The sequence below is a fragment of the Bufo bufo genome, chromosome 2, assembly GCF_905171765.1.
Source record: "Bufo bufo chromosome 2, aBufBuf1.1, whole genome shotgun sequence".
NCBI classification, from domain to species: Eukaryota; Metazoa; Chordata; class Amphibia; order Anura; family Bufonidae; genus Bufo; species Bufo bufo.
The window spans coordinates 415,979,849-416,051,937 of record NC_053390.1 but is presented as its reverse complement, the minus strand read 5'-3'; the positions used below and the strand labels follow the sequence as shown (position 1 = coordinate 416,051,937).

Genomic DNA, 72,089 nt, shown 5'->3' with positions numbered 1-72,089 from the left:
TGATAGATACACATTACACATAGATATATACACCTATGGTACATACACACGTAAATACAGTCATGAGAAAAACAAAGTACACCATCTTTGAATTTTACTTGTTCTATATATCAAGACACAATAAATAAATAAAAGAATAAATAGTGCTATAAAAATAGGTATGTACCCCAAAATGATGGCAATAAATACGACAAGTCAAAAATTCAGCCCTCATACAGTTCCGTAGAAAAAAAAAAGTTATGGGTTTTTGGATCTGGTGATGCAAAAACATTTTCTTCTTTTTTTTTAAAGCAAGAGTTTTTATTGTGCAAAAGTAGTCTAAAGTCAAAAAAATTATATTTTTATATGTATTTGGTATCGCTGTAGTCATACTGACCCAGAGGGCAAAGTTATCATGTCACATATGCTGCAAAGTGAATGTCGCAAATTTTGCAATGTAATAATTTACATTGTATGCTGTTTTTCTGATAAGGCTACTTTCACACTGCCGTTTCTGGGTCCGCCTGTGAGATCCGTTTCAGGGCTCTCACAAGCGGCCCCAAACGGATCAGTTTAGCCCCAATGCATTCTGAATAGATAAGGATCCGTTCAGAATGCATCAGTTTGGCTCCATTCCGCCTCCATTCCGCTCTGGAGGCGGACACCAAAACGCTGCTTGCAGCGTTTTGATTTCCGCCTGCCGATGCGGAGCCAAACGGATCCGCCCTGACTTCCAATGTAAGTCAATGAGAACGGATCCGTTTACATTGACACAATATGGTGCAATTGTAAACGGATCCGTCCGATATTGACTTTCAATGTAAAGTCAGGAGTCCCTATTATACCATCGGATCGGAGTTTTCTCCAATCCGATGGTATAGTTTAACTTGAAACGTCCCCATCACCATGGGAACGCCTCTATGTTAAAATATACCATCGGATTTGAGTTATATCGTGAAAACTCATATCCGACAGTATATTCTAACACAGAGGCGTTCCCATAGTGATGGGGACGCTTCAAGTTAGAATATACTAAGAACTTTGTACATGACTGCCCCCTGCTGCCTGGCAGCACCCGATCTCTTACAGGGGGCTGTGATCCGCATTATACTTACCTGCGCTGTCTGTGGCCGGCCGGGCGCTCCTCCTACTGGTAAGTGAAAGGTCTGTGCGGCGCATTGCTTATAGCACAGACCTTTCACTTACCAGTAGGAGGAGCGCCCGGCCGGTCACAGACATCGCAGGTAAGTATAATGCTTCTAAAATTGCTAAGTAACCATGGCAGCCAGGACTGCAGTAGCGTCCTGGTTGCCATGGTTACCGATCGGAGTCCCAGCGATTAAACTGGGACTCCGATCGGAACTCTCCGCTGCCACCAATGATGGGCATCTACACCTGGTGCCGGCCCAGACTTAAAGGCCATACAGAAGTCAGCGCATGCTTGCTGAGATATATGTACATATACAATGAGAAATAGCAACAGCATAAGCTTATAAAAAGGTAAAATATACATATATTTTTTTTAGTGAAGATTTTAAATGTCCAGGTCAGACGTGCGCAGTGTGTAGATAGTGAGACACGGAGATATTTAAGAAGATATGATGTTGAGTCAATATTTGTTTTTGACTGTATTTTGTCTAAGGGAACAGCTTTTGCTCATGTTAGGTTTTTTCGTGTTATATTGCAAATGGAGGTATCAAACAATATATATACATTAAGGCTGGGTTCAGACCTGAGCGTTTTTGACGCGCGTTTTTATGCGCGTTTTTTGCAATAGTAAACGCGCGTTTGACGCGTGTTTGTGTGATTGACTGCAGTGTCCTATGGCCACAAACGCGCGTCAAAACGCCCCAAAGAAGCTCAAGAACTTGTTTGAGCGTAGGGCGTTTTTCAGCGCATTCAAACGCGCTGTAAAACGCTCAAGTGAGAACCAGGGCCATAGGGAAGCATTGGTTTTCATGTGTTGAGCGTTTTACAGCGCGTTTGAACGCGCTGTAAAACGCTCAAGTGTGAACCCATCCTTATATGCAGGATAAATGCAGACATTTATCCTGCGCTGGTTGCAGACCGCTATTAAACTAACCAAGGGAGGGGGGGGGATTTTAATTAGGAGGGGGGGGAGAGGGGAGGCCGCACTGGCCACCAATGAATGTAATACAGGGGAGGGAGGGGTGTGTGCCCCCTCCTGCCTGGCAGCACCTGATCTCTTAAAGGGGGCTATGATACGCACAATTAACCCCTCAGGTGCGAAGAACCGTTGTCCGTCAAAAAAATAGGACAGGTATTTTTTTGACGGACAGGAAACACGGATCACGGCCGCGGATGAACAACGGTGCATTTTCCGAGTTTTCAACGGACCCATTGAAAGTCAATGGGTCCGCAGAAAATCATGGAAAACGAAACAACGGCCACGGATGCACACAACGGTCGTGTGCATGAGGCCTTACACTTAGATTTAGACTTTTTTTTAATATAGTAATGCAGACGGATCCGTTCTGAACGGATACCAGCGTTTTCATTATAGGTGCGGATCCGTCTGTGCAGATACCAGACGGATCCGCACCTAAACGCAGGTGTGAAAAGTAGCCTAAATTGCCCATATAACTGATGAGTGTGCTCCACCCACTTGTGTGCTGACCTACTGATGTGCTTTGGTCCTGTTTACCAGTGCGATGCCTTGCTTACTTGAACAGTACACAAGCCTAGTGAAAAGGCTCATGGTTTGCATTGGCCCCACTAGTCAGCATTGGTTTGCTGATCCTCCCTACCTGTTTTGGACACGCTTTTTTTTACAAGTTTGGCCCCGTCTACAACAGGGGCCACTTCAAATTTTTTTCCAGGTTCACTTTAAGTTCCCAATCTGCCCCTGGTCCCGATATAGTTGACAGCTGACCCACAGGGGTCAGAGACACTGATGTGAAGAGGTCAGGCAATATTTGCAGTCAGGTGACAGACTGAGGTCAGGGCAGGCAGTATACAAACATATTCGAAAAACAAGTCGGAGGTCAGGGCAGGCGGCAATGGAGCAACACGAGAAACAGGCTAGTGTCAGGGCAGGTGGCCTGGAATCAGAGTTGGATGTCAAACAAAAGTTTGGTACACGGGTAGTCAGAATATTGCACCTTCACAAGTTAACTAGAGACTAGGAACCACTAGGTACCACTAGGGAAGGTACCTTACTGTATATACCCAGGGACAGCCATTCATAGGCTGGGGAAGAATTTGGATGTACGTTTAAAAATGAACAAAACAAATCTTTATTATAGTTCGTTTAAAAGGGGGCAAAAAGCCTATATGTCACAGTCTGTGACCATCAGGCACCAGTGTCAAAATGCACAGAGGACGGGCATAAATAAATCCTATGTGCAGTTAAGAGACTGGACTAAAAAACTGGCTTGCTAACTAGTAGTATGCAAGTCCAAATTTGGAACATGGACTCAGTGTAAAAGGACGCTGGTGTGCTACTAGCCGGTGATTGTTTTAGGTGTATATATATACAGGTGCGGTTGTGCCACCTTGATCATGGGTCGCGTATGAAACACAGTAAGTCGCACTGTCTCTACATAGATAAAGTCTCAGAGGACTGTACCATCATGTAGTGCAGTGGTCAGACCAATATCTGTGTATAACTGCGGCCAGTGTATACGTAACAGCCCTGCACCTGAGGCCAGTATGTTAGGGCTATACACAATCACTCATAGCCAGTATATTTTGGCTCAAATCACACACCTCAAGCCAGTATATTTTGGCTCCATTCATGCATATCATACACGCTCTATAACTTCAGGGTAAGTATTGCATCAAGTGCACCCTGCCTAGAGAGCCGTGCTCCAATAGATAGCAGCAGCTCTACGCGTTTCCTCGCGACATATGAGTGTCACGTATCTTCAGGAGCTAGTATGCCTATGTCAGGACAGAATTGCCACACTGTAGCGTGTTATGGCTCCGCCGACATCATATGGCCGAAGCCCCGCCTATCGGGAGGGGTGTGCCGGTTCCATAGCGAATCAGACCTGGGGGCGGACTGAATAGTTCCGTCCTCTGACCGGAGGAAGCCGTACTGATACCTAGCCCTCTCGGCAAGTATAGCGCACTAGCGCAATTAGTGAGGGGAAACAAAATCGCGGCCCATGTACTGTCATATGATGCAGAGACCTATCCAGTATTGAGACCCATAATTTATGGTGGTACGCCGAAATCGCAAATACCGATCCCCGTCTGAGCTGTATACCACCAGCAGGGAGGGGCGACCCCACTCAATACAGGCTATAGCTCTGTTACTTCAAACCTCAGCTAGGCAAATCCATGAATAACCGCACAGTGTACATTATGGTATATAAATATGTACACACATAAATGCACAGGAGACTGGACAAGTGATAAATAGATAAATAATGCCATGGAGCAGTACAGCAATACCAAACATGCAACTCAGAAATAGGATACAGTACATCCTCCTAGTTGTAGTGTGGCTAATACATCAGATAAAGCTGGCATATGATATGGCTTCATTAAGCCCTTGTGGCTGGACTGTCTGCAACTTATAGGTCCACATTGCTTCTTTACGTAAGAGGGGTATGTCAATATCGCCTCCACGGACAGATATTTTCACCTGATCAATCCCCTGTATTTTCAACACATCAGGGTTACCGTCATGCATCTCACATACATGACGTGCCACTGATGTGTCGCGCTTATTCCGGATATCAGACATATGTTCACCAAATCTGCGTCTCAGTTCACGTTTTGTTTTACCAACGTATTGTGACCCACAACGGCAGCTAATTAAATACACAATACCTATGGACGTGCATCTGATAAATGAACGTATCTTGTATCTTTTTCCCGTTGTGTTGCTGTTAAAAAATCCACCTTTCAGAATGTACTTGCAGATTATGCATGAACCACACGGGAAATTGCCTTTTAAGGTATTTTTCAACCAAGTATCAGACTGAGGTTGTGTATATAGGCTGTGTACCAAGCGGTCACGCAGATTCGAACTACGTCTGTACGTGATTGAAGGATAATCCGGAATAAGCTCCCCAATATCTGGGTCTGATTGTAAAATGGACCAATGGTTCTGTAAAATGTCACGGACATTTTTGTGGGCTTTATCGAAAGTTGCGACAATTCTAGGTGTGGGGTCATCACAATTTCTTGGTTTTGGAACCAAGAGCCGTGTACAATCTGTACTCATAGAGTGATGGAACGCGTTCTTTAGAGTATATTGTGGGTACCCCCGATTCATGAATCGGACTCTTAAGTCAGAGGCAGCGGCTCTAAAATCACCCAGCTCTGAACAGTTCCTCCTGGCCCTCAGGTACTGCCCTTTCGGGATACCTCTTTTGAGGGCCAGTGGGTGACCACTTTCCCAATGCAGGAGATTATTGGTCTACTTTTTTTTCCTGAATAGGTTCGTAGTGATCTTCCTGTCGGTACCAATGGTGATCATTAGGTCCAAAAACGCAATCTGTTGTTCTTGTACCTCAGACGTAAAAAACAACCCCATCTGGTTCACATTAAGTGCTGCCACAAATGCCAAAAAATGCTCTTGTGTCCCTTTCCACAGTATCAGCACAACCCTCTGCAAACCAAATAAAGTACAAAGGTATTTTGTACAAAATTATTTGAGCCCGTCTGCCGCACGCCAAGGCGATCTCTATAAGACGGGTCCTAACACTAAACTCACCTGTTATGTGCCATGACAGCGACCATGAAATTCAGGAAGTGTAGGTCCCACATGCTTGCTGGGCTCCTTTTGGTTTATATCTCTATGGTGTCAAAATGGCCTCCATTGAATCCAGGGACTACAAATACCAACATGCATGCTGAGCAAACTATTAATCATGGCAATTAAAATCAGCCTGTGAGGCAAAACAGGCCACAGGAGTGAACAACCAAAATAGGAGTCAGCCACTACTCCCATATAAACTACAAAGCAAAAAGGGGGTCAGCACATCTCAATGCGTAGGTGCATGTCGCTATGGCTGAAAATACATATAGAACAACACATCGTGCAAAAGCACTCTACAAACCTTTTCACAGTTTTATTTTTAGAGTGTTCCCTATGTGGGATAACTGACCTATGCCCTTCATTCTCTGGGTCAGTACAATTACAACGATACTACATTTGCATAGTTTTTCATGTGTTTTGATACTTAAAAAAAAAAACTTTGGAACAAATTCATTTATTTTCTTTTCATTGCCATATTCTGACCCCCATAAATTTATTATTTTCTACGTAGTTGTAACAAAAAATTGTGAATTAGCCATTTTGTGTTTTTTATGAGTTAAGCTGTTTTCCATATGGGATAAATATTTTTATAGTACAGGTGTTTTGGGACATGGCAATGCCTAGGATTAGAGATGAATTAAGTTTTCAAAAATTCGATTCAGTCGCTTTGCCGAATTTTTCCAAATTTTCTTCAATCAAAATTAATTTGTCACAAAGCATACAGCATCAATCACCTACCATGGAGGTGACGTGATGACATGGAGGTGACGTGATGACGTAGACACGTACGTCGCGCTCTCCACCGCTCCCCAGGGCTCGGCTACTTCGCTATCCTGATCCTCCTGGCGTCTCTGCGGTGATTCCTGCCCCTATGCTCCTTATGGTCGCGGGGAATGTGCTCCTGTTCTAACCATTGACTCCTAACCTCCTGCCTTCTCCTGGTCCTCCTGTTCTCCTCCCCTGTGTTGCCGGGACTAGTTCTAGTTCTCCTGTGCTCGCTCGGGCTGACGGGCGGCTGGACGGGCTGTCGGATTATATTGGCGAGCTTATACTTGCGAGCCCTGCCTGACCTGATTCGCCTGCTCACCGCTCTTATCTGCCGCGTGGGTGGCGAGCGCCTGATTCTCAGCTCACCTGGGAGCCTGGTCCTACCTCTTCCACATACATCACCCCCTCCCCATGTCTCCAGTTCTTGTCGTTCTTCCTTCCCTCTCTCTGTGTGCCGAAGTGACTAACCTTGCCGTGATTGTGAGTGCTGCCTGACCCCCCTCCGCATGTGCGACCTTCTCCTCGTGTCTCCAGCCTTTCCGGACCTCCTCCTCTCCTCCCCTGTGCCGCGGTGGCCAACTGTGCTGTGACCGCTTCGACTGACAGCTGCTGGACGGGCTGTTGGATTCCATCGGGGGACTCTGCTTCCCTTCTGCTTTGTGGATCGGCGGCTTCGCTGTCGTCCTGGTCGGCGACACTGCTCTTCAGGTGGACGGACGTATACTAAAGCTGGTGAGATTGTTCCTTTTTTTTTTCCTCTGGCTTATTGTGTCTCCATATGCCCTCTACCTTCAATACTAACTACTGATTAAAACTGCTTCAGCATTTTACGACATTTTCAATCTATATGCTGTAAAGCCTACTGTTAGTACCCTCACTGTTGAAAGAGAAAAGTGAGGTGGCCAAAGAGCAAAAGAGGGGGAGGGGGAAAGAGAAAAAAAAAGAAAAAGTGAATTATAAATACAAATATAAAAGGAATAAGCTATAAAAGCTATAAAAGCACAAAGCGAAAGAAAGGAAGGAAGAGGAAAAACAAAGGAAAAGAGGAGGTAGGGGGAAGAAAGGAAGAAAGGAAAGAGGGGGAGGAATATAAAGTGAGGGGAGAAAAAAAAATAAAAATAAAGAAAAAAAAAAAGAAAAGAAAAGAAGGGGGAGAGAGAAGAAAAAAAAAAGAGAAGGAAAATAAACAAAGGGGGGAGAGAGGGGAAAGAGAAGAGAGAAGAAAAAAAGAGAGAGAAAGAAAAAAAAAGAAGGAAAGAAGAAGGGAAAAAAAAAAGAAAAAAAAGAGGGAAAGGAGAAAAGATAAAGAAGAAAAAAAAAGAAAAAAAAAACCAAAAACAAAACATGAGGCATGGCTCCAAAAGCCAATAGGCGCTCGGCCGACCTCTCTAGTCAGAAACAGGGCACCAAAACCTTTGAAACAACAAAAATAGATCAGTTCCTGAGGTCTCCAAGGGTTAACACGAGGGGCGGACAAAAGGACCTTGCCTCTAGAAAAAATGGTGACCCGGAGGTGACCGAGATAAAATTACAAAAAGCCTCTAGACAACCTGAAGAAGAAGAGGGTATAATGGGAGAAGTTATGCCCAATGACAATTCCTCCCCGCTAGAAGAAATACTCCTAGCAGTTAAACAAAACGGGGACTTAATACAGGCTGTTACAACCCAACTTGGATTTATCCAGGTTGATGTGGGTCTGATAAGAGATGATTTGTCGAAAATCCGAGACAGAGTTAATAATCTTGAGAGCTCTACGGCCTTGATACAGAATGAATCCCAAAAAACAAACTCTGAAGTCTCCACATTGAAACTAGAGTGTAATCTTCTGAAGAAAAAGGTGGCGGACCTTGAGGATAGGTCGCGAAGATACAACGTGAGAATAATAGGGATCCCAGAGGGTGCTGAAGAGAAGAATCCTACTCAATTTATACAGAAGTAAATTTTTGAGAATTTCGGAAAAGACTCCTTCTCCCCACTGTTTATGATAGAAAGAGCCCATCGGGTCCCAGGGGGTAAACCGATCCCAGGGAGACAAAAATTATTGCTTTTTTTTTTTTCCTATCTAACCTCTTTTGATAATGACGACTAGAATCCTTGCCTGGAATATACGCGGATTGGGGGATAGAGGAAAAAGACAAGCAATCTTTGACTTGACACAGGTCCACCTACCAGCAATAATATGTTTGTTAGAAACTCATCTCACTGAAGAAACCTCTAGGGTGGTCGACAGGGGATGGGCCGCGCACACGTATCATTCTACCTTTTCCAGCCACTCTAGAGGTGTTACTGTCCTGATACATAGACAGATTGACTTCGTCTGTGAGGCATTCTCTGTCGACCATCAGGGGAGATTTATTTTTTTATATTGTAGATTAAGGGGGAAGACATGTATTTTGGCTTTTGTCTATATTCCACCGCCATTTTCCTTTTTGGTTCTTAATTCTTTGTTATTATTTATGGATAAATGGCCAGAGTGTCCAACAATGATTATTGGCGATTTCAATTGCGTCATTGATCCTCTGCGTGATAGGGTCTCTACGAGTGTCAGGAGAGATAGCCCGATTCAGGGGTCTCCCCTGGCACGGTTTTGTTCTGAGGCGGGTTTTGAAGATGTGTGGGGACATCTAGAACAGGGGAAAAGGGCCTTTTCATGCTTTAGTAAAGCAGGTAAATCTTTGTCTAGAATAGATCTTGCATTGATTAGTAGTAAATACGTGAAACTCGTAAAACGAATGAAATATGAAACAAGGTCAATTTCGGACCATTCACCGTTAGTCCTCGAACTCTGTTTAACCCAGGAAAGACACATACAAAAACCCCCTTTTAGATTAAACCCTTACTGGTTAACAGTAATAAAGACACATGAAACAATTCAGAATGAAATTGGTCGATTTTGGGATAACAACTATGGCTCAGCAAAAATCCAAGTGGTATGGGATACCTTTAAGGCATATATGAGGGGAATGTTGGTCAGTAATATTGCGAACCTTAGAAAGGAGTACGGGAAAAAACAGAAAAATCTGGAAGAACTTGCATCAATGGCGACACAATCCTTTTATATGAATAAGACAGAGGAGAATAGAGAAAGTATGCAAATGGCCACACAAGTATACTCTAACTTTTTATTGGACAAGGCCCAACAGGGCCTCTTCTTCAAAGGGCAAAAATATTTTACGGAGTCAGGGCGACCTGGTAAACTTTTGGCCAGAGTGATCTCAAGTCAACAATCCAAAAAATATATAGATAATGTTAGACTGATTAATGGTAAGATGGTTAGCGGGCAGGGTCCTGTAGAGAAGGCCTTTGTGGACTATTTTTTGGATTTGTATAAAGCTGATTTGAAGATCACAGATGATAAGATGGATGCTTATCTCGATGACATTTCTTTTCCAACTATTACTGAGGCGCAAAAGAAAGCACTGGAATTGGATGTCTCAATACAGGAACTTGAGGGAGCGATTAAATTATGTTCGGCCAATTCCACCCCTGGCTCAGATGGACTCCCATATGAATTAACAGTAAATATGGGGACTTTATTTTCCCCAGACTGCTGGAGGTCCTTTCTGAATCAGTGGAGGACGGGAAGTTACCAGATTTAATGTTGGAAGCCGTAATAACATTAATTCCAAAAAAAGGCAAAGATCCCGTAGATCTAGAATCATATAGACCAATCTCACTGCTCAATGCAGATGTAAAGCTCTTTGCGAGGATTTTTGCCACAAGGCTTTCTGGGGTTATCTCCGCCATTGTCCATCCGGATCAGAATGGCTTTATTCAAAACAAGGGCACACACCACAATCTTCATCGGCTCTTTGCTAATATTCAGGCCCCTGGGGGGACCGCTCGCTCCATCCTGTCACTAGATGCCTCTAAGGCCTTTGACAGGGTGGAGTGGTGCTTCCTCTGGAAGGTTCTGGCAAGGATGGGCTTTGGGGAAAGATTCATAGGCATTCTTAAGTTACTGTACAGATTCCCCAAGGCAAAATTGAGTCTCAATGGGATCCTGACAACTAGCTTTGATTTAAATAGAGGGACCCGTCAGGGCTGCCCATTATCCCCATTGTTATTTGACATTTATATTGAACCTCTTGCGCTGGCCATTAGGCAGGATGATCAAGTTAAGGGATTTGGTACGCTAGGGGTGCAGGACCGTATTTCCTTATACGCGGATGATGTTCTTTTTTTTTATAGACCATACGGAAACAACTCTCCCCAGAATTATTCAAATGGTTAAGTCATTTGGTGAGGTGTCCGGTTTTCTTATAAACTGGTCTAAGACCAGTTTGATGCCAATAGACCCCCTGCCACAGAAAGAGGTTCTTGTGACGCAGTTGGATATCGTTGATTCTTTTCAGTATTTGGGTTTGATTATTTCACCCAGGGTTCAAAATTTTTTACAACTTAATCTGATCCCCATGGTGACAAGGATTAGAGCCAAAATAGGGATCTGGTTGAGACTTCCCCTGTCTAGAGCTGACCGAGTTTCATTGGTCAAAATGGTGATTCTACCACAACTTCTTTATGTGCTTAGGAATACACCTATTTGGATACAAGACAAATACTTTAAACTTATGGAAAGAATAATTAATGATTTAATATGGGGAAGAAAACGAGTGCGAATAAAGTTAGAACATTTGTATAAATCACTGGAGTGCGGGGGTTTAAATCTCCCTTACTTTAAAGGTTATTTTATTGCTACTCAGTTATTGATGTGCTATGAATCAGAAAATAGTGCACTTCTAGGGAAAATAGTGGGTAGCCACGCTCATAGTAATATATTCACTCTTCTGGAATCTGGGCTATTGAGGAGCTATGAGCAGGGCTATAGAGAGACTATAAAACTACTCCTGAAAGTGTGGGCTACTACTAGGACATGGTTGAAGGTAAAGGGCTCACTTACATTCACGCCTCTTTGGCATAATCTGCACCTACAAAGGTTAGATGATATTGCAGCTGACACATTCTGGCAAAAAAATAAAATCTTGTATATTTCACAGGTAGTAAAGGATAGAGAGATTAAGTCATTTATAGAGATATCACATAATATAGAAAATGTTTCATGGTTTAGATATTTTCAACTGCGTTCAGCATTATCCAGTTTGGACGATAAATCGGTGTTGGATATAGATAGTTCATCTTTTTTGAACGATTGGGTAGGGGGGACACTGCCTAGATTGAAGATTTCAAATATATATAAGTTATTACTTAAGGCACGATTTAGTGATACACAATCACCAGGACAAAGAGCGTGGGAGATGGATTGTCCGAACATACAAGTAGAAGGGTGGGAGAATATTTTTGGGAATTTAGGGTCACTATCCCAGAACTTTAACCATGTTCTAGTACATTTTAATATTTGTCATAGATTATGACGGAAAATGAAAAAAACTCTTTTGTACTGTAATTAGTTTTTATATCTCAAGTAATAAAGATAATTAATTCAAAAAAACAAAGCATACAGCATCCTTCAGTAAAGCCCAAAAGAATAAATAAATAAACGTTGCACACCCCTACGGGTGTCCTAATAACTCTTTAGTGGTACAAAATAAAGACAGGGAGGCATCGCCAATAAAGTAGTGGAAAAAAAAGGTTCTTTTAATCCATGTTAATGCAGTGCAAACACATGCGTTTAAATCCCTTCTGGTAAATGTAGAATGACTGTGAGTCACTATTAGGCCTCATGCACACGACCGTTGTGTGCATCCGTGTCCGTTGTTCCGTTTTCCGTGATTTTCTGCGGACCCATTGACTTTCAATGGGTCCGTTGAAAACTCGGAAAATGCACCATTGTTCATCCGCGTCCGTGATCCGTGTTTCCTGTCAGTCAAAAAAATATGACCTGTCCTATTTTTTTGACGGACAATGGTTCGCGGACCCATTCAAGTCAATGGGTCCGTGAAAAAACACGGATGCACACAAGATAGTCATCCGCGTCTGTGATCCGTGTCCGTAGGCTACTTTCACACAGACGGATCGCAGATCCGTCTGCATAAAAGCTTTTTCAGAGCTGAGTTTTCACTTCGTGAAAACTCAGATCCGACAGTATAACACAGAGGCGTTCCCATAGTGATGGGGACGCTTCAAGTTAGAATATACTAAGAACTGTGTACATGACTGCCCCCTGCTGCCTGGCAGCACCCGATCTCTTACAGGGGGCTGTGATCTGCACAATTAACCCCTCAGGTGCTGCACCTGAGGGGTTAATTGTGCGTATCATAGCCCCCTGTAAGAGATCAGGTGCTGCCAGGCAGGAGGGGGCAGACCCCCCTCCCTCCGCTGTATTACATTCATTGGTGGCCAGTGCGGCCTCCCCTCTCTCCTCTCCTAATTAAAATCCCCCCCATATACTATGGCCCCAGTTGTGCCCCCATCTTTATATTATGGCCTCAGTTGTGCCCTCATACATATACTATGACACCAGATGTGTCCCTATACATATATTATGGCCCCAGTTGTGCCCCCATACATATATTATGGTCCCAGTTGTGCCCCCATACATATAGGATGGCCCCAGTTGTGCCCCCATAGATATATTATGGCCCCAGTTGGTGGCAGCGGAGAGTTCCGATCGGAGTCCCAGTTTAATCGCTTTTTTTTGTGTGATTTTGTTGTCAGCACATTCAACTATGTAAAGAACAAAGTATTTCAGAAGAATATTTAGATCTATTAGGGTGAACAGGATTTTACACTGTTCCTGTTGCCCTGTGCTTTGTGCACACAGCAGCAGGGAGCTTACCAGGGCAGACATGGATGGCTTCAGTAGCATTCATGCCGCCATGGTAACCGATTGGAGCCCCACAATTTCACTGCTGGGGCTCCGATTGGAAGCTGCCACTGCCATCAATGCAAATATTGAGGAGGAAGGGCGGGCCCTGTGGCCACTAATGAATATAACAATGAGGGTGGGTGGGGGTGGCTGAATATAACCGCGTCAATTAACCCCTCATGTGCCACACCTGAGGGGTTAATTGACAGGGTTTGTGGGATCGCTGTGCCCCGTCAATGAGGTCCGGTGCCGGCTGTGTGATATGGCCGGCACCCGCTGCCTACATTTGTATTAAGGAGTTAATTATATTCATTTGTGGCGCGGTGTCCACAGGCCCTGCCCCCTTCCTCAGTGCTATTGTCATTGGTGACAGCAGCAGCTTCACAGCCCCCTCTCTTTTCATTAGGCAGTGGTGGCCGAGTCACAATAGAGAGTGAGAGACTCTCTCCTTCTCCACTGTACCGGCTCAGGAGAACATGGTGCGCACCGCTATGTTCTCAAAAAGATACTAGAGCAGCCTAGTATCAGAGAATAGCAAATCCTGGTATCGCATCAATCCGGGTGCAAAAGTATCGATTGGGGATCGAAAGTTCGATATCCGGTGCAACCCTACTTCACAGTATTTACCAAGAGGTGTAGTGAGCATTTTGACCCAACGGGTGTTTTGCAAAAGTTAATTTATAGCAGATGATGCAAAGTGAAAATTGCAAGTTTTACACAGATATGGCATTTCAATGCCCAATATGTGGTACCCATTATATGCCAGTAATTTTATTTATTTTTTTGGGCTAGGTTGCTCTCAGGTTTTGTGGGGTGAGGGATATTTTTTCCATTCTTGAGTTTTTACAACAAACATGAAATATCTTATAATGATTCTAGTCTGTTTGTAGTGGTCACAAGGAAAAGTAGGATTTTTGTCTTACCTGTAAAATCCTTTAATTGGGGGACACAGAAGACCATGGGTACAGCTGTTGCCACTAGGAGGCGACACTAAGCAAAAAAGTGTTAGCTCTTCCTCTCAGCTATACCTCTCCTTCACACACTGAGCAAATTAGTTTGTACGAAAGCAGTAGGAGCAGCCAGGGGAAGCCAACAGAAAACAATGAAAGGCAAAGATGGGTCAGAATCAAGAACCAGAGGAACCCATCAAGGAGAGCAAGCAATGTACTTACGGGGTGGGAGCTGTTTCCCCCAATGAACTCAGAGAGAAAAAGATTTTACATGTAAGACAAAAATTCTACTTTCTCGCTCGTATCATTGGGGGACACAGAAGACCATGGGACGTTAAAGAGCAGTACCATAGGGAGGGAACAAGACCAGAACGAATCCAAGGCTTGTCATAAGGCCCCGCACAGAATTGCGGGGGAGGACATACCCGGACCCCTGAAAAAGGACAGGAAGAGCCATTCCCAGGAAGGCCAGCCAGAAAGCGTGAATACCCAGCCGCCCTGTCTGGGCAGAAGAAGAAAAGACCAGGAGACATAAGTCACGGCTTAGGAGACTTCCGAAGTAGTGGAGAGCACACCGAATATCCACAAGATGGACAACAATAAAAACAAGTCAGGCGCCAGAGAAAACGGAGCGACTACAGAATATACCGGTGAGAAAAGAAAAGACCTCTAAAGAAGGTGATACCCAAGGACCAGCACTCCAGGAAAAGACCCCTCTAGAGTGATCAACAGTCACGACATGGCATGAGAAGAAAACAAACTGAAAATGGTGTCTCGATACCAAGGGCCAGAGAACTGCGGACGTGACAAACCCTGCCCTCCCCCATGGGGGAAGAAGTAGAGGTGTCAGAAGGCGACAACCCCCAACTCCATACCAGGCTGTCAAAGGAGAAGAGCACTCCAGCAGAACCCCTAACAAATCGGGGCTAGAGAACCTGGATGTCAGGCATGACCATGGCCCATAAGAAAAGAATATCAAGGGAGAGAAGAGACAAAATGGGAACAAAGGAGTGGAACCAACCCCAAAAAAATGCAAAAAAATTGGGGAGTAACCTGGTAGGAAAAGAGTGTCCTCTGGGATAAAAAAAAACAAAAACGTCCCCTTTAGACCAACCGCCAAGAGGTTTGTCTCATAAGAATGTTCCCCAAGGAGAATGACAATGTGGTAAGCAGAGACATAGAGAGGAGGACCTTAAGCAAAATAAAAAGTACAGAGGCCAAGGGAACAGGTAGAAGCAACGTACATGTCTGAAAACAAAAGTTGCGCAAGCCTATCAGACATCATTGATCTCCACTGCGGACCAACTCCACCTAAAGAAGAAGAGAAGGTGGCTATGAGAGCAATGTACAGTCGTGGCCAAAAGTTTTGAGAATTACATAAATATTGTAAATTGGAAAAGTTGCTGCTTAAGTTTTTATAATAGCAATTTGCATATACTCCAGAATGTTATGAAGAGTGATCAGATGAATTCCATAGTCCTTCTCTGCCATGAAAATTTACTTAATCCCAAAAAAAACTTTCCACTGCATTTCATTGCTGTCATTAAAGGACCTGCTGAGATCATTTCAGTAATCGTCTTGTTAACTCAGGTGAGAATGTTGACGAGCACAAGGCTGGAGATCATTATGTCAGGCTGATTGGGTTAAAATGGCAGACTTGACATGTTAAATGAAGGGTGATGCTTGAAATCATTGTTCTTCCATTGTTAACCATGGAGACCTGCAAAGAAACGCGTGCAGCCATCATTGCGTTGCATAAAAATGGCTCCACGGGCAAGGATATTGTGGCTACTAAGATTGCACCTCAATCAACAATTTATAGGATCATCAAGAACTTCAAGGAAAGAGGTTCAATTCTTGTTAAGAAGGCTTCAGGGCGTCCAAAAAAGTCCAGCAAGCGCCAGGATCGTCTCCTAAAGAGGATTCAGCTGCGGGATCGGTGTGCCACCAGTGCAGAGCGCATCTGCATGCACAGTGAGGCGAAGACTTTTGGAAGATGGCCTGGTGTCAAGAAAGGCAGCAAAGAAGCCACTTCTATCCAAAAAAAAACATCAGGGTCAGATTGATCTTCTGCAGAAAGTATGGTGAATGGACTGCTGAGAACTGGTGCAAAGTCATATTCTCCGATGAAGCCTTTTTCCGATTGTTTGGGGCATCTGGAAAAAGGCTTGTCCGGAGAAGAAAAGGTGAGCGCTACCATCAGTCCTGTGTCATGCCAACAGTAAAGCATCCTGAGACCATTCATGTGTGGGGTTGCTTCTCATCCAAGGGAGTGGGCTCACTCACAATTTTGCCCAAAAACACAGCCATGAATAAAGAATGGTACCAAAACACCCTCCAACAGCAACTTCTTCCAACAATCCAACAACAGTTTGGTGAAGAACAATGCATTTTCCAGCACGATGGAGCACCGTGCCATAAGGCAAAAGTGATAACTAAGTGGCTCGGGGGACCAAAACGTTGACATTTTGGGTCCATGGCCTGGAAACTCCCCAGATCTTAATCCCAATGAGAACTTGTGGTCAATCCTTAAGAGGCGGGTGGACAAACAAAAACCCACTAATTCTGACAAACTCCAAGAAGTGATTATGAAAGAATGGGTTGCTATCAGTCAGGAATTGGCCCAGAAATTGATTGAGAGCATGCCCAGTCGAATTGCAGAGGTCCTGAAAAAAAAAGGGCCAGCACTGCAAATACTGACTCTTTGCATAAATGTCATGTAATTGTCGATAAAAGCCTTTGACACGTATGAAGTGAGTGTAATTATATTTCACTACATCACAGAAACAACTAAAAACAATGATCTAAAAGCAGTTTAGCAGCAAACTTTGTGAAAACTAATATTTGTGTCATTCTCAAAACTTTTGGCCACGACTGTACAAAACGGCCAGACTGGAACCAGATATGGGATAAATACTGCACCAGGAAGGGAGTCCGGACGTCTAACGCCACAAAGTCCCAGAAAAAACCGGTAACGGAACCATACTACCCGCGCAGATACTCCACAGCAGAAAGGGGGCCTACAAGAGCTTAACGGCTATGGAAACTGGCCAAGCAAACAAAAACAGTACCTGGGGAAGTGCAACCAGGGCCGGCCTTTGGGGTGTGCGGGCTGTGCGGCCGCACAGGGCGCCATAGTAACAGGGGCGCTGGGCGGCCGACAGCTCGCAATGTAATCTGCGGCAGACGAGGCTGTACTTGTGTTCTCCCTCGGGGCGCCCCCTCCATCTCCCCCTCCCCTGTCTGACCTGCCTGCTGTCCCCGCCGCTGCCAATAAGAAGAGAGACAGGAGGAGGAGGGGAGGGGCTGTGGCCACTGCGCCACCAATGAAGAAAACTGACCTGAATACAAATACAGGAGGCGGGTGCTGGAATCAAATAGCTGGCACCCGACCTTTGTGACAGGGGGCTGCGATCAGCTGCAGTTGAGTTAACCCTTCAGGTGCGGTACCTGAGGGGTTAACTGCCGCTGATCGCAGCTCCCTGTCACAGAGGTCGGGTGCCGGCTATTTGATTCCGGCACCCGCCTCCTGTATTTGTATAAGAAACGTTGGTGGCACAGTGCGCCCCCCCCCCCCACCACCCCAGTATAAGAAACATAATTGGTGGCTCAGTGCGCCCCCCCCTAGTATAAGAAACGTTGGTGGCACAGTGCGCCCCCCCCCCCAAACACCCCAGTATAAGAAACAAACATAATTGGTGGCTCAGTGCGCCCCCCCCTAGTATAAGAAACGTTGGTGGCACAGTGCGCCCCCCCCAGTATAAGAAACATTGGTGGCTCAGTGGGAAGTGCCAATGAGGGTTAAAAAATAATTTTAAAAAATTAACTCACCTCCTCCAGTTGATCGCGTAGCTGCTTGTCTTTCTTCAGGACCTGTGGTGACGTCACTGAGCTCATCACATGACCCATTACCATGGTGATGGATCATGTGATGTATCATGTGATGAGCACAGTGATGTCACCACAGGTCCTTTGACAGGTCATGAAGAAAGAACAGAAGACGATCAATTGGAGGAGGTGAGTTAATTATTTTTTTATTTTTTAACCCTCATTGGCACTGCCCACTGCGCCACCAATGTTTATTATATTGAGGGGGGGCGCACTGCGCCACCAATGTTTATTATATTGAGGGGGGGGCGCACTGCGCCACCAATGTTTATTATATTGAGGGGGGGCGCACTGCGCCACCAATGTTTATTATATTGAGGGGGGGCGCACTGCGCCACCAATGTTTATTATATTGAGGGGGGGCGCACTGCGCCACCAATGTTTATTATATTGAGGGGGGGTGCACTGCGCCACCAATGTTTATTATATTGAGGGGGGGCGCACTGCGCCAATGTTTATTATACTGGGGTGTTGGGGGGGGCGCACTGCGCCACCAATGTTTATTATACTGGGGTGTTGGGGGGGCGCACTGCGCCACCAATGTTTATTATACTGGGGTGTTGGGGGGGGCGCACTGCGCCACCAATGTTTATTATACTGGGGTGTTGGGGGGGCGCACTGCGCCACCAATGTTTATCATACTGGGGTGTTGGGGGGGCGCACTGCGCCACCAATGTTTATTATACTGGGGTGTTGGGGGGGCGCACTGTGCCACCAATGTTTATTATATTGGGGGGGCGCACTGCGCACAACGATGGGTTAGGGAAATTTCACAGCAGAGTGCGCATGCGCTGGGAGCCTCGCCGGCGGTTAGGGTAGGGAAAAATTATGGGCCAGTGCACAGGTGCGGTGATCGGATGGATGTTCTCAGCAGGACACCGGCCGACACTGCGCATGCGCTGGGAGCCTCACCAGCGGTTAGGGTAGGGAAAAAGCACTGGCCCGTACGTAATTTTTCCCTTCCCTAACCGCTGGTGAGGCTCCCGGTGCATGCGCAGTGTCGGCCGGTGTTCAGCTGAGAACATCCATCCGATCACTGCGCCTGCGCACTGGCCCATAGTTTTTCCCTACCCTAACTGCCGGCGAGACTCCTGGCGCATGCGCACTCTGCTGTGAAACTTCCCTAACCTGACGTTGTGCGCCTGCACGGCGCTGCACACCTCCTCACGTCATGTCCGGTGCGACCGGAAGTGACGAGGGTAGGGAAATCTCACGAAGTAGGGAAGTATAACATTACACGGGCCTTTGGGGTGTGTGGGCTGGTAACTACTTGGTTGGATAGTCAGCCAGCCTATGCCATGATGCCAGCAACAAGCAGTGTTTTTTTTTTTTTTTTTGGGGGGGGGGGGGGGCCACAAGGTTAGCTCGCACAGGGCGCCTGGACACCTAAGGCCGGCCCTGAGTGCAACTACTCGCCTTGCGGAAAGGGAGAAGTAGAAGAGGCTTATATGGTTCAGTAGAGAACTAGTGTAAGTGGTGACAACAAGGACAGTACGACCGCTGTACTCGGTGAGGGAAACAGTGCAGACAACTCACAGAGACAAACTGGATAAGTGCATACCCAAATTTCCACAAGGAGGGAACGCTGATGCTGTCACAGTAGCAGATAGTAGAGGCAATGCACGGCATGTGAAGGGAACAAGGTGCTAAACCAGCGCCACAGAAATCAGTAGGTTATATCAGGTACAGAAAACCACACTAGTGGCTACTAGAAGTGAGCAAACCCATCACCTGTATCATGGCTTGGTATGGGCATTTGACCAGCGCCATAAGGAATAAGTGAACCTATCAGCCACCGCCTCAGGAACACCATACATACCATGCCTGGTAAATGTGTTGCAGAAAACAACACGAAATGCCAGGTTCAATACCCCACATGGAGGAAGGGGATGCGACAAGAACCTCCGGTGCTGCGCCCACTGACAATGCGTTCAGTAAGCCAGAAACAGCGACTGTCGGCATTTGAAGGAAGAACGCAAAAACTCCCCCCTAGGAAGGGGTCACACAGTAGTAGCCACAGAACAGGAGTAGCCCAAAAAGACTGCCAGCGCAAAGACTGCCTCATAGGGGGAGGCCATAACAGCACCCATGGCCTATCCAGAGGGGAGACTCCACCTGAAAATAAGGTCAAACAGCAGTAGCCAACATGAACAGTTTAATACTCCACTGGGGAAGGAAGAAAACTGGCAACCTGTGCAGACGTTCCACCTACTGAAGGAGTGTGAACGCCGAGCGAGCCAAGGCAAAGCAACAAAATTAGAAAGCTCTGCATGGGGACTCAAGGCACGAGGAGAGGCATGTCGTGGGTCAACACCCTGGAAAGACAGAGGCTGCCACGTTGGCGCCCAACACCAATCCATACAACTACCTGAGGAAAAGGATAGTCACAGTATCCCGTGGTACTGCCAAAATACTGCCTATGATGGGGTGTAAGGCGATTGTCTGTGTCTAGCAAGGAGACCACTCTTAGAATGGGATGGAAAGAGACAAGGGGATAATGTGATAGGGCGGAAGATTCAAGAGGTAGTGGGAATTCTCTGCCTATGGAAAGAGGGGAATCCACTGGTAGAACAAGTACCACTGGTTGTGGATCTACCCTACCGATGGAAGGAGGGTAATGCTACAAGATCTTGCAGTATGCAGGTGTGGTACCCATCTCCACCTAAGAAAGGCAGATACTGTAACGGCATAAACAGTTTCCAGGGGTAATGGAGTTACTCCGCTGGCGGAAAGAGGGAAACCCGACATATGTACAGGGTCCACTGGTTGTGCAGGCACTACTGGTTGAGCAACTACTCCATGAATAGGAGGATAATGTAACAGAATCTACAGTATGCGATTGTGGTGCAACTAGTCCACCTATAGAAGGTGGAAATCCAACCGAACAGAAGATAACCAGGATTAGTGTGATTATTCCGCCTGCGGAAGGGGTAATGCGACAGAACATATGGTCTCCGGTGGAAGTGCAATTACTTTTCCTAAGGAAGGAGAGTAATGCTACAGTCTGTATAGGATCCAGTGGTAGCGCAATTACTCCATGGAATGAGGATAATGTCACAGAATGTATAGTACCCAGTGGAAGTAAATACATCCACTACGGAAGGAGGGCAATGCTACTGGGAATATATGATCCAGTGGTAGTGCCAATACTCCGGCTATGGAAGGAGGGAAATGGTACAGGACACACAGTATCCAGTGGTATTGCTAGTACTCCGTCAATAAAAGGAGAGTAATGTGACAGGCTGTACAGTATCCAGTGGTGAAGTAAATACTCCGCCTATGGAAAGAGGCCTTGCTAACGGATGTATAGGGTCCCATGTGCAAATACACTGCCTATGAAAAAAGAGCAATGATACAGAATGAATAGGATCCAGTGGTAGTGCAAATACTCCCCCTAAGAAAGGAGGGTAATGCTACAGGCTGTACAGTATCCAGTGGTAGTGCAAGTATTCCATCTATGAAAGGATGGTAATATTACAAGCTGTAGGCCTCTTTCACACGGGCGTTGCGGGAAAATGTGCAGGTGCGTTGCGGGAACACCCGCGATTTTTCCGCACGAGTGCAAAACATTGTAATGCGTTTTGCACTCGCGTGAGAAAAATCGCGCGTGTTTGGTACCCAAACCCGAACTTCTTCACAGAAGTTCGGGCTTGGGATCGGTGTTCTGTAGATTGAATTATTTTCCCTTATAACATGGTTATAAGGGAAAATAATAGCATTCTGAATACAGAATGCATAGTAAACTAGCGCTGGAGGGGTTAAAAAAAATAAAATAAAAAATTTAACTCACCTTAATCCACTTGCTGGCGCTGCCGGCATCTTTTCTGTCTCCTTCTGTGCTAAACAGGACCTGTGGTGAGCAGTCATTACAGGACCTTTGATGACGTCACTCCGGTCATCACATGATCCATCACCATGGTAAAAGATCATGTGACGTACCATGTGATGACCGGAGTGACGTCATCAAAGGTCCTGTAACTGTACTTAATGCTCACCACAGGTCCTATTCAACAAAGGAGACAGAAGCAGATGCCGGGCTACGCGATCAAGTGGACTAAGGTGAGTTAAAAAAAAAAATTTAACCCCTCCAGCGCTTTTACTATGCATTCTGTATTCAGAATGCTATTATTTTCCCTTATAACCATGTTATAAGGGAAAATAATAATGATCAGGTCTCCATCCCGATCATCTCCTAGCAACCGTGCATCCGCACTTGCTTGCGGATGCTTGCGATTTTCACGCAAACCCCATTCACTTCTATGGGGCCTGCGTTGCGTGAAAAATGCACAAAGAGGAGCATGCTGCGATTTTCACGCAACGCACAAGTAATGCGTGAAAATCACCGCTCATGTGAACAGCCCCATAGAAATGAATGGGTCAGTATTCAGTGCGGGTGCAATGCGTTCACCTCCCGCATCGCATCCGCGCGGAATACTCGCTCGTGTGAAAGGGGCCTACAGTATCCAGTGGAATTACTCTGCCTAAGGAAGGCGGGCATTGCTACAGGCTGTACAGTATCCAGTGGTAGTGCAAGTAATCCGCCTATGAAGTAGGGTAATGCTACAGGTCGGACAGTATCCAGGAGGTAGTGCAAGTACTCCGCCTATGAAGGAGAGCAATGCTACAGACTGTACAGTATACCGTGGTAGTGCAAGTACTCCGCCTATGAAGGAGGGTAATACTACAGGCTGTACAGTATCCAGTGGAAGTACAATTACTCCGCCTATGGAAGGAGGGTAATGCTACAGGCTGTACAGTATACCATAGTAGTGCAAGTACTCCGCCTATGAAAGGATGGTAATGCGACAGGCTGCAAAGTATCCAGTTATAGAGCAATTACTCAGCCTATGGAAGGGGGTAATGCTACAGGATGTACAGTATCCTAGTCATAAGTAGCTAGCGGTAGGGCAAGCACGCCGCCTATCCATTGCGCCACTGGCTCCGCTGTAGCTGGAGAGAGGACAGTGTAAGCCTGAACATGGTGCACTACAAGCACTAAGATAACAAGCTGGTCACACACTGCTATAGGGAGATGGAAACTAAGGCCAAAATAGGAGCGGAGCTCCAAGGGTTAATAATAGCTGTGGGAATTACATGCAGCCCCAATCCCATTAACCCTTTTAAGAATGATAGGTAATTTATTTTTCCTCCAACCACAGAAGCACTGAGGCAAGGAAGGGGTTAAGTAGGTTGGGGGCGCAGCTCAGTGGGCAAAAGATTTGGGCGTGAAGTTTCATGATCTGAGAGTACAGCCCCCGTCCCCCAAACACTCTGGGAAGACGCGGCATAGTAAGCCACAGAGCCGGCTGGGAGGGCAGTGCATGGAGGGCGCGGGAGTGTCAGGGAGATCTTGGAAATCAGGGAAAGGTAGGCAATACTTACCTAGACAGTTTCTGCCCACCCCGATTCCAGCAGTGTCACCTTCCTTCGTGTGCTGCCCCTTGGGGAGGGCGGCTACACTGGTAACAGGGGGACTTCTGGAAGTAGCAGAACAGGTCACACTGTAGCTGGCGGGTAACAGTGGATTTGAGATCCACTGTTCCTCCTTGTCTTCCAGGGGTGGGGAACGAGCAATAGGCTAAAGTACCCACCGGTCTCCCCCCCCTCAAGTGTGAGGAAAACAGGTGGTCGGAGACCGTCTGTAGTCCGATCTAAAAAATAAATCTTTGGCAGCCCTGCAGAAAAACATGTCTGCCTCCTACGGACAGTAAGCTAAAACTGATTAGCTCAGTGTCTGCAGGAGGGTATAGCTGAGAGGAGGAGGAGCTAACACTTTTTTGCTTAGTGTCGCCTCCTAGTGGCAACAGCTATACCCATGGTCTTCTGTGTCCCTCAATTATACGAGCGGGAAAAATTAAGAACAGCAATCTGAAGACCATTGGAAATGGTTATTAATATTAGTAACACGGGCACCGATAATGTGCACTCTGCATCAGAATGCAGACTCATTGACTTCAATGGGTCCAACATCCACAAGATCTGCTGAAAGAGTGCCTATCTTTTGCGGCACAAAGACACAGAACTGAAAGCCCTTCTGTGTGTCCGTGCCTCCACACCGATCCAGTGTTTTGCGGTCCGCATGGAGCCTTAAAAGAGATGTATATAGGCCGTTTTTTTCCCAATCTCTCATGATAAAGCCCTGTCAAAAAAAATCTACTAGTATTTGTGAACCATGAAATGCATTAACTCAGTCCCTTATATGCAACCGGAATATTGTGCCAAAGAAGATGCTCATGTCTGAATGGACCTCTATGGATTTGGGAGTAAATATTCAGTGGGGAAAAAAAATGAAATTTCTAAGCCACACTCGTTGGTATAATAAAAAAATAAATGTAGGACCATATGACCATCTGTATTGGTCAGATATGTATTTTAGTAATTACCATAAGTATGTTCAGTAATGTTTGATAATATTCCCGTTACAGAAACCATAATTCCCTTTAATGGAAGGAACAAAATAAAACCAAAATGTTCCTGTGGCAGAAGAATCCGTTTGGAAGATTGCTAGTGATAATTTCCAAGTAACAGCAGATTAATATTAAATTACTGAAAGTAATTCTAGGCAATGGTCTGAAGACTGAATGACACCACACAACAGAGGTTTCATCTTTTCATTGTGAAAGTTTATTCTCTTTTTTTCTTCAAATTTTTTTTTGAACAACCAACAAGAAACAATTATTTTAAATAAACACAGAAAATATTCTACACATTTCCTCATAAGACTACTTTAAATTATGCACATTATCTGGAAATTAAATAATCTGTTTGTGATACTCTTCAGATCAAAAAATGATCGACACAAAACAGAAGCTCTAACTGTGTGCTTCATTTTTTTGCCTCCATAAGCAGATGTATGAGAACTGCAAAATATTGCGGTTATATCTAGAAAATATATATATATAAAAAAAAAAGAAAACCTTGAAGTCTGTCCAGCCTTCATTCTGTATGTACACTGCATACACCAAGAAGCTTCCAGATTGTACAGTGTATGATGGGGATAGCAGCGTAATGCATGGCATCAACCAAACTTCACTAAACATTTAAAAAAAAAAGTACAACATATATTACAAAAAAAACAATGAAGCATTTCATGAACAGCTCGTGTGGGTCACAACTAGACTGGCTAGCAATGTGCCATTTCATCAGGGTACCATATCCCCGATTCATGGAAAGAATGCGAACATGCAACAAAAGCCTCCCCCCATCTGTCAAAAGAAGAGATGCCCTTCAAATCAAAAATCATGATGTCATAAGGCAAGCTGGCTAGGAAGGTCTTGGCCAGGATTAGGAACATTTGGGCAAACGTATGTCTATATAGGCTCAGATTGTTAGAAGAGGTAATTATTGCTTTTATAAACAGGTATGTTCTCTGGCATATTCTAAGGTGTAATAAACAGGTTCAAGGTAGCCAGGGAAGACCTTTTCGCTAGCCAGTATGTCGATAACATGGAGTGAGATGGGGGTGACGTAACAAAACGCATGTACATGTACACGTATTAAAGGCTTATGCATTTCCTGTTCACTTCTTTCGTGAGCATATACATAACCATAGTAGGCCCAGTTCACCACAGCTATACAGATCGGACATTACAGTTGGGTACAAACCGTTACAGTAGCAAGGAATAATATACAGCATGCACTTCTATGAATTCACATTGTTACAAAAAAAAAAATCCAACTGTATAAAGCAGACAACCCAGCAGTAGCAAATAAATTAAGACTGTGTACAGATTTTCAGTTACGGCAAATACATTCTCACTTTTTTTTTTTATACACATTTAAATACTGTATATTTACAATATTACTGAGTTTCATTCTCAATATTATACATGCATTAAAAAGATACTAAATACAGGTCACAAAAGGTCTTGTTTTAGCAATTTTATGTGGAGTAAGAAAATAGTTTCAATGCATGAATTCCTAAATTGCATTTTATCATATGTATAAAGAGAAACAAGCAGAACGACTGGAAAGAATATAAAAAAAAATAAAAAAAAGCTCAAAGCAAAAACAAAGTCACCTCACCAGGAGGAAATCTGGAGGTAAAGGCTAAGGCTAGTTACAGCATTGAGATTAGCAAGGTTCCCCAGGGGGGGGGGGGAGAAATTATTTAGCAATGGCCTTTAAGAGCATGGCGAGCCATATGGAGCAATCAGTCTACTTTTGGTTGAAGGTGGCTGTGCCAAATTTAGAAGTTATGTGGATAGGGGATAAAGTGATTGCTGGGAGTCCCAACGAACCCAAGAACAAGGGTTCTGGTTCCCCTGATCGGACAGAACGGCAGGTCGAGCATGTGCCCCGTCACTCAATTCATTATCTATGGGACTTCTGGAGACCGTGCAGTACAGTGCTCAGCTATTTACAGCGGCCCCAATGAGAATGAATGATCGAGGGAACAGGACCCCAGTTCTTAGACTTGGCGGGGTCCCAGCAGTATGATAACCCAGTGATCAGTTGGCTATCCCCTATACCGTGGATAACTTCTAAACTTGGCACAACTGCTAAAAGTGTAGTAACAGGTAGGAAGACAGTCCAGGCTCTCTTTAAGGATGGGTATACACACTGTAACTATGTAGGGGGGACAAGATCAAGACATCTCAAAGAGAAGAGAAGTATAAAAAGCAGGCATTAATACTTCAGATCCCTGTCCTGTTTCCCAGTTATAAAGCACGATGCAAACAGGCTGTGAACCCTGCTTCACACTTCCAGATCCATCTACCAGTCACAATGTAAATAGTGTTGAGCGAACTTCTGTTTTAAGTTCGGCGTCTAAAGTTCGGCTTCCGGTTAGCGGCGAATCCCGATATGGATTCCGAATTCCGTTGTGGTCCGTGGTAGCGGAATCAATAATCGGCCATTATTGATTCCGCTACCACGGACCACAACGGAATTCGGAATCCATATCAGGATCCTCCGCTAACCGGAAGCCGAACTTTAGACGCCGAACTTAAAACAGAAGTTCGCTCAACACTAAATGTAAACAATCACTTTGTAATCACGACCAATATTTATGAGAATTCAAACCATCAATTTGCAGGGAAGTTATGATATCAATCATAAAGTGCCTCAGTATCGACGGTTCCCATTTATTTTGCAGCTTGTATTCTCAATAAATACTTTCCAATTAAACTAAATGGCAGCCTCCAAAGTTTTGAATCAAGGAGTCCACTTTTTTCTAATGTTTTCTGCACATTACAGCAGAATGTAAAGAGGTAGCCCAATAGTCTGTCCAGTACCGGATCCATGTTTCATTCAAGCAGGAGCAGGAGTGAATCGGTGTGTTAGGGCTCAGACTTTTTTTTTTTTTTTTGTTTTAATATAAAACTATTGTTCCTTAGAAAGAGGAAGAAAAAAAAAAAAATGACAACTTTTCTCCGCTGGTCCCTTCACATTGAGAGAGTGCACCAGTCTCCTTCCGACTGCTATACCGTTTACCGCACAGCACTTATATTCATTCGGCTTTGTTCACCTAAAAATATTTTGCCCCTATATGGCCCAGATTAGAAACAACTCGTCACAGATACAAGTGCCATGCAAAATAAATTAGATCAAATAGCAAAACAAACATAAAAACGATTCAAAAGGTAGTTGCTCTTTCTTTAAAAGCATTCGTATAAACAATTTATAATACTTTTTTTTTTCTTTCATTTTTTTTTTCTTCCTTTTATATACAATTAAAGGTCCAAAACTATACATCAAGGATTTCTTCTGCTGTGCCTCCACATCGCAACCTATATCTTCCGGTCCTCCAGCTGATGGTGGGATCCCATAGGGCAGATAAAAAGATATATATTGTCATAGACTCTCTGATGAACCACGCAACTGCATAGTCCAGTTTGGAAAAAGGAAGAGGCCCACCCTGATGGAGACAAAGAAAACACATTATTTACTCTACCTACCAAACACACGTCTCCTAACCCCCCATTAACATCTACATGAGGTCTAGGGCAGTGCAACTGATGCAGAAACATCTATACTACATGGAATATTGGACCCTGTGAGGGATCAGGGTTATAGAAGTACAGTTCCTGACTGATATGTATTATCAGTATGCAACATCATGGCAATTAATGTGCGCAGCTCATTACTACGCATATCCTATACACACTCGCTATATAAATGATGGTTTAGGCGCTCAAGTGAAAAGACATGAAAAATATATTTCATTGACTAACCACAAAGTAATAATGATCCAAACACCATAAAGAGGACGTACCTGAACACCCCGCAGTTGAATATAATCAAATATAAACCAAGCCAAACAGTGACACATAAAAAACACCATGATGTCCCATCGGAAAATGTAGTGGGCGGCCCAGCCGATGATCAAGCTTGAAACAAAACATTCAGAGATCGGTTCACACACGATTGTGGCAGGTACCATATTGATTCTGAGCTTAGTCCATCTGAAAGGAACAAAATAGGTTCTTTGGTCTTAGTTTTATTAGATTCAAGAGAAAAAAACATTTATGAAAAATTGCTTTAGGAGAACGCAGCAACTACAGTATGTATGGTGTTTATACCTTTTTTTTTTTACATTATAGGAGGGATTCATTATTCCCTCTACGTCTATTTGGAGGTAGAAAAAAAAGCCAAAATTCACCAGATTTGTGAATTTTCAATGCATTTCTGAGCAGGCCGAGACTGTACTTTATGACGAGGTACAGGCCTCTTCACAAATGACATGGCTTGGCAGCGCAGGACCCATCAAGACCAGCGTAGCACACAGTGGTCTTGAGGAGTCAGGGCCCAGGAGTCCTCTGTATTTATTAGTGTCAGGCTCCTCCTATCCTCCAGCTGCTGTCACCACAGTAATAGGAAGAATGCTGCCAATTAGAGGTGGTGGGAGCTGCTCAGGAAAACAAGGAATCAGGTCTCACACAGTGCTGAGCTTGAACTGCACCCGATAAACTGGAATGTTATCAATACAACATCATATTGACAAGTTACACACCTCTGAATCAGGGAGCCTATCAATACTTTATGCTGCCCTGTTTGATGACAGATTCGCTTTAAAAAGGGAAGAGGTGATCGGAAAATGACCTATTGCTTAAAGGGGCTGAAACAATGGGCTAAGTTGCATAACAATAAAATGCTGATTTCTGCACATCGGGGGGGCACCTATGGAGATCGAACCAAGAGCATTAGGATGTGGTGATCAGTGCTCCTCTCCTATGGCAGATGGGTTTCTAACACGGTATCTATAAAGCGACTCCCTTCAAATCATGTTTAACCGCCTCCGGACCGCCTAACGCAGGATTGCAGTCCGGAGGCGGCAGCCCTGCGCTCAGCGACGCATATACGCGTCATCTCGCGTGAGCCGAGATTTCCTGTGAACGCGCGCACACAGGCGCGCGCGTTCACAGGATCGGAAGGTAAGAGAGTGGATCTCCAGCCTGCCAGCGGCGATCGTTCGCTGGCAGGCTGGAGATGCGATTTTTTTTAACCCCTAACAGGTATATTAGACGCTGTTTTGATAACAGCGTCTAATATACCTGCTACCTGGTCCTCTGGTGGTAGCTTTTGTTTGGATCGACCACCAGAGGACACAGGTAGCTCAGTAAAGTAGCACCAACCACCACTACACTACACTACACCCCCCTGTCACTTATTAACCCCTTATGAACCACTGATCACCCCATATAGACTCCCTGATCACCCCCCTGTCATTGATCACCCCCTATCATTGATCACCCCCCTGTAAGGCTCCATTCGGACGTCCGTATGATTTTTACGGATCCACTGATACATGGATCTGATCCGCAAAACACATACGGACATCTGAATGGAGCCTTACAGGGGGGTGATCACCTCATATACACTCCCTGATCACCCCCTGTCATTGATCACCCCCCTGTAAGGCTCCATTCAGATGTCCGTATGATTTTTACGGATCCACGGATACATGGATCGGATCCGCAAAACACATACGGACGTCTGAATGGAGCCTTACAGGGGGGTGATCAATGGCAGGGGGTGATCACCCCATATAGACTCCCTGATCACCCCCTTGTCATTGATCACCCCCGTCATTGATCACCCCCCTGTAAGGCTCCATTCAGACATTTTTTTGGCCCAAGTTAGCGGAAATTATTATTTTTTTTTCTTACAAAGTCTCATATTCCACTAACTTGTGTCAAAAAATAAAATCTCACATGAACTCACCATATCCCTCACGGGAATCCAAATGCGTAAAAATTTTTATAGACATTTATATTCCAGACTTCTTCTCACGCTTTAGGGCCCCTAGAATGCCAGGGCAGTATAAATACCCCACATGTGACCCCATTTCGGAAAGAAGACACCCCAAGGTATTCGCTGAGGGGCATATTGAGTCCATGAAAGATTGAAATTTTTGTCCCAAGTTAGCGGAAAGGGAGACTTTGTGAGAAAAAAAAAAAAATCAATTTCCGCTAACTTGTTCCAAAAAAAATAAAAATTTCTATGAACTCGCCATGCCCCTCATTGAATACCTTGGGGTGTCTTCTTTCCAAAATGGGGTCACGTGTGGGGTATTTATACTGCCCTGGCATTTTAGAAGCTCTAAAGCGTGAGAAGAAGTCTGGGATCCAAATGTCTAAAAATGCCCTCATAAAAGGAATGTGGGCCCCTTTGCGCATCTAGGCTGCAAAAAAGTGTCACACATCTGGTATCGCGGTACTCAGGAGAAGTTGGGCAATGTGTTTTGGGGTGTCATTTTACATATACCCATGCTGGGTGAGATAAATATCTTGGTCAAATGCCAACTTTGTATAAAAAAAAAATGGGAAAAGTTGTCTTTTGCCAAGATATTTCTCTCACCCAGCATGGGTATATGTAAATAAAACACCCCAAAACACATTGCCCAACTTCTCCTGAGTACGGGGATACCAGATGTGTTACACTTTTTTGCAGCCTAGGTGGGCAAAGGGGCCCACATTCCAAAGAGCACCTTTCGGATTTCACAGGTCATTTACCTACTTACCACACATTAGGGCCCCTAGAATGCCAGGGCAGTATAACTACCCCACAAGTAACCTCATTTTGGAAAGAAGACACCCCAAGGTATTCCGTGAGGGGCATGGCGAGTTCCTAGAATTTTTCATTTTTTGTCACAAGTTAGCGGAAAATGATGATTTTTTTTTTTTTCTTACAAAAGTCTCATATTCCACTAACTTGTGACAAAAAATAAAAACTTCCATGAACTCACTATGCCCATCACGAAATACCTTTGGGTGTCTTCTTTCCAAAATGGGGTCAGTTGTGGGGTAGTTATACTGCCCTGGCATTTTAGGGGCCGAATGCGTGAGAAGTGGTTTGAAATCAAAATCTGTAAAAAATGGCCGGTGAAATCCGAAAGGTGCTCTTTGGAATGTGGGCCCCTTTGCCCACCTAGGCTGCAAAAAAGTGTCACACATCTGGTATCCCCGTACTCAGGAGAAGTTGGGCAATGTGTTTTGGGGTGTCTTTTTACATATACCCATGCTGGGTGAGAGAAATATCTTGGCAAAAAAGACAACTTTTCCCATTTTTTTTATACAAAGTTGGCATTTGACCAAGATTTTTATCTCACCCAGCATGGGTATATGTAAAACGACACCCCAAAACACATTGCCCAACTTCTCCTGAGTACGGCGATACCAGATGTGTGACACTTTTTTGCAGCCTAGGTGGGCAAAGGGCCCACATTGTAAAGAGCACCTTTCGGATTTCACCGGTCATTTTTTACAGATTTTGATTGCAAACTACTTCTCACGCATATGGGCCCCTAAAATGCCAGGGCAGTATAACTACCCCACAAGTGACCCCATTTTGGAAAGAAGACACCCCAAGGTATTCGCTGAGGGGCATAGTGAGTTCATAGAAGTTTTTATTTTTTGTCACAAGTTAGTGGAATATGAGACTTTGTAAGAAAAAAAAAAATCATCATTTCCCGCTAACTTGTGACAAAAAATAAAAAGTTCTTTGAACTCACTATGCCCATCAGCGAATACCTTAGGGTGTCTACTTTCCCAAATGGGGTCATTTGTGGGGTGTTTGTACTGTCTGGCCATTGTAGAACCTCAGGAAACATGACAGGTGCTCAGAAAGTCAGAGCTGCTTCAAAAAGCGGAAATTCACATTTTTGTACCATAGTTTGTAAACGCTATAACTTTTACCCAAACCATTTTTTTTTTACCCAAACATTTTTTTTTATCAAAGACATGTAGAACAATAAATTTAGAGAAAAATTTATATATGGCTGTCGTTTTTTTTGCAAAATTTTACAACTGAAAGTGAAAAATGTCATTTTTTTGCAAAAAAATTGTTAAATTTCGATTAATAACAAAAAAAGTAAAAATGTCAGCAGCAATGAAATACCACCAAATGAAAGCTCTATTAGTGAGAAGAAAAGGAGGTAAAATTCATTTGGGTGGTAAGTTGCATGACCGAGCAATAAACGGTTAAAGTAGTGTAGGTCAGAAGTGTAAAAAGTGGCCTGGTCATTAAGGGTGTTTAAGCTAGGGGGGCTGAGGTGGTTAAATATCAAACTTTTTTAATTTTTGTATTTTTTTTTTTTTTAAACATTTCGATATTATTCATATAAAAACACGAAAACAACTACAAGGCTTGCAATTTTTGCACTGGCCACTATGCCTAATAATATGTCAAGACTTCCTGTTCTGCAGCGATCACTTTTCTGTAGTCATCTCATTCTCTCCACAGGCAGATAACATCTATGTATACATAACACAAGATCCACCATTCACAATAGATATCACCGCTTATCTACAGCCTGCTGACCTCTGCACAGGTCACAGAGCATGCTGCCTAGAAAACTCTCCCATAGAAGTCAATAGGGTCCCCTCCTGTCCACTGTGTCTGTGGCCCATGTCGCTGCTGTCAACGGACAGAAAGCCTTCACATATTTTTTGCCTAGTTGGTACAAAAACTGTGTATTTTAGGATTCTTTTTAAAATATAGATAGAGACATGGGAAAAAATCAATCACCAAAAAGCCCGAAAAATAAAATAAAAAATTTAACATAAAAATGTGAGTTAAACAGGTAATTTTCTGATGACACATTCCCTTTAAACACTGTTAACTGGCTTATGCTATATAATTACTATGAAATATAGAGCATAGAGACTTACCTGATCATTCTAGACTGAAACTGAGATATGGAGTAACAACCAGAATTTTGCATTGCAACTTGGGTAGCCATAGAAAATTTCCAACCCCTAAATAATAAAAAAAAACAAAAAACATAATATTCAGTTTGGAAAGGGATGTTTGCTTTGTACAAGTTCTGCGAGAGCACAAACATGTTCATTGTCTGGGACCTCCTATGCCACATCTGGAAATGCACTACAGGAGATCAGATGAGGCCAAATGTATAAAAAGTGGGCGGAGTCTACATCGACCTATCAAATTTCAGCCATTTGTTTAAATGGGAAAATTTTAAACTGCCGCTGCTCTTAGACTGTTAATGGCAGGTTACTCAAACTTGGCACAGTTGGTCACTAGAGGACTGGGATTAAAATTCTGAAAAGTGGGCGGGGCCAAAAACAACCAATCCGATTTCTTTGATTGAGTTCAATGGGAAAAATTTAAAATGCTGCCATTCTCACATTATTGATGTCATGGATCTCAAATAATCACAAATGTGAAAAAATAAATAAAACTGCTGCCATTTTTACACGTTAAATGCCATAATTCCCAAACCTTAAAAAGTGTTAGTCACTAGGTGACAATTAGAAGGGGGGGGAAAGGGGCGGGGTAACAACAGCCAATCAGATTTCAGCCATTGACCTTAAATGAAAAACAGATAAACTGCTGCTATTAATCACAGTTTAAATGCCAAGTGTCCCAAACTTAGCACAATTACTCACTGGGTGACTGCGGTCAAAACTTAGGAAAAGTGGGTGGGGCCTAAAACAGCCAATCGGATTTCCCCTATTGACTTCAATGTAAAACTTTAAAATACTGCCATTCTCACCGTTTTAAAGCCAGAGGCCAATCACATTTAAGCCATTCGTTTTATATGGGAAAATTTGGCAGAGTCAGGTCATTGGGTGACTTGGGTTCAAATTTTAATAAACCAGGTTAAACAGACTTTGCTTATATCTCTAGCGTTTTCAAGTCAACATCCTGTGGTTTTCTTCAGAAACGACACCATCTAGTTATTTATGCTTTTTGCTTTCCCAGAAAACCCCCATATTTTAAACTTTTTAGGCTATACATTGATTTTATTTTTTTTCAGAACAATCCTTGTACTTTTTCCGACTCTCCTACATCCTAAAACTTTTTAAAGTGTTGCTTACATTTTTATCCTTCGATTTCAAGCATTGGACTTTTGAGGTTTTGGAAAAATATTCAGTGATACTGGTAAATCGGTTATACCAGAGGATGAGTCCCAGGAGATCACCTACCTCCTCCTTCTTACAAACCTGTATAGAAATGGCCATTTTCCAAGACCCCCCCCCCCCCCCTCCTATTTCAGTTCAACAAAGAGCTCAGTGGGAAGTTTACCCCTGTGTACCTGCAGGATTTCTACAAGACTGTTTGAGGAACATGCAGAAAATCCTGCAGGATGACAAGCAGTGAGGACACATTTAGCTTTTATAGTTCATTTCTAGGTTTACCATTTCTTTAAACCTGAAAATGGCCACCCAATGGGCACAACTTACCGATCTGCTATTGCCTTGGCCATGAAATAATCTTCAGCTATATATTGCGCAAATGCAATTAGTCCACCTGCTTGGTCCAGAATCTCTTTCCTCATTAAACAGGACATCCCCGTTACACACTTGATACCAGTGACATTAGCAGAAATGTATGACCTCGGATGGGAAGTTCCAAAATAAACCTAAGCAATGAAAAAAGAAGAAACCGTTACATATATTACAAATTCACTGGCAATTCTAGAGCTCTCACAATAGTTCATGGAGCAATTATTACAGTAAGATGCTTACTATTTTACCTACACTGAAAATGTAATCTATGCTTAGTGACTTTAGGGCTAGTTCACACCTATAGGTAATTGCTGTTTGTTCCCTCCACCTTGCTTAATAAAAATTGAAAAATTGAAATAAAAACTGACTTCTAAACAATTTTTGCAATGTTCCTCTGTTGGCAAGCGTCGTGGTCCGATCTTCTGGATATACTTGGGCACACTTACTAATCCTGTCTAATATTTAGACAGTAAAGATTTGCCAAATTTATAACAGTGGCTCAGGCTGGAAAATAAATGTGAGCATGGCTAGACACTTTTTGTCTTGCTTTATACCTATAAGTTGGCTTATTGTGCCACAATTTTGGCCAAAGTTGGCGCATCTTAAAAAGGGTTTTCCAGGATTTTGTCACTTCTGAATTAGTCCACCTAGTATGTAGTACCTTGTGCAAACCTCACTCATGCTCCCCTCCACTCTGGTCCACCACTCTGGCTCCGTTCATAAATCTTCGGTCCCCGGCTTGGATAATTTCAGCCACAGTATGGACCACGTCATGTGCGCTGCTGCAGCAATGAAGTGGCCTCAGTGGGGATGTGTCTCCGAGCAGCAAGTGACCCAGTGGTTATGTGACGGGAGAGGTAGCCAAAGTCAAAAAAATCTCCTGTCCTTAAGCTTCCAGGCTTCGACCGACTCTAAAATCTCGTGTCCCCTCCCGGGACCTTAATATTGTTCTTGCTGGCCTAACACTATCTCCCTTTGAGCCACTAGAGGATTGTTCTATCAAACGGATATCTTTTTATTTTTTATTTTTTTTCATGATAATGCAAACAGATCCGTTTTGACTTACACTGAAAGTCAATGGGGGACGGATCCGTTTTCAATTGCACCATATTGAGTCAGTGAAAACGGATCCGTCCCCATTGACTTACATTGTAAGTCAGGACAGATACGTTTGGCTCAGTTTCATCAGACGGACACCAAAACGCTGCAAGCAGCGTTTTGGTGTCGGCCTCCAGAGCGGAATGGAGGCTGAACGGAGGCAAACTGATGCATTCTGAGCGGATCCTTATCCATTCAGACTGCATTGGGGCTAAACTGATCCGTTTTGGGACGCTTGTGAGAGCCCTGAAACGGGTCTCACAAGCAGACCCAGAAACGCCAGTGTGAAAGTAGCCTTAGCTGGCAATAGTAACCAATCAGATTATACCTTTCATTCTCATTTGAAAGGTGGACTCTGATTGGTCAACAAAGTCAGTTATCTTATACACCAGTTTTGATAAATCTACCTCCCAAAAAAAAAAAAAAAATCTATACATTGCAGTGGTACAGAGCGGGATAAATACTCAGATATAAAAAAATAAATAAAATGTGCCAATGCGCCCAATACTAACATACAGCCATGTCTTTACATATTACATCATTGTTTGAACAGAACGGGAAAAAAAAAAAAAAAAAACCTGTCTTGTTTTGGAATGTGTAATAATTCCAGTAACACACCCAGGTTTGTCAGCCACCTCACACAACTTGTTATTCAGCTACCCTGGGTAAATTCTGGCTCAGTGATTATCACATGCTCAAAATGTCACTTACCTGTTCTAGCGTAGCAGCAAAACCTTGCCTGTCTGCCACATAAGGAAGTCCATGAACCAAGCCAACTTTTTCAGTCATTTGATTGGCCATGTCTGTGAGGGTGTCTGGTTTCACTAGAAAAAAAAAAAAAAAGTATATATATTAAAAACAAAAACAAAACTAAGACCTAAGCATAACAAAGAAATGTGCCAGAACTCAGAGCTACCTGGCTATAATCGCTGATCACCCGGGTTCCTACACCCAGAACCAGCATTATGTATAAACATACAATCACCTGGGTATGTTACCAACCACTGCTTAGTGACAAAATGTTTATAAAAGTAATAATTACCCAAACCTCAAGGAGGGTATAAATGTACTAACTTGATACACAGCACTTTTCTGTGGGAGCACCCACTAGCTCATTTTTCCTGGGACATCTGACAGATGCCAAAAATTTCAAAAGGAACTGTCTCTTTAAATTCAAGTATATTATTATTTTAGACTAGCCCGCACAAGCTAAAAAACAAGAAAGGTGAGCCGATACTGCCAGGAATTACCGAGCCTACAAACTTCCTTGACAGAAGTTACACTGTGACCCACTCTGCCTTGAGGTTTAGTACAGGTTTACATTTCTCAAAGCAAGAACTAAGGAAGCAGAGAAGCAAAGTATGTCATGCAATAGGTAAGGGAGAATGGAGACGGCCCAATAAAACTATACTGGAATTTTTGGAGAAAACTCCCCAAGAAGTAAGCCCCCAAGGGGAGAGTGTCAGTATCTAAAACATAACTTTTAATTGAGTATGCAACTAAAACACACCACTGTGATGCAATAATCTAAAAGACATGAGTGGTCCAAGCCTGGTAGAGTAAATATAAACCTGCTCCGCCTATTAAAAGGTGCGTGCATTCTTACCAGACCAATATGGGCAATTGGATCAGCGAAGGTGTCCAGGGAGATATATCCAAAGGACATCAGGTGTAGGCCAGATGGAAGGTCAAAGTATTAGATGGCGTCTGTATAGTCAATGCAGAGCTGTGCCCTATTAAACCCTATGAGTGGGGAAGGGGACTGGTTTCATTCTGCCCATCTATACAGAGCACCTGCCCCGACAGGGGAGACCCCGTCTGGATACCTGTCCCTACTTCGGACCTGATCCCTCAATCTGATGATGAACGTGGCCAGTTAATGTGTTCCTGATGACCTCCCAACGTGGCACGCTTCTGTCCGTGTCGACTTTTCAGGGGAATAAATACAAAAAGGAAAAAACGCAGGTATATAACCTGCAGCGATAACTGTGTCAAGTAATTAAACTTGTGTTTGACACCCCAGGGTGACAGGGTGCAAGTCTGCAAAGGAGATTGTGATCCTATGCTGGTTGGTCAGGAGGATATGATAATCCTACATATGGTAGATGCCCTATATTTACTCTACCAGTGCTGGGGTACCAGGCTTGGACCCCTCATGTCTTTTAGATTATTGCATCACAGTGGTGTGTTTTAGTTGCATACTCAATTAAAAGTTATGTTTTAGATACTGACAGTCTCCCCTTGAGGGCTTACTTCTTGACTGATATTTGAGTGCTGCTTAAGCCTACACACGTTTAGAAATTTCATTTGTGTTGATTTTTTCTTGAGAAAACTCCCCACCAGTATCAAAGAAGATTGAAAGTAAAAAAAATAAAAAAATAATCCAGTTTTGTGGCAGATTGTGAACTAACATCTAAAGGTTACTTCATATCATCCCGTGTACAGGGCCATAAAAACCGTCATTATTTACACCCCAAGTATGCAAATGACTGTCTAGCAGCTAGGATCAACTGGTTAATGTGTCAAAAACCAGGCGGTTGAAGGTCGCTTCTTATAGAATGCATAGCTCCTTGTGAATTTTAAATACAAACTTAACATAATTCTAAGTTTGAAAGTGAAAGTCTACTTTCACTCTGGCGTTTTGGCTTTCCATTTGTGAGATCCATTCAGGGCTCTCACAAGCGGTCGAAAACGGATCAGTTTTTCCCTAATGCATTCTGAATGGAAAAGGATCCGCTCAGAACGCATCAGTTTGCCTCCGATCAGTCTCCATTCTGCTCTGGAGGCGGACACCGAGATGCTGCTTGCAGCGTTTTGGTGTCCGTCTGAAAAAACTGAGCCAAACGGATCCGTTCTGGCACACAATGTAAGTAAATGGGGACGGATCCGTTTTCTATGACACAATCTGGCACAATAGAAAACGGATCTGTCCTCCATTGACTTTCAATGGTGTTCAAGACGTCTTGGCTATGTTAAAGATAATACAAACGGGTCCGTTCTGAACGGATGCAGACGGTTGTATTATCTGAACGGATCCATCTGTGCAGATCCATGACGGATCCGCACAAAACGCGAGTGTGAAAGTAGCCTTACAGTGGTGCACTGGTGATATGCACATAGACTGTTTAACCCCTAATACTCCAGAGGGTTTTCTGTTTTTATTTTGTGCTCCCTGCCTTCCCAGAGCCATAACTTTTTTATTTTTCCGTTCACATAGCCGTATGAAGGCTTGTTTTTTGCGGGATAATATGTACTTTCCAACGTCACCAATTAATGTTGCATATGATGTAATGGGAAGAAGTAAAAAAAAAAAAAAAAAAAAAAAAATGGGGTGAAATTGGAAAAAAAAAAAAAAAGAAGCAAAAAAAGCTATCCTGCCACAGTTTTACAGGTTTTTTATTTGCAACCTTTTGATGTGCGATAAAACTGACCAGTCACTTGCATTCTACAGGTCAGTACGATACCGGCGATACCTTATATGTATAGTTTTTCTTGCTTTTTGATACTGATAGAATAATAAAAAAACTTGGAGAAAATCAGTTTTATTTTTTCATCGCCATATTCTGACCCCTATAACTTTTTTCTAGTTATGTGTACTGAGCTAATTTTTTGCAGGGTGATCTGTACTTTCTGGGGTATGTATGACCACACTTTTGATCACTTTTTCTTAAAAAAATTTTTTGTGGGAAATGAAGCAACCAAAAATGGCGAATCAGCTATTTTAACTTTTTTTTTCTGTTTCACCATTTACTGTATGGAGAATATATTTTTATATTGTGGGTTTTATTTTTTATTATTATTATTTTTTGGAAAGGGGGCAATTTGAATTTTTCTATTTTTAATTTCCTTTCGGTTACAAAATGCTCTATTTGCGAGATGTTTCCCTTACATCATTATAATGGTGCCCCCTAGTGTTCAATATGTATAGAAATCTCCATGTCCTACTACTGAGCTCATGAATGCTCAGTTCCATCTTTCAACTGCCACCAGCCGGATCTTCTGCTAGAAGCTGAGACAGTTACAGGGAGAGAGATGAGCAGCCAGCTTGAAATAAATCTAGCAGAACAATTACAGAAACTGACGTGGAGATGTCCAGATCCATGTGAGGTACAGGGCCGGTTCTAGCTTTGTTAGAAAGAGGTTGTACTGTACTATATCATGTCTAATTTTCATTTTTAAACACAATATGTTCCCCTTTCAGACAGGTCTCCGTCTAAATGAGGTCCTGGCTGTCGCTCGACACGGACATACGCATGGGGTACTGCTTTGTTTTCAGAGAGGATAACATAAGCAACATTATGCAGGAGGAGGATATGGAGGGATAAACAGATCTTATCAAGTCCCGCTGGTCTCATAAAGCGCATGAAAGCGAAGAAGAGCCAGAATTTGTTCTATGGGGACCTCAAGTGACGACGTAAAAATAGAAAGCCTGAAATAAACAATAATGGCTGCTCCTGCAGCCGTTCTGAACGCCCTCCAGAGGGGAGACTGCATCTTGGGACCTGGAGGTTGCCTACACGTTCGTGACGTTCTTCTTTCACACAAATGAAGGCAATCCCTGGAAAGGATTTCTTTTCACTATGTGACATTCAGAAGAATGTCTAATGCTCTGTTCTTCGTGCAACATACCTTTAATGCCACTGTCACAAATCCATATGAGATCATACTTGGCAAGTTCATACCCAGGCATTAGGTTGTTTATCTTTGGGTTGATGCCAACCTTTTTACCACCTAGGGGAGAAAAAAAAAAATATATATATATATATATATAAAAGTGAAAAAAGATAAAAATATTTGATTACCTGCCCTTTAAATGTCACACACCCTGATGAAATAATGAAAACTATATGTGGCGCAAAGTTGGCTGCGCCGGCCTACTGTGTATGGGTATGCTGACGCTCCCAGGACAGACGATTGAACACAACTGATCCTTTGTTTTCTCGCAGCCGATAAGCTGCTGACAGAGGCATTTGGCAGTGGCCATCTCCCCTCACATTGAGAACACATGTATGCTCGCCTGAACCAAATGTGCATGTGAAAGGACGGGGGAGTCAGGAGAGATCGATGTGGTTCTTCTATCAGCTACTGAAGGCGTATGGGCATCTTTAGGCGGAATACATACTACTGTGTGCATTTCATGAATTTAGACACATACATAGAGTGCTGTATGTTATTCTATAATTTGCAGTGAAATATTGCTGCATGCCCGAGTTTATAATCATGAAGAATGACAGGAAATAGCAAACTGCAGCGCGTGCTATTAAATATTCATTGCTGGCAGGAAAAGGCAGTTTTTTCAGACCTCAGCTGTCTTGCAAGCCTGATTTCCTAAGCCTGATTTCCTGAGACTGCAAACACTGCTGTGGGATCAACATTACCTTCCAGGGGTAAAGGGCATGTATCACTTATATTTTTAATCAATTAAACTAGACAGTGAAATATACTCCTTTATTCTACTCGGTTTTTATTTTCTGATTTAGATATTCTACTTCCTGAACATGATTACGGGACAGCAATATTGTCTGAGCTGTTGTTAAAGGGGTCCTACTGCTGGGACCCTGAGAATCAAGAGAAGGAGAACCCTGTACCCCTCGGAGTCACCCAAAACGAACTAAGCCACAGGTCGAGCATGCACAATGCCACTCCATTGAACTCTACAGGAGTTCTGGAGACAGACAGGTTCAGCGCTCAACTATTTCTGGAACTCACGTAGAGATGAATAGATCGGCAGTACGCATGCTAAACTGATCTAATAGATATTCCCTATCCTGTTAATACCCCTTTAATAGCATTTAGGGGACGTCCTCATGACTGCTTTTGCAGTGGTATATTGGTGCGGACAACCGTGCCGCAATTTTGCCAAAAATTTGCCAGTGTCTGTGTCCTTTCTGCTTCCCATACGTGTCAAGGACATGTCTGTTCTCGTTGCGGCCGCAGCTTTGAGCTGCCGGTTTTGCCTCTCAATGAGATGAATGGGAGGCAGAAAGGATGCGGGCGTCTGTGGGTTTTTGTAAAAATTTCGGCACAGCTGCCAACACCGAAATTCCACTGTAACAGCCCTTACAGCAGCTACCATGGCCATGTACAAAATAGACTGGGGGTGACTGAAGTTTTCTAGCCATGCTCTTTCACCTATGCAAAGGTCATTGTGCAGTGAGGGGGAGGCGGTGAGCTGTAATTATCACCTAATGTTAATGGTGTATCCTATGTTATCTATACACAGCAGATACATTTCATTGTGACCCTGCTTGGGATTATAATGAGAAAAAGGAAGTCTCTACTTAATACTAAGCATAATGGCCAGGATGATAACTGCAGGATGTAAGGATTTTTTTTTTTTTTTTTTTTATATAAAAAACTAACATGGAAAACTAAAAACCATCACTAAAATTGTTTTAAATATATTAACAGAAAAACCTGATCTGAACAATAGATGACACATTCCTGTTTGAGAAAAGGGTGGGGGAAATTAGTACATAAAAATTATAATATATATATATATTATAAAGAGTATTTTTGTATAAGGATAAAACAGCCAAGCCACCGCACTAGTCATCCTTATTATCCATGAATTTAAAGGATAATGAAAAATGATAAAGCAGGTCCCAAAGAGCCATTCCTGGAAAGACAGATAAGATAATCCAGGAATCCAGATATCAGATACTGTGCACTAACAGCAATGCAGCAATTGCTTTTATAGTGCTGCAGCTTGTTGTGTATTAGATTACAAAGCACAGGAAAGTGATTTATGAACAAAGCTCCCCTGTTACACATCCTGCCCATTCCGGCATGAAAGTATAGAATATCTAGAGAAGAGGATTCTTCTGGTTGCTGCCAATGAGCCAGTTTCCTAGACATTCTAACTACGGAAACAGAATGGAAAAGTCTTAACTATATAGATGCCCAAAGTACATTTTTCAGCCTAAACACTGACCAAAAGCAATAATTTTGTACTAAAGCATCCAATAACATGCTCGATTTTTGTTGGGAATTCTGGTATATTTGCCAAATTGTAAATCATGGAACTAATGTCCTGGGAAAGGAAATGATTCAAACTGCCAGACTAAGTACTGTAAGGGAATATAGTTCCACTGACGACGCATGGTCGCTCTCAGACAAGCCAGAGAAGCATCCCTAAATAATGCATATTACAATACAAAAGAATGAGTCTAAAGGTATGCTATGTAATTAATATAGCTGCTGAAAGCATAGAGCAGGGATCAGCAACCTCCGGCGCTGTTCTCTGAACTCCCACAGAAGTGAAAGACGCATGCTGGGAGTTGTAGTTTCACAACACCTGGAGTGCCGAAGGTTGCTCATCCCTGGTATAGAGGTTACATAGTAACAGCTCTATCAAGCTCTCTGCACAATTGGGTCCAGATTCCCAACATGCTTTGCAGCCTCATCAGGGATACGGGACATTAGCGTGAGCAGCCCATACCCACGTCAGGGGGACACTACCTGCTGTCGTTCACATTGTGATCTTGGCGGATATAGTGATATTGCAGAATAAAATGAAAGGATTCGCAAAAAAATGCGGATCGGATGCAGACAGAAAATACAGTCACGTGCATGAGGCCTAAAACATGGTCATTAGGTGGTTAAAAAAAAAATATATATATATATAAATCTAATAAAAAGTGGACAGAGCAGAATACAAATCTCAACAAAAAGAGAGGATTGGACATTCACAGCAATAAGTACCTATGAATAAGTTGGCGTCCACGTTGGGGTATTTCCCAAGAAGTTTTTTACATACGTCCACTGCCGGATCATCAACATCTTGAACGCAAAGGAGGATTTCAAACTGAAAAAAATAAATAAAGGAATATTACTCAATGTGCATCTAGCAATTGATTCTCACGTGGCTCTACTGATTATTTCTAGAAGCAGGATCACCCTACCCAATATGACCAGTGACAGTGGTGTTTATAGGAATGTGCTCACTGCCACCTCCGAGGCTCACTCATATGCTATAATAAGGCCAAACGCAGGCAATTAATCAAGGGTACTTCCAGTACAATCAAGAACACACCTATATAGGCAGAGTGTGCGGAGCACTTTCACAAGGGAATTAACCGAAATTTACAGATATGTGTCTCTTCCTTATGGAGACTTTGCATTGGTTAAAACTGTAGCCATGTTTCTAGAGGACCATATCTTAAAAGGGGTTCTCCGGATATTAGGAAACTGAAAATACTTAAATATTATTTTAGGATACATATATTCGCAAATACCTTTCATTAGTTATAATGGCTAGTTTTGTCTGGGGAGCGATCATTAGTAGAAATAAATGGCCGCCGTCCTATTAGTACACACAAAACCTGTCTTAATCACACAGCAGGACAACTTACTTCACAAAACTGAGCTAAAGAGCTGCCTCATCCTCCTCTCTGCTCTACTTGTCAGACATTATGATCCTGAATACAGATGAATCTCTGTGGGAATGGAGACGACGAGGAGACATGCGAGGATAATGAGCAGCAGCACTTGTATGCAGTCACCATTACCAAAGCCCCACATTACCACAGTCTGTCCTGTCCGTCCTCTCTGTACTTCATGTCTCCTCATGAATTAAATTCATGAGGGATTCAGCTAAAGTTCTTATCAGTTGCATTCAGGGAGGTGGATGAGGCAGCTTTTTACCTCAGTGTTCTGAAGGAACTTGTCCTGATGTGTGATAAGGACAGGTTTTGTATGTACTAATAGGACAGAGGCCATTTTGTTTCCTCTGATGACTGCTCCCCCAGACAAAACAAACCATTATAAATAATGAAAAGGTATTTGGGAATATATTTATTATAAAGTAATATTTAAGTGTTTTGATTTTCGTAATTCTAGGAGAACCCCTTTAAGCAGGATTGTCGAGACACTGTTAATTAGTAACTGCAAATATGTAACTGCGGTCCCTTCTTACAGCAGTGTGTATGAGCAGAACTGCCATAAAGGCACGTATTGAAGTCATTCCTCACAATCCTTACCAGCATCCAGACTTCAGACTTAGAACATGCCTATAGTTCAAGGAGAAGACTAGGATCTTGCTTGGCTTTGAGGATAATACTTGTGGAAGGTATCAGATTAAAAAGATTAACTGTACTGTTGACAATGTAAGGAGTTTCGGGGTCACACCAATTTCTTTGTCGGACTATTCATCATGACAATAACTCTTTTAAACTAAGATATTCCACGAATACCATCCTTGAAGCCGGTGCCGCCAAGCAAGATCAGATTTGTCTTCTACCTGAACTATAGTCATGTTTCAGGGCTCTTCTATGGGTCAGACATCAACTTGCGGGGTAGTTACCTCTAACAGATGACACTACATAGTCAAGTCACAACTCTCCATACATCGAAACATATCACACATAGGATTCATATACAGTAAAACTCCTTCAGTCTGTGTCAGATTATCCAAAATCAGAAGAACATGGTGTGGAAAGTTCACGTGTGAATATTCCGGTGAATTGTGCTAGTCCTCGGTTATTCCTCCTGAACATTTATAAATAAATTGAGCTAGAGAAAGAGGTGTTTTCCTACTCATTGGTCAGTGTCAGATTATTTAAGGAAATTCTCAGTTGTCAAATTTATTAAGCGGAATAACAAAGGGACGGTACAAAGTGGAAGTATGAGAAAAAGGGCTTCAGCATTGTTCTTGCAGGAAGACTACAGATATTTGCTGAGACAGACAGGTCATTAGTGGTGACAGGACCTCTGCAATTTCTAATCGGCTTCCACTGTCTTGCCAAGTCACCATGTTATATTGCAGAAAAACAGGTGCTGGATTATCAGATGCCGGATTAAAAGGAACGTCATGGTTTCATCAAACTAATTGGAATTCTCTGCACGAAACCCTTCATAGCCTTCTGGAAGGTAAGGGTTAAGAGTGACACATCAGGGAAGTTTCACATAACTGCTTGCTTATTAAGTATGGGAAGGAACATATCACTTCATACCTTCCCGGTACACGAGGGGCTGAATAAGTGCCTGGTTTCAGCAGTCCTACCCTCTTTCAGAGGCGGATGCATTTGAAAAAACGAGAAATGCACAAGCGAAGCAAAGGACGATTCGAGTGAGCAATCATCATGGGTGTGTATGGGAGTCAGTGATCTCTAATAACCCGCCTGTTCTGTAAGCAGAGCTATATAACCACATATTAGAAGTATCAACTGGGATCATTTATCATCTAAGCTTGGTCACCGGTTACAAAGTCCAGCCAAGGCAAAGTGCAGGTTATATCACACCATGGAGAGAAGTACCATCTGCATACACGACACCACACATGTAACCACAAGACGCGCCTATGTTTAGGCTGCAGAGCCAGCCCTGCCATTTCACATATATATGAGGAGCGCTACAGGATATAGTTAAATGCCAGCTATTGTCCTCTTCAGGCAGCCATTGCAGACCGGAGACGACTGCTGCGTGACCTTCCCTACTGATATGAAGACGAGATAATGGCTGCCCGCACATCACCACTCCGGTTCAGAGAGCCTCAATACATGTAGAACAGCCCACAGCTTTAGAGGCGATTTAGTGTAGTCAGTACGGTAAGCACCCACAGCTGTATTTCCTGGACTGAACACTGCTCCTTACAGCACCGTAACTACTTTGTGCTCCTGCCTAATGTGGGTCTAGTGTACTGGATTCACAGCATTATAGGAGTACAGTACAAGTCGGGCAGGAACACACATCAGCTTAGATCATTATGATGCTGAGAGATCAGGGCAGAGGAGTGTTTCCCAGACTGAATACGCTGAAGACAGTTTTACATGAGTGCAACATGAACTTTTCAATGCTGTTATTTCAATGCCAGTCAGGCCAGGCTTTACAGAAATGTGCCCAAAATATACAGTATCCTAAGGCAGAGAACAGCCTGCTGGAATTCTCCAGATTCGGCGCTGCCGGAATGTCCGCCTGCCCCATTAAGTAAAATGGGGTCCGGCAGAGATGCGTACGCATTCCAGCGGAGAACCGGAGAGCCGATCCTCCACTTGTCTGCTGGAGTTTCACACCAGAGGTGTGAAAGTAGCCTAAGGCTCCACAGCAGTATCGGGTTGTTTGAAGGTCCCAGGTATACGAGTCCGCGTGGAGCTGTTACCCAAGCAATAGCATACTTCCATATCAATGTCTGAAAGGGAATGTATCATCAGGATATAACCTATTTTTTATTTATTTTTTTATTCCATGTCCCTATCCCTACATAAAAACCATCCTAAAACGTGCACAGATCCAGAGAATGGGGCTTCTGCTCCCCTGATCTGATGGAGTGGCAGATAAGGCATGCACCCTGCCACTCCATTCATTCTCTGTAGGACCACTGCAAATAGCTGAGGGTCCCACAGATAATAACCAGTGCTTTATACACAATTGAGAACCTATGTGCTAGCATGTAATCTCTTCCTCATCCTCCCTTCCTGCTGAGTCTATAAATACTCCATATAAGAAGGATGTGCGAAAATTACAGGTGATGGCAAGGCAAGTTATTACCTCAGCCTAACCTGAAAGCCGGTGAGCTCATCCTAATTTTCCGGACATACTGTATTGTGTGGCCTTCTTAGTAACAGCCCCCTGACCAAACCTGTTCTCTCAACAAAGGCCTGGCTGAACAGGGATCTAGGTATGCGTTACACATGGCAACCGTTCCCCATGCTAGTAACACTGGTCGTCAAACCCTGTGCTTTCTTGGGAGAGCTCCAAACAGACTTCCAAAGGGGCAGACATTTTTGCAAGTTATTACCTAGTACAACAATGGGCACAACACTAGTATATGCAGAACATCATGAGCCAAGCTGCTGCGTAGCCCTTAGAACAACGGTGCACGCAGACGATGCTGGGAGGGAAGGGTCTTCAGAAGACGTACATAAAAAAATTATAATAGTCAGAAGCTTTATTAGGACTACACATTTCAGGAGCTTACAGCTTTGTTCCTCAGGCCCAGTCAGGACCTCCTGAAATGTGTAGTCCTAATAAAGCTTTTTTTTTTATATATGTACATCATCTGATGACCCTTTACCTTCAACCTCCTGTTCAATATTAGGCTGGTGGAGGTCCAACTATCAGCTGTGTGAAGGGCAAGTGCCAAGTCATCGCCATATACCACAACTATAGCAGCTTAGTTGCATTTGATTCTTCTACTAAAAGTACAAAGCTCTGCCTGGTAAAAAATGAACGGGGAAGGGGGGGCATGGAAAGAGAGGTTCAAGCCCACTTCAAAAATTGAATTGTGGGTGTATCAAGAGTGGGCCCTTCACAATTCTCTTACTGATGACCTATTACGCACCATTAATTTTAAAGAACTGGAAAACCCCTTGAAGCTTTCCCTATACAGTCTGTATGCAGCCACACTTTATAGGTCACTGCATCCTCCAATACTTGAGACTTCTCCAGACTATCATTAGGTGAACGTTGCAAGAGTTTCAGTCCAGGTTCAAGCAGGTTCTAGTGAAAATCTATACTTTAAGAGCCAGTTTCAATGTACCAAGTCTGCAAACACAGCACAAGGTTGTCCCAATACATCTACCCACAAGAGCTGACTGGAGGGGGGCCCAACTACAGGTCACAAGAACAGAGAGGAGTCTAACTTGTGCATTGCTGCTCCACGCGACTGCCAGAAATAGAGTACAGCACTCGGTTATCTCTGGCGGTCACGTAGAGAATGAATGGAGGGGGGAGTATGCATGCTCAACTACGGTTCCATTCATACAACCCCTTTCAAGGTTAACAATGGAACGTGTAATACACCTGGAATTAAACAAGACGGACCCACATTGACCCAAGGTCTACAATGGATTCTGCATCCCAAACACAACAGCTCTCAACAATACCGGCTGCGAGAACAACCCGCAGAGGTAGCGCGAGGAATTACAGAATAGGCACACAGGAAATCGCCCTCCTGCCACCCTCTGCTCGAGATCAATAAACTTGATTTAAATTTGCCACAACATTTAGGCTACTTTCACACTAGCGTTCGGGTGTCCGCTTGTGAGCTCCGTTTGAAGGGGCTCACAAGCGGCCCCGAACGCATCCGTACTGCCCTAATGCATTCTGAGTGGATGCGGATCCGCTCAGAATGCATCAGTCTGGCAGCGTTCAGCCTTCGCTCCGCTCAGCAAGCGGACACCTGAACGCTGCTTGCAGCGTTCGGGTGTCCGCCTGGCCGTGCGGAGGCAAACAGATCCGTCCAGACTTACAATGTAAGTCAATGGGGACGGATCCGTTTGAAGATGACACAATATGGCTCAATTTTCAAACGGATCCGTCCCCCATTGACTTTCAATGTAAAGTCTGGACGGATCCGTCTGAAGCTACTTTCACACTTAGAATTTTTTCTACAATATAATGCAGACGGATCCGTTCTGAACGGATCCCAAGTCTGCATTATATGAGCGGATCCGTCTGAGCAGACATCAGACGGACCCGCTCTGAACGCAAGTGTGAAAGTAGCCTTATAGATGAACATGGATTTCATGTCAAAAGGAAAATGGAGCTGTAATATACGGTATTGGACTCTGCCTGTTGATGTATGTGGCATGACTTAATGCAAAATACCCTGAGCATCAGCTGGCCAATTTCAGATTTCGAAAAAAAAAATATAATAATAATTGCAAGCCTAGATCTGGCTTGCATTGCTGCTCGGTGCATCTAGTCTTTAAAATTAATAGATGGATGGTCATATCAAATAGCTTACAATCTAAAATCCTTTGCGATTGCAGAAACTGAACGTTAAGGCCTCAGGGCAGCTCAGTTGCTAGCACTGGTGTCTTGTGGCGCTGGAGTCCTAGATTTGAACGTGACTGACTATGGACAATATCTGCATAGAGTTTGTATGTTCTCTCTCTGTGTCTTTGGGTTTCCTCTGGTTACTCGTTTCCTCCTACACACCAGTCCAAACACATACTGATGGGGAACTTAGACTGTGAGTGAGTAAAATAAAGAAATTAAAAAAAAAAAAAAAACAACAGTAAGACTGTCTATACTGCCCACAGCAACCCATCAACGCTCAGATTTCTGTTCTGAGGCTGTAATTGACTGCATTAGAAATAGAGACAGATTCACGGTTAGGCAGTTCTGCTGAATGACACCCATAGAGTTCACGGGGAAAAGATCCACCATTATGTCATATGGTTCCCAGACTCATCACAAAGAGAATAGGTACATTCTGTGGCAGCCAAGCATATGCCCTTCATAAAACCTAAAAGTGGGAGGAAAGGACCTTACATGTGTACACCTATTAAAAGGACATTCCTGATAACCTAAGGAGCAAACGGAAGGAGACACTTAAAAGGGGTTGTCTAACCTCCAAAGCTATTTAAATGATGGCCTTGAAAGTGATCAGAAAAAAAAAAAAGCCACACACACCATTGACCAGCACTCAGTTTAAGCACCGAGTGTCTCGTTCCTACTGCCACTGGTCCCCTGTGGACCAGATGGGGTTTCTTGTCCATTGTCTCGTACAGTGCTGCATCTATTCACTGGTCTCAATGGTGACATGTCGTAGTTTTATTCCGGCCGCCTCTCGGCATGTTTGCCATCATGGACCTCCAGCTCGCCCCCATTATAGTCAATGGGGCCGCAGCGGACCTCCGGCGGCATGTGTACACTAGCAGCAGCACGTATCCGGCAGGCTGTTCACCCACTGGAACAGCCTGCCGCTAATGTGAAAGTAGCCTAAGGGTCCATTCACACGTCCGTTTTTTCTTTCCTGATCTGTTCCGTTTTTTCAGGAACAGATCTGGACCCATTCATTTTCAATGGGTCCTGGAAAAAAACGGACAGCACAATGTGTGCTGTCCGTTTCCGTTGTTCCGTTCCGCAAGTCCGTTTAAATATAAAACATGTCCTATTCTTTTCCTGAAAAATCGGATCCTGGTACAATACAAAGTCAATGGATCCGCAAAAAACGGATGACATACGGATGTCATTCCGTATGTCATCCGTTTTATACGGAATCCGTTCCTGGAAATTACATTTTTATTTATTTTTATTTTTTTAAAGAAATCCATACAACTTTATTTGCTTATTGAAATTTATACATGTTTCCGTTTTTTGCGGATCCGCAAAAAACGGATGACATACGGATGACATACGGAAACATTTTCAGGAACAACGGATCCGCAAAAAACGGACAGAAAATCGGATTATAGAAAAATACTGACGTGTGAATGTAGCCTTATTCTGACTCTGCAGAAAGAGACTGATGTGATGAGTGGCTGCGGTCAGTTCACAGATACTGTATATCCTTACGTATCCCTTTAATGCCCCTTTACACGGATTGACTGTGTAGGAAATTATCAGGAACAAACCATTCATTCACAATATTTGCAGCAATCTCCTCTGTATCAGCGATAGTTCAGGCCGTAAAGAATCATCGTTTATGGCAGCAGATCCCTGTATACATAGCACGATCTACAAACCAGGAACAATGATTCTGGTGTCGGCATCTACGATGGTTTCACCCACTCAATGACTGATCAGAGCTGGTGATCGGCGGGACTTCTACACAGGGCAATTATCAGAAATAACACCCCTTCTCAATAATAGCCCAGCCTAAAGGGGACTTTATGCGGTATCCATGTAAACAATAAAGACAGTCTTCCAAACTGTTTCTCCTGAAACAAAATCTGCTCCTCACAGGAAACATGGCCTGAGGCTAACACTACACTGTTTAGCACACAATTTTAGAGTCCATTCACACGTCCCTATGCGTTTTGCGGATCCGCAAAAACACAGACACTGGCAATGTGTGTTCTGCATTTTGCAGACCGCACATCGCCGGCACTCTCATAAAAAAATGCCTTTTCTTGTCCGCAATTGCGGACAAGAATAGGACAGGTTCTATTTTTTTGGCGGAATTGAAGTGCGAATCCGCAAATGTGGATGCGGTCTGCACATTCCGGCCCCATTGAAAATGAATGGGTCCACACCTGTTCCGCAAAATTGTTGAACAGATGCAGACCCATTTTGCGGACGTGTGAATGGACCCTTAGATGGTACGTGCTGGGATTTCGGTTTTCTTTATCTACTTAATTGAACAGTTACTGCAGTGTGCACAAGTTCTGCTGGTGCCAATTTTTATTTCCTCACCCCTCCTAGATCAGCTGCCCTACATACTCTGCAAGTATGATTGGATTTTACAGCAGACATCCTTTATTTTCATTATTCATCAGACGTCTCCAGGACATGCCACCTCAGCACAGCAACACTTCCCAAGTAATCCAAGAGCATGAAGGTAGCAGAGAGTGGTGGCATGACGGGGGAGATGCAGGATAAAAAAACATAACTGATCAAATGCTCTGTTATTCACCTCTAAAGGGTTACTTTACAACAGTACTGTATCTGTGCAAAAAAAAATTAAAAATTGCTTCCTGCACAGACATGTCAACTAACTCTTGTACTGATGTGTGAACTGGCCATAAGCAGTCAGCTATGATATGAGCTTGAATCAGGAAGGAGGTTGCTAGAACGAGAAGAGAGCGCTGTTCTCCTCGCTGGACGACAGGGGTAGGCAACCTCCGGCATGCCAGCTGTTGTAAAACTACAACTCCCAGCATGCCTACTTGAAAGGAATGGAGCATGCTGGGAACTGAAGTTGGAGTGCTGAAGGTTGCTGACCCCTGCTGTAGGAGATAGACCCATATGGGAGACATTTCTCAAAACTGGTGTAAAAGAAAAACTGGCTTAGTTGCCCATAGCAACCAATCAGATTTCATCTTTCATTTTCAGAGCTCCTTTGGAAAAGCTTTCCCTTACACCAGTTTTGATAAATGTCCCCCCTGGCTTTTTACGGAGTCAGTTTCCTGCAGCAACGAGAGCATTATGTGGGCGCTTCTCGCTCTTCTTTCTAGCGATCAGTGGGGGTCTAAGAGCTCAGACCCCCCATCGATGAAAACCTTTGACACACTGAAATGACATATCTATAGTTTTGTGAAAGCTCAGATGACCCTTCAAATATCTTTGAGAAACAGAACGATGGGCTGTTTTTGCTTATGGTCACACAATGACGCTTTTTATGACAGGCGATCTTGGTAAATGAGGCCCGCCATATTACATCACATCAAGGCTTTATTCACACTGGTGTTTAGCGCTACATTTTTTGTCATTTAGTTTTACTTAAAAAAAATATATAAAAAAAAAGCCACTTAACATCTCCACTGATTTCAACAGGAAGTTTATACAGTATACTTGAATACTTTACATCATTCCTTTTCCGCTCAGATAAAGTAAATGCGTTTACAGTAGACTACAGTTTTTCTGCCCTCGGCTAGATCAGATTTTGGCAGAGCAGACGGACAATAAATGGCTTTCTGGGTACAGAGGCAGTATTGTTAGGCTAAAGTGTGGCCAGAATATTTACCTGCTCAAAAAACTTAAAATGTTTGCAATGCAAGCATTATTATATATTAAGTAGACCCAGTACTATGAGAAAGGGGTTCTGTGTCCCACGTTTCATTAGAGTGGTGGTCGAGCTTGTGCACTGTCCCTCCATTCAAACTCTGTGAGCTGCTGGAGATGGCCAAGTACAGAGCTGTCTCCTTCAGGGCTATTGGACACAGGCGTAGTTTCAGTCTGCGTCCGATCCGCATGTGGACCCATTCATCTAAATGGGGCCGCAAAAGATACGGGCAGCACACCCATGTGCTGTCCGTATCCATAAGTCCGTTCCACGGCCCCGCAACAACAAAAAAAAAAGTAGAACATTTCCTATTCTTGTCTGTTTTGCAGGAGTCAAAAAATTTTCGGCATGCACTCGGCCGGTATCCGTGTTTTGAGGATCCGTGATTGGCGGACCGCAAAACACTTACGGCCGTGTGCATGAGCCCTCAGTCCCATAGAGTTGAGTGAAGTGACAATGTGCATGCTCAACTGCTGTTCCACTTAAACAGATAAACAACCCCCCTCCCCCACTCTCGTGATCCGTGAGGGTCCACGCAGTAAAGGGGATAAACTATTATTGGAACACCTCTTTAAACCCTTCCCAACATCTGCAGTACATATATGGCAAATGGCCGGACTTTACAGATAGTCACCGGATGCCTGGTGCTTTGCACCGGCAGAGTTCGTGATCAGCGTTATCAATTGTGACCACGGCATCTCAATGGTCAAATACAGGGAGAGCTGTGCTCTTGCTGTCTGAACGGCTCCCACACGGTGAGATTGCGGGAGTGGTCTAGTTGCTATGGCAGCCTCGGGCCTTCTGAAGGCTCAGAGGCCTGCAATTTTCTGCTTGTGGCAGGGCTTAATAGGAAGTTAGTGATTCTCCCACAGACTACTACTATCAGATGATCGCATGTTAAAATCCCCTGGGGATTAAGCAATAGCAAATGGTGCAATTAGTAGGTACAACTTGTCCTGCAAAAATAAAGCCCTCATTTGGCTTTTTGAACAGAAAAATAAAAAAGTTACGGCTCCTGGAAGGCAGGGAGTGAAAAATGAAGGCGCCAAGAAGGGCATAACCGACAAAATATGTAGAAAGTGTTGTGTTAACAATACTCCACTTTACTAGATGCTTTTAAGCATAAGGCCAATTATCTCCAGAACACACTTCTTGGCTCTTAATGGTCAAGGAGGACTTGAAGCCAAATGATGGAGGTAAAAGGGAAGAATGTACACCAAGTCAAAAAGAAAATACTTCAGGTAACCCTTCTTTTGGCATTCTATCAAGAAAAGATTGTGCACCTACCTTTGGATAGTCTAATTCAAAGAACGTTTCTAAATTGTTGATTAGATTAGTATCAACCCCCTTTAGTGGTTTAAGAAGTGAAACGCCAGGAAGCTTGCTGTAAGGCTGCTTGTCGGATGCTTTCTTGTTGAGGTGGAGCCGCCTGCAATGAAAATGAAACATGCATTATTTATGGACATGGTCAAGCTTCACCCCCCTCTACCCTTAAGAAGGGCACAGTGCTCAGCCGCATGAGAGATACTAAATACAGACGACAAGACACTATCAGTACATAGTTACAATACAAGACAATCACGACTAGAGTCATTTTTGGTCAAAGATGCCACCACTCTTACAAAGTGATAGAAGTCCTAATCGACAGGGAATGACACAATGAGAGGTTACTATTTTGATGGGATAGAGGTGCAACACACACACGAATAAGTTACTAGTCCTGCAACTACAGGGATACAGTAAGCATACGTTGCATGACAAGTCCATTTTTACCACAGAACATACAAGATAATGAACTTGAAAGGGTTGACCCATCTGGGACATTGATGGCATGTAGCTAGGATATGCCAGATAGATGCAGGTCCCAGAGGTGGGACCCGCACCTATCAAGAGAATGGGGCCCCTAAAGTGTTTGGCTAGTTTTGGAAATCCTATAGCAGTGAACGGAGAGCGCACGGTGGAAGCAACGCCACCTCTCCATTCACCGCTATGGGACTGCCAAAAATAGCCGGCTCAGCTATTTTCATAACTTCCACAGTGGTGAAAGGAGGGTGGCTGCGCATGCGCAGCTGCTCCTGTTCAAATCAGGGAGATCGGTGCATATCCCACTCCTATCCGACACTGATGGCGTACCCTATCAGAGTCCCAGAGTTTCCTGTAAATATATTATAAAAGTCTGAATTAAAACTCAGTGGAAAATCTCCATAGTGCACTTAGGTGTTCCACCTTATGAATCACCATTGTTATACTTAATTATATACATTACCAAAACGTAAATACCTTCACAGGTCAGAAACCTCCGGCAGCACGCATGCACTAGTGGCAGCGAGGATCCGGAACAGGCTGCCGCTAATGTGAAAGCAGCCTAAGTGCATAGGCCATTAATGTTAGATATGGTATGACAAGAGCATGGGTCATTAACGGATACCACTGAGTGGATGGACCATCACGCAGAAATCAATCTGTAAGCTACAGCTCATTAATGGCCTTTATTTGGAGTGGACTGCACACTTCAGCGGTAGTTTATCCCCTTCTAAGACTCCAAGTCTGGCTGTCATTTGCTCCCATTGCCCTTGGAGACCCATCAGGATTTGAGCTTCAAAGATACATCCACACATGTCATTTGCAGTAAAAAATAAAATGTTGCAGTGTATTTAAAATCTGCACCAAAGGTCGATTTACGCTACAGATTATTCATTTTTTTTGTTTTGTTCTCATCATCAACTTGGCTGGTACTGAAATGCACTACAGATTTACTGCATGCGAATCTGCTGCGGGTGCACCCTAAGTGGTCAAACATAAGACAATAAAAAGTACACTACGGATCTGAAGGTTCTGCTGTTCATGAAGGTCTCCCAAGGCCATGTTCAGAAGGGCAAGTTCTTTTGCAGATTGTGGGTGCAGGTTTTGTACTGAAACCTTGCAACAAAGTATTGTCCAATGCAAGTGATTGAAGTCTTACAAAGTCCCATTCATTCATGGAGGGGGGGGGGGGGGGGGACGACGACACAAAAAACACACAGCTCAGATTTTAGGGCACGTGGCACCATTTTAATGCTGTTTCACCAGAAAATTTCCACTGCATCTGAACATGCTCTTTCATTTGGATAATAATGATCCTAGTTTTCACTTGTATATCACACTCATTGACAAAAAAACAGGCACCCAAATAGAAATGTGGGATTACTGCAAAACTTGGGATAAGTCACGTCTCAGGCAGATATGTAAATGGTTACAGGTGTGGTCCGATTAGGCACTGGGTCTCGTCACAATGGGGCGTAGAGGGTTTACCCCGCTGCCCTGTAAAAAGGCTACCTTTGGGTAGCGTACCTCTTGGCGAGACATCTGACTGCTAGACATGGCTTTTACGACGCACTCAGACATTTTGCCCATTTGACAGACTTTGAGGGGGTGCATCGTTGGACTGAGAAGGGCAGGAAAGTCATTTCGACAAACTGCCTGCCGTTTAGACCTTTCTGACCTATGAATGAAGGGTGGCAGCGTATGCGCGGTGTGCCCTGTGGCACTTTGTGGGCTCCTTTCTAAGTATAGGTGCAGGTCCCAGAGGTGGGACTCACACCAATCAGATATTGGGGGGGGGGGGAAGCGTATCCTAGCCACAAGCCCCCAATGACCAATGTGGGATTAACCCTTCAGGGCCCCACTTCCTTTACGCTTCATTCCCAACAAATCGCTTGCTAAATTGTTCAGTATAAAGGGGCCTTAAGGCAACTTTTTTTTACTGCAGTGTATGTTTGCATATGCGCCAGAGACGCTCACTAAAAAAATATACCAAATGGTACATGGCATTTTACAAAGTTAGCTCAAAGGCAAAAACAAAAAACGTGGATAGCACACAGCAGAAAAATACGGTTGTGTGCATTAAGGCCTTGGTTAATAGATTCAAGTTGTTCGTTACTTTGGATTTTCCGCATAGGAAACAACATGGCTTGTGGTGCATGGCAACCAATAACCGCTCAGCTCTGTGGTAAAGGGAAAGCAGCCGTGTGATTGGTTGCTGGGCGATACAAGGAATGTTTCGATAAATGAGGTCCACAGGGACCAGATTTTAGCTAAAAGAGCTAACAGAACCTGAAATGTGAATTTTTTTTCAATAGGGTCTTCAAAATTAGGCAAAGGCAAGTCTCTTTCGGCTAAAACACTGCTAAATATATCGTCCAAGAAGAAAGAGGGGCTCAATTACTTGACTGAGAATAACAACTGGATAAAAAGTTTCCCATGCTTACATGGCAGCTTTGCTCCTGCAACGTAAACACTACAAGTCTCATGTGTGGTGGTGCATGCAAGATGCTGATTAATCAGACAAGCGATACCAAGGGGAAACCAATGAGCTGGAACAAAGCACTTTGTAAGGACACTGTAGAGGCAGCATTTACAGAGTGCAGTCAGCACATGTTTCCTGTCTGGACCATATCCGAAATCTGTGGTGCTCCGTGTCCAAGACGAACAGTCAGTCAGTCAGAAGAAGCCGTTCTACAAGGCTGCAGCTTAAAGGGGAAGTGGCGAGACCTTACATACACAACTGAAGGACGCAAGGATTTTCATCCAATTCATTCAGAAACCCTCCTCTGCCAAAATAGCAAAGTGACATGGTTAATCCCATTAATTAACTGCTGCTGATCCCTGGAGAACCTAGCAAGTCCTGGGTGACCTGAACAGCTGGGCCTTGTGGCCTCCCTTGCTAACAGGTGAAAGCCTTTTACATCACAGCCGTCCTTGGATACTGCTGACAATACCACAAGAGCGACCTGTCTAAATGACATTAGCTAGATGGCTCCTTGGTAACCAGGCCCATGACAATACACCAGAGACCTATCCTGTGACCACATACAAATGGTGCGGGAGATCTTCAGAACATACAGAAAGGCCCTTTTCCTTCCATGACCCACTCTCCTCATACGAGGAGAACCTCCTTGATCAAAAGATACATATGGGAGAACAAATCTCCTGACTGAATAAAAATCACCAGTAAACAGAGGTCACAAAGACGCCTGTGTAAGCATCAGACGCTTGTACAGGCAATTTTTCTCTCTAAAAAAGTGCAATGTGTATTAATACGCATTAGGGTCCATTCACGCCTCCGTATGCGTTTTACGCATCCGCAAAACACGGACACCGGCAATGTGCACTTCGCCGGCACTCTCAATTGCAGACAAGAATAGGACATGTACTATTTTTTTGCGGATCCACAAATGCGGACAAATGAATGGGTCCGCACCTGTTCCGCAAAATTGCGGAACGGTTGCGGACCCATTTTGCGAACGTGTTACTGGACCATAAGACTTTTCCTGCCATTCATGAGCACAGGGCGCGTGCTGGGAACGGCACAAGCAGCACAGTAATACTGCTGGTACCAGAAACATCCAATAACAAAGCTCCTTACAGTAAAGGGCTTTGTTATTTGTAAGGAGGCCACTGATTGGTCAGTTTGGATGCAATGCTCCGCTATGGCGCACCGCTCTGAGACTGAAGTGTAGGGAGACTCGTGCAGGCGCACCACTAAGTGGCTGTGCCGCTTTCCTTTGCGATTGGACAGCACTACAGCCAGGGAGAAGGAGACGCCCATTGAGAAACCCTGGCGTCTCCTCCTCCGTGTTCCGATACTCAATATTAGCATACCAGGCGGGAAAACTGCAGGGGGGCACAGCGGGTGAACGGAGCGGCGCCCAGGAAAAAAATAGTAAGCGCTATTAGATCCCTGCTTTATGCCTTACATAACCTGCTAGTTATTTTATAATGTCTGGACCCATGAAAGGTCCTCTTTAAGAGTGGCACCTCGGCATGCCATAAATACATCGATTATGGTGTGTGCCTGAGGCAAATACGCCACATTGGTAAGTTTTCTCACAAATCCCGCTATAGTAGCGTGTCCGTCACAAATACCATAACAGCTACTGGTATCCCTATCAGAGTACTGGCCCCAAATGTCCTAAGCGCCTGTCATGCATTCAATCATAAGTGTGTACCTGTGACATATGCACCCATGCCAGTCGGCACCTATCTCAAAAACGCCAAGTGGAGTTTTTTACTCTTCCGGAAAAAATGTAGTGTGAAACACGCGGCCATTCGTTTTTTTTTGGGCTGCAAAACTTCTGCTAAAGGGGTTGCCTCACTTCAGTAAATAGAATTTATCGTGTAGAGAAAGTGAATACAAGTCACTTACTAATGTATTGTGATTGTCCATATTGCCTCCTTTACTGGCTGGCCACTGCAGCGCAGATATGACCTCTGGTTGGAGGCTTATCTACCCCGAGAACAAAAGGACCAGGCATGCTGAGATGATCCCACCAAAATCTAAGGGCTCACACACACAAACGTCTGCTACATGTTCCGTGCATTGGGGAGCGCAAATTGCATGGGCACCATCCGTGTGGCCTGCGCTGACGGATGCAGACACATTCAACTTGAATGGATCCACACTGCAAGAAAAAAAAAAATAATTGAGCGTGTTCCATGTTTTTGAGATGTGGAGGCATGGAGTAACGGCTCTGTAGGGCTTCCGTGGCCTTCTGCTCCGTGTCTTCCAGAATGACTTAAATGGGACCACATCTGGGATATGGTGCGCACAGTCGGGGCCCTATATTGGGGACCCACTGTTTGCAGGCCGCAACAGGGGCACAGCCGCTACACGTTGTTGTGCGTGAGCCCTAATATCTCGATTGCAGAAAGCAGAGTGCCAACAAACATAGTTGCCATTGCCTACAACTTTTTTTCACCCAAATTTCCTGCACACCCGAGTCCGCCTAGTAACACAGCGGTGCATCCACTGCCCTCGCATGGCTACATATCTAGCCGGATCTGGTAAGGCTGGATGGCAACCCACGCAGTAGCTCTGAGGGCCATGGTAGGATCATGGTGATGCCAGTATCCCTGGCACAAAATTACAGGACAACTGTTTCCCTTTAAGACGCAGTTTTTACATAAACTTCTGATTATTTCAGTGGCTTTTTTGCTCTGCGCGACAGTCGTCCTGAACATGAAAATGACCAAGACGTATGTGGCAAGGTCACGGTGAGGGGAAGGAAGGCAATCATGTTAAACCAAGGGCACACGCTCTCAAAACTTGGAGAAATGACCCAAGTCCGTCAAGAGACAGTGTCAGACTGATGTGTGAACTGACCCCAAAGGCAGGAACAGCATCTCTACACGGATCTATCAACACAACAGCAGAAAAGCAGGACGAGGCAATGAAACCATCACCTGGGTCATACCCTTTACGTGTGCCATGCCAGTACTCGCCTCTGCCAACACGCATGACCTGCGGAACAGGACAAAGTTCGATGATCTTATCGTAGTCACTATCACAGATTCACTGAGCAAAAAGCAAAAGTTACTGCTGAGGACGACAATGAGCTAAAGCGGGGCAGTCAGCAGTTTACCCCACAGAGTTCACACTGCACCAAACACACATCTGGCGCCTCCCGCACAGAACGTGGGGAAACGCTTATCCTCAGCAACGAGGACGGAAAACACGATTCCTGAGCGCTGATTTCTTCTCTATAGAGGTCACAGCCACTGCAGGGTAGTAGACTGGCATCCGCAAATCAGGACAGTCATCCATACGTGTATAATGTATGATGAGCCGGTGGACACACGCCAGATATTATGGAGCCCGTAAGGAGGAGGGGGTTGGAGAACTACCGATCCATCTAGCCCAGAACTATCCCTCTACCCATACCAGTTACCCATCCCATACCTATCCGTCTACTCACCCCAGAGCTATTCATCCACCCCATATCTATATCTATACATTAGGGTAATAAATGGGTGAAAATGCCTGGACGCTGCTGCTTGGGCAGACACTTGAAATGTCAATAGCAGCAGCATGACAGCAAGAAAAGGCCCCCTCCCCCTTCCTGGAAGGGCTTCTTCTCCTCCTGCCATTCTATAAGAATCCATACCATTTAGAGCAGCTGGATGTCATGTGCACAGCAGGAGCTGCCATAGATAGCGTGCAACCTGCATGTCTGCAGAGGATGGGTGTGGGGCTTCACATGTTCCATTCACACACAGCGGTTTCCATGTGAGGGCTACCTGAGCGGTATGGAGGTGTGCTGGGAGGCCTGGCTACTTACGTGTAGATGATGGATAAGAAATGCATGAACCACAGGACGAAGAAAAGGACGACGCCGAAGATGGCGAGACCTTGTAGGGCCAGCTCCAGGACGGCCATAACCAGCGACTATATCCTCCTGCTTCTTTCTCTGGATGACGGGCGAGTGTCAGTACAGGGTCACCCCACACCACATGGAGTCAGTGTCTGGAAGAGCTTGTGCCTTCACTTCATTGAATGGCCCTCTCCTGGGCGGGGGTCTGTGGCTCTAACAAGACGATGTGCTCCGTGTGACAACCCACACAGATAACTGACACCGCCGCCGGAGCTGCACTCCAGCAATACCACCCTTCTCTGCCAAGCACGTAACCACGCCTCCTCTGTCGCCACGCCCACCCCATGACCGGCTCGTTCACTCACTCAGCGCCACCGTCCCTGGTGTCCTGCACCCAGCTGACACGCCCCCGCCAGTAGCCCCGTGACCACGCCCTTCGATAGAATCCCCCCTCCCTCGTTGTAGATAGCAGGTGGGCGGGGTTCTCACGGCGGACTTACAAACCTTAGTGAAACTATCAGTTAGGCGCAGTGAGGTCATGAGAGGGGCGGAGCCGGAAAGTGTGTGTGGAACGTGTCTGGAGACGGTGTCGTCATCGTGCTAGGGGCAAATGCTGAGGTCGCCTGACGGGAAAGTCTGGTTGACCAGAAGCGCCTTGTGTTACAGCAGTGAAGATGCACGTACATAAGCGTACCCCGTACACAGCATAGGTGCTCTTCCTCTTCATGAACCTTTAACCCCTCAAGAACCGAGCATATCTTGGTTGTTCCCCCCCCCCCCATGATCCCATCACAACTATCTACATTTGAGCTTGTTGGTAGAACGAGTTGTTTTCCAGATGCTCCAAGGAGCAGCAGATTGTCAGGAAGGAAGTGTTCCTTCCTGATAGTCAGCTGCTGGTTAAAGGGGTTGTCCAGGCTTTTACTATTGATGACCTATCCTCAGGGGTCCAGCACCTTGCCCATCAGCTGTATTTGGAGGCGGCGCATGTGCAACCTCTCTTCTGCTTTGCCATAGACTGTAGCAGCGGACAGGAAGAGAAAAGGGAAACGGCACATGCGCTCACCGTCTCCTCATACAGCTGATATTAAACCCCCGCCAATCTGAGGATAGGTCATCAATAGTAAAAGACTGGACAACCCCTTTAAGTGGAGGTGAAGCTCTGCATTTACATGCTATGGTCACCTCCACAGTATGAGAATGAGCGATCACTAATGCCATCGCTTGTGCCCATACAGAATCCATCTGCTGCCCAGAAACTGATTGAGGTGTCCGCACCTCAGATCCTTTCACCCAAGGATCCAGCATTTTGCTCATTCATCAGGTGATCTGTGGCACCTTTAGGCTAGTTTCACATCTGCAGCACCCATTCCGGCAGGGAACAACCTGTTGGATTTCTACGGATCCGGTACTGGCAAATGTTACCAAAATTCCTGTCAACCCCATTAATTATAATGTGGCCCGAGGCAAAAATGCAGAGAATTGGCTGGATGGAAACTGCTGCACGTTTTTTGTCAGATTTCCGGCATTGTAGGCTGGAACAGCCTGCCAGAAGTAGCCTAAGGCTACGGCTACGCAGCGACATGTGTCGTGTGACATTTATTGTAACGATAGTCAATGGTGTTGCACTGCGATTGCAAAACGACAGTCACACAAAAATCCAACTTGGATGGATTTTTTTTTACTGTCGCAGTCCCACACCATAGACTATCATTACAATAAATGTGCAACACATGTTGCCATGTATCCCTAGCCTTAAAGGGGTTCTCGGGGAATTAAGAAAATGAAAATACTTAAATGACTTTATTATAAATATATTCCCAAATACTTTTCATTATTTATAATGGCTTGTTTTGTCTGGGGAGCAATCATCAGGGGAAACAAAATGGCCGCTGTCCTATTAGTACACACAAAACCTGTCCTGATCACACATGAGGACAAGTTACTTTACAACACTGAGGTAAAGAGCGGCCTCATCCTCCTCTCTGCTTGTCAGGGATTATAATCCTGAATACAGATGATAAGAACTTTACCTGAATCTCTGGGGAATTTAGTTCATGAGGAGACATGAAGTACAGAGAGGACAGACTGTGGTAATGTGTTGCTGTGGTAATGGAGACCACATACAAGTGCTTCTGCCCATTATCCACACCTCACCCTCCTCCCACGTCTCCTCATCATCTCCATCATTTTGATGGACAGATTGTCATTCTCGATAATCTGCCCGACAATCGGGCCATGTAAACCCACCTTTAGACAGGCAGATTATTGGAACCTTGTAAATCCAGCTTTACTCTTTAGGGGAGAAATGAAAAAAAAAAACAATTCTACTATGTTTTTGTGTAATAAATTTTGCGCAACGCACTGCACAGCATAAATAACACAATGCCATAATTCTGTGAATTGGTATAATGCTTGTGCACACCCAGCAAGGTTTTCCAAGGAATGTCTCCGCAAGATTGCAACACTTCCTTGGTCTGCCTGGTCCCAGATTTATCACCAATCAAGCATCTATGGGACCAGCTGGGACACCAGCTTCAGCAGCCAACAAATGTGCAGGATCTACAGAACCTGTATGTCTCCATGATCAACCGTATCTTATATTGTATTCAGGCTAGAGGAAGGCCAACAGGGCACTAGAGTCTCCTTTCACTTGTACAGTTTGCCCCAGTAAACTTATCCTTTCACTGTAGTGCCTCTCTGCTGGCCAGGACCTCAGGAGTGAGCATAGTCCGTGCTTTTTCCTATATTGTGCGAGCAGGGCCACCGCTGCTGGATTGCAGGGTGGCCATAACCCATATAAATGAGCAGTGTATAATGTGGTGGAAAAATTAATTAATTCAGCAAAGGAAGCAATATGGATAATAATATGTTAGTAAGTGCCTATAAACCCCAACCCCCCAAAGGGTTCACAATATACTGGGAAAACTACAACTCCGAGCCAGGTCTGAATGTCTGCAGCTAACATGATACGCCTGTAGTTTCCCCAAAAACTTGATGAAGAGAAACATCTATCTTCTACCGATATCATCTGTCTAGTTCATATCTATTTTCTATCTAACTATATCTTTTCAATCTCATATATACACTGCTCACAAAAAGGTAGGGATATTTGGCTTTTGGGTGAAATTTATAGAAACCATAAAAAGTTTACGCCACAGTGATATTATATAATGAAAGTAGGGCATTTAATTTAAGCATGCAATAGGGATTTCCTCATCTCAAACAATTTATTGAAACAAAAGCCAAGAACAGTGTTGGGTATACCCCCACAAAAATTTCAATTATCTCAATAACTTGTCGTGTGGCCTTGATCATCAATTACAGCTTGACAAAGACGTCTCATGCTGTTCACAAGTCAACTTATTTTCTGCTGATGCATGGCATCCTACTCTTCTTGAAGGGCGGCCCTCAAGTCATTGAGGTTCTCGGGTACAGAGTTACAAGCCTCTACCCGGCAAATCAGCTGATCCCATAGGTTTTTAATGGAATTCAGGTCTGGAGAAAGTGCAGGCCACTCCATTTGAGGCACTCCAGTCTCCAGCAGCTGTTCCCTAATTATGAGACCTTGATGAGCTGGTGCATTGTCGTCCATGAAGATGAAATTAGGCCTGTGTTGTTCATGCAGAGGCACAATGACTAGATTAATGATGTTATTCAAGTAGTGTGAGCTTGGCACTGTACCTGTCACGTTCGGGTGTGGGAGGGTAACACCACACCGAACATAGGAGGGAAAGGGGTGAGAGAATAAGGCCTGGAAACTAGGGAAAGGGAGATGGACACCTCCTAGTAAAACCCTAATAAAAGTCCTGACTAACTACCAGTATGAACAGACCCTAGAGGTAGGTGAGTTCATACACAGGAATACCAAATGTCCTAGCTCATCCTATAGGACCCTGGTACTACTGTCAGGACTGAGACAACCTGTTCATCCAAAAGGAAGGACGAACAGGAGTCTCCCTCAGGCCTTAATACAAATGACAGGGAAATGCAACACACAGAACCCAAACAAAATACAAAAAGGGAAAGGAAATACTTAACTTCAAAGGAGCAATGGAAGCACCAGGAACTCCGCCGAGATCCACACACCAGCAATCCACAACTCAAACTGAAGCCATAAACCGCACAGCATAGTGGGAGAAGAAACTATAAATAAGGAAGGGTAAATGACCACATTAGCAACACCTGAGGCAAGGGGCGTGGCCATCACCAGAAACAACACAGACGCCAATTGATCCACAAGGAAAACCTGTCAGATTAAACCACATGTTGCCAGTCTCACCAATCTCCTGCCACCTGTTGCGGGAACGTCCGTGACAGTACCATTCACAAAGTGTAGGCCAGTTCTGTATTGAGTAGACACACCTGCCCACACTGTAACACCACCACCACCAAAGGCTCATCCGGTGAGAACAGTGGCTGATGCGTAGCACTCTCTTTGACGTCTCCAACATCGTTTGTGCCCATCATTTCTGCTCAGCGTGAATCAACTTTCCTCAGTGAACAGCACTGAGGCCTACTTGTCCCTCATACAGCGTATATGCTCCCTGGCCCATGCAAAATGATGATGCCTGTGGTCAGGTACCCTAGCAGGTCGTTTAGCATGCAGACCATGCTGATGTAAATGGTTTTGAATAGTCTGATGTCACACTTTGGTGCCTCTCACCTCCTTTGTGCCTGGATTTGTGTGGCTTTCATCATCTGGTTCTGCAGGGCATTGTTCACAATAAAGCGGTCATCAGTGTGGGATGTGGCCAAAGGAAGTATACTTCTATGCCTTTCTGTGACTTTTCCAGTCTTACTGTATCTCTTTTGCAACCTGCTGATGACACTCTCTGACACTCTAAGCTCAGTGGCCACTTCCGTCTGAGAACATTCAGTTTGAAGCCTCACAATGACAAGGTACTGTCGTCTTGGTCTCATGATGTCAAAATGTGAACAGAATGATGACGAGGAATGTTTAAATTCGAATTCTAACTAAACCAGGAAATGTATTGGGCAATTCATGGATCAAACACCTGTTGTGAATTTTGCCGTTAAGCTCCTTGTTAGAGAACAGCAAGTTGTGCAAAAAGTTCTGAGACATTGAACAGTTGGACATGTGCATTCAAAAGTTTAGAGGTCACAAGAAGGTCACATGTAAAGGTTAGAGTGAATCCTGAAATTTCACACACAAGCCAAATATCCCTAACTTTTTGTGAGTAGTGTAAATCTAGTTCATATCTATTTTCCATGTAATATCTATATTATATCTATCTTATATGTGAGGAATGTGGAGTTATAATCTAATTTCAGCCATTTGCTGTCAGCTAGCAGAGGGAGCAGACTCCACAGGGGGCCTGGCTTCAAAACAGACCACATGTTTGCAGTTCACACCTCACGCAGTCACAATGGCAACTCAAACATCTCTGGCAGGATGAATGCCGGTGGGGAGGGGGGGGGGGGGGGCTGAGTTGGTCATCAGAACAAAAAATCCCTCAGACATCATGGAACCAGGGGTTCATAAGGAATTATGAATTGCCCGTGCATCACAGGCATAAACCAGTTACATATCTGCGACCTTGGGGCCAGGACGGACATGCCCCGGTCGTAGTTTGGGGGTCGGGGCCAGGAAGGGGAGATAAAGAGATCTCCCAGCAGGAACCTAATAACAGCAACATGTTTGGTCTCCACCTGTAACCAGAACCCAGGCGGATCCGTTGGTCCCAGAAACATCTCCCTGTTACCTTCCGGAATAAAGCTATGGGCCACAAAGGGTTTTGTGGGTCTTTAGCTACCGGGACAAGGGAGGGTGGGGAGTGACTGACTACAGGTGAAAAAGCCCATACAGGCCAGAGTCCAGGTCTTTCTCTGAAGGGGGCCACATCGTGTAATGTGTTTGGAGGGACCATGGACAAATTGCTGACATCACTGCCCTATGTTACTACAGCCAAGGATTACAGCAACCCAGAATTCATCATAACCCAAAGGACTACTCATTCACCTGGTAACTGACTTTTGCTCTGTTTAATTCTGTTTGTATCATACCACCTGTATTTGCACATCCCAACACTGTATATATTCTCTGTGTATATAGTGTTATGTCTAGTGCGCGCTTGAGGCAATTAAATATATAATTTAATCTTGCGCTCTCGATCACGTCCCCACGTCCGTGTTTCGGCCTAGTTATACGCTACTGTGGGTTGGTTGCCCACTCTATATAATCCAGTTTGTGGACCGGGCTTATATCTAACGAGGAACTGGTGGCAGTATGTGTTGATCGAGCATGCTCGACCAAACACTGCATGTGCTTGAGCCAGTGTATTTAAACTTAATTTAGCATCTATTGCTGAAAAGTTTCTGCTGGGATTTGAACTCCCAAGCCCTTGTACATTAGAGGCAAGGACCTTATCCACTCAGCTATAAAGCTGAAGATTAAACTGTGTCAGAAAAACCTCATAAAAGTTTATGATGTAATGAGTATTGCTATTCAGCAGAAGACATTTTATATTTCTGTGCAGGTTAACATGTCGCTGTATAGTTTAGTGGTTAACATCCTTGCTTCTAATGTACAAGGTTGGGAGTTTGAATCCCAGCAAAAACATTTATATATATATAAGTTTTTAGCCATAATATATTTACATATATTATTATATATTTAGAATATATAATATATTATAATATATGTAAATATATTATCTAAATCAATAAACATACAGCCTAGAGCTGTGTTACTTTACGGATCAATACAATTCAAGCAGACTACCGCAAAGTGCAAAACAAATATATAAGAGGGCAGTAGTAAAATATAACCTTTAATATGATAACTTAAAAATAAAGGCCCACAATCCTGTTTATAGACACCACTACTAAATGGACCAGTACCACCAGCAATCCCTACCATAAAGGTGTGTTAATGCCTAAAAAGGGAGTATATTAACATAGAGAGGCGTACACTTCTTACCAGATAGTCTATGCAGGTAGGGGCTTGCTTGAAAGTCGCACCCATTCAGGTTGTTCCCATCCCCAAAGATGGGCAGCTGCTGTATTCCACCAACCAGAACCGCACTGATGTATCGCCGTCTGGTCCGTGTATATATGTATACAATGTAGCAGAAAAAACAACCAACACCAGACACAGGGTAGATTCTACCACTAATGATGAAGGGTGCTATGAAACCTATATATAAAGTGCTCAAGTAGATAGATATGTAAAGATATATGTGTCCCTAGGTGTTTCATCTATTTTATAGCCCCAGAATCATCAGGGGACACGGGGCTAGTGCTACATCTATATGGACTGGTTTGTCCCCAATGTGGCCGTCCCGGATGATGTATGGTCGCACCTCCTGATCTATTACCCCTTGTAGGATGGGGGGTACTGTGGCAAAGATTCACACCAGAAAACGATGTCTGGCGTCCCCTATTGCATGTGGCGTACATCGTTTTCTGGATGGTGATACATCAGTGCAGTTCTGGTTGGTGGAATACAGCAGCTGCCCATCTTTGGGGATGAGAACAACCTGAATGGGTGCAACTTTCAAGCAAGCCCCTACCTGCATAGACTATCTGGTAAGAAGTGTACGCCTCTCTATGTTAATATACTAATATACTCTCCTTTTAGGCATTAACACACCTTTATGGTAGGGATTGCTGGTGGTACTGGTCCATTTAGTAGTGGTGTCTACGAACAGGATTGTGGGCCTTTATTTTTAAGGTATCATATTAAAGGTTATATTTTACTACTGCCCTTTTATAAATATGTAAATATATTATGGCTAAAAACATCAGTAGTTTCTCACAAATGTATGTATTTATATATATCAGAAGCTGGAGCTGCATATATCACCAAACACACAGGATACCACATGGCATGAGGCATGAGGTCACAACTTAGACCGAACTTATTCCCTAATAATGCTGAATTCTGCACCAGGTTTACTCAAATATGCTACAAATTTGCTTTTGATATGATTCTCCTCAACGTGGAGTTTGCACAAAAAGAAATGATTGTGGTGCAGGAAAATATTTGTAAAAATACAGATTTATTACAGGAATTGCTGTCTGCTGATGATTGTGCTGCGTATTTAACCTCATGCACCCCACATTTTGAGAAACTGAAATCCGAGTTACAAGATAAGAAAAGACATAAATGAATTCGTGACATGGAGGATTATACACAGGGATACATCAACATGTGGCAACGGGATCCCAAAAAGAACCTTAGAGGTGGTGACAAGAGATACATGAACCCACCCGATAAAAAGGGACCACGGAATCGGACTTATGAGAATATGAACCATGGACGGAATGATGCCTGACAGGGTACATCGACTGCGCCTTTTTTAGGACTCAGTCCCGATCAATTAGAACCAGGCGGGGTGGCAAACGCCATCATAAGTGGAGAAGAAAAGACCAAAATCCAGAGACCTCAACGCCAGAAAGTAGTAAACAAAAAGAGGACACAGTGGAAAATATTTCTTCCATTACATTGAATGATACACAACGGTCTGTTCTGGATAAGGGGCTTTCATTTTGCCCAGTCTCCAAAACAGACTGGTTTAATATTGAATTAGATCTGCACAGATTTTTGCGGACTATCAAGTTAAAGATTTGGTTTTCCACACAACACCAGGTGGGAACAATGAATGATGAAAGACAATCTGAATTGTCTCTATGCAACACGGGGCTGTATCTGAAAAGCAACTTTAATCCCGTGATAGATCACCCAGCAGTTGATACTTCCTTTTTGGCTGTGAGGAGAGATATTGATACATTGAAGCAGGATTCTGATAACAATTGTTTGAGACATGGCAATATTACATCGAATGAGATCACTGCGCTGGATTCCCTGGCCTCCGACCACAGCCTCACCATCAAGTCTGCGGACAAGGGTGGTGGGGTTGTGGTCATGGACACCAGGGACTACATACAGGAGATCCATAGTCAATTGAATGATACACAGGTTTACAGGAGAGTCACACAAGATCCCAAATTTGGTCTTTTACGGGAATTACTTCATATTTTGAACCAGGCCTTGGAGGCTGGTATCATCGATGCAAAACTTTTCACATATCTATATTGTGACAAACCTTGTACGCCTATACTGTACACCTTACCCAAGACTCACAAGAGGTTGGAGTCCCCTCCCGGGCGACCCATTGTGTCGGGGAGGGGCTCCTTATTTTGCAATGTGGCTATTTTTCTAGATAAGCTTTTACACAAGTATGCTATCTCCTCCCAATCTTACATCAAGGATACTGGGAATTTTTTGCAAAAATTGACGACCTTTGCATGCCTGTGGGGGCCACCCTGATATCATTCGATGTGTGCAGCTTGTACACGTCGATTGACCATGAGTTGGGCCTTCAGGCCGTACAAAGTTGTCTGATGCAATCTGATTACACTGAGACTTGTCAACTTTTCATTTTTACACTTTTGAAGTTTGTGTTGACTAAGAATAATTTTTTATTCCAAGACGATTTCTTTGTACAGTTGCGTGGGACTGCGATGGGGTCCAACGTGGCGCCCACCTATGCCAACATCTACATGTCCCACCTTGAGGAGTAGTTCGTCTATGGCAGCCACCACTTCAGACATGTTCTGGGGTGGTGGTGCTATATTGACGACATCTTCTTGGTGTGGACGGGCGACACGTTGGGCCTCCTCGCGTTCCACGCATATCTCAATGAAATTGATCCCACTGTGAAGTTTACTGTTGTCCATTCGACTCAGAAACTACAATTCCTGGATACAGAAGTTCAGGTCAATGGCCAGGGCCTAACCACTGATTTGTATCTGAAAAATACTGATAAGAACACTTTGTTACGTTTTGACAGTCACCACCCACGTTCCATGATTCAGTCGTTACCTTATAGCCAATTCCTCCGTGTTAAGAGGATTGTGAGGGATAAATCCACTAGGGATGTACGGTTTATGGAAATGAGTAAAAAATTTGCCGCTCGAGGGTACCCCAAGAAACTCATTGCAGAGAGTAGGTTGCGAGTTGATACTAACCAGGCACAATCTCCCTGCAATGATACCACAATAGCCCTGCGCATTCCTTTCATCTCACAGTATTCTGCTGCCAGTCCGCAAATTGCGTCTGTCATCAGAAAACATTGGAAGATCATTGGTAACAGTTTTCCCCAGATTGAAGAATTTCGGACACCCCCACTTTTTTCTTATCGTAGGGGGCGGAAATTGGGTGATAGATTAGTCAAGTCTGATGTGGGCAGCAGCAGAACCACAGTGAGGTCACTATGTGGCTCCACACGGACTGGTTGTTAGCCATGCTACCACTGTGTGAATTGCTGTCTCATGCTTAAGGGGGACTCCTTCCGCAATCCTGTGACAAATAAAATTATTAAGATTGCTCAATATTTGACGTGCGATTCGTCCCACGTGGTCTACCTACTGTCATGTCCATGTGAGGCGGAGTATGTTAGGGAGACCACGTGGGACATTAAAACATGTTTAAACCAGCATAGATATTCCATTAGGAAGGAAAAAATGGATTTGCCAGTCTCCAAGCATTTTAAGGAGGCAGGTCACTCTGAAAAAGATTTGAGGTTTCGTATATTGGAGCAGGTACAGATGGGCAGACGTGGTGGTGACAGGAAGGCTCTCCTTAAAAAGCGAGAATTATTTTGGATATTCACTTTGAAGACCCGTAAACCAAATGGTCTGAATGTTGACTTTAGGGTGAATTA

The 72,089-nt window shown here is 44.0% G+C and overlaps 1 protein-coding gene across 1 annotated transcript; it reads right to left on the bottom strand.

The window, feature by feature from the left end:
- Positions 1-27,706: 27,706 nt before the first annotated feature.
- On the bottom strand, positions 27,707-61,706 carry UGCG (UDP-glucose ceramide glucosyltransferase). The gene is made up of 9 exons (XM_040417301.1): positions 61,366-61,706; positions 54,557-54,698; positions 43,582-43,684; positions 40,507-40,608; positions 36,589-36,701; positions 34,735-34,913; positions 33,199-33,285; positions 28,302-28,491; positions 27,707-27,944 (listed from the first exon to the last, which is right to left on the bottom strand). The coding sequence occupies exons 1-9, from the start codon at positions 61,461-61,463 to the stop codon at positions 27,774-27,776; spliced, it is 1,185 nt and encodes a 394-aa protein (XP_040273235.1). The 5' UTR covers positions 61,464-61,706; the 3' UTR covers positions 27,707-27,773.
- Between the last annotated feature and the right edge of the window lie 10,383 nt (positions 61,707-72,089).

What these genes read in the sequence shown, in the direction of transcription:
- UGCG (XM_040417301.1), bottom strand. Translation starts at nt 61,463, where the DNA reads ATGGCCGTCCTGGAGCTGGCCCTACAAGGTCTCGCCATCTTCGGCGTC. An exon ending in TTCTTATCCATCATCTACAC is followed by an intron (nt 54,699 to 61,365) that starts GTAAGTAGCCAG and finishes TTTTCATTGCAG; the next exon opens with GCGGCTCCACCTCAACAAGA. An exon ending in TTGCTGCTACGCTAGAACAG is followed by an intron (nt 34,914 to 36,588) that starts GTAAGTGACATT and finishes TTCATTGCTTAG; the next exon opens with GTTTATTTTGGAACTTCCCA.